This window comes from Haliotis rubra, unplaced genomic scaffold (genome assembly GCF_003918875.1).
Source record: "Haliotis rubra isolate DU_JTF1 unplaced genomic scaffold, ASM391887v1 Scf182, whole genome shotgun sequence".
NCBI classification, from domain to species: domain Eukaryota; kingdom Metazoa; phylum Mollusca; class Gastropoda; order Lepetellida; family Haliotidae; genus Haliotis; species Haliotis rubra.
Genome location: NW_025765803.1, coordinates 1579408 through 1651496, shown reverse-complemented (window position 1 = coordinate 1651496; position 72089 = coordinate 1579408). Strand labels below are relative to the sequence as shown.

Genomic DNA, 72089 nt, shown 5'->3' with positions numbered 1-72089 from the left:
GCACCGACTCCATGGTTTTGAAGACACAACCACGCTGTATTTACAGCGAGGTCTGCGCATATCCTGTGTTACATGGAGATATCTTGCTTAATGCAGTCCAGTTATACACTTAACTTAAAACCCTGCATCGAAATTAGATTTACAAAGCAATGGACGAGCTTTTCTTGAAAACGCATTGAACGGAGAACCACTTATCCAGCGAACATGTTAGCTTTGCGCCCTCGGACTCCTAGTCCGTGACCTTGAAGAGTGACCCACCCAATGATGTTTTCTCCAGTTGTGTCAGGGCAGCTGATGTGACGTAGAGGTCGGTGAAGTCCTCCCCTCGAAACAACACGACGTTGTCTTTTCGCATGGGAACTTAACAGTTCGGATGACCTTTCCTGGACAGACCCAATATCAATCCATGTTAATAAACGAAACTATTTCCCAAAAATTGTTGAGTACATTGTGTGTGTTTCGTTGTTGCTAAACACATACTCAACAAAATTCTTATTACTGCTGGCTCGATTGCTGAACATCACTGCAAACCCGGATGTTCAATTCTGGACAAGTTCCAGTATATATAGAAAGTCCAAGTCAGCGAATGTTCAACCTCGATTATCTATTGAATATGATGCCAGTGGGTGTATGAAACAAATTAAAGATAAAACTGAACTGAGGGTACATCTTTTCCAATCCTTTTCACGACATATTAACAAACAAAACTTCAACGATGTTTCTGCTAGTGGATTTTGGCTGCCATCATGATCTCTGTAGCCATTCATGACAACTCGCCCCCGTATCCTACATGAAGACTCATTTTCCTATCGAAAATATGACAAATCAGCCAGAATGCGCTAATGATTTGAAATGTAATTTGGTCAAAAGAGTCCATGAGGGAGTATGTTTTGGCTTTACATACGTCTTGTACCTACCCACATATCAAAGATACAGTTAAATTTGTTCCAACCATACTGTATACCATACATTGCAATAATATTTGCAAATTACATGTGAGTAAATCTACGTGAATCAACACTCAAATGTATTCAGTAATGCACAGCCGCGGTTGGCAATAGAGTGGCACGCACGCACGCACACACGCGAGCGCGCGCGCGCGCTATAACATACACACAAAAAGACAGTGTTCTAAAAGATATGCTGCATACAGAAAAGTCAGAATGACAAAGTGAGATCGAATCTTATGACATCAATACAGGAAGATTGAATTTCTATTTTGTCTACAAATGTCACCACCATGTATGTCCACTTACCAGTCTCGGGATCGATTCGGACAATTTTCCCAGCGTCAAAACAGGCCACCCATAATTTTCCCTCAGTATCAACCGCCATTCCATCAGGAAACCCCATATCTGGGATTTCCAGTAGAGCTGAAGTCTGCTACAATCCTCTTGTTGGCTGAAGAATATAAAACAAAAGTCTACCTTGATAGAACAGGTGCTTGTTTTGTGCGTCAAGACTTTCAACACGGCATCTGTATCAGTGAAACATTTCATTTGGCCTTTGTGCCAAACTGGAGATGTAACAAAACTCCGTTTTCAAGGGGTCGAAGTATTGTTAAAGTCAAAAAAATCATAGTAAATTTAACCTTACCATATTTTAAATCATAGAATATGTGTCCTGTTAATGTATGCCTCCATTTGTATTTATAAATTGCTAACAGATGATGGGAAAGCGAAAGTACCGTTCGTCCCCATGGTTCCTAGTATGGTGATTTACCTTCAGTTGTAAACAATCTATAGTATTTTTTATTGGACTGTTCTCTTTAATTATATCGGTTTTATATATGTGATACACTAGTCGTTTTACTGATATTCGACAACATGTAGTTAATTTCTTCTATTGTTGATCTGTGATATGATAATTAATTGTTCTCGTCCCTGTATGGTTTTGAAATATTGCCGATGGGACGATAAATGTTAACTCACTCATTCACTAAATCCAGTTTGAAAGTTCAAACAACGTAGAAGACTGTTTGGTACATTTATATATGTCAATATTTCTTGTTACAAACATACCTTGGCATATAATGTTAAATATAGTACATACAAAAGACATTGAATTTAAGAGTACGAAGACAAATTTATGGGTGATATCTTAAGATATGTCTTCCTTAAAGGAAAGGTTTTCATAAAGAAAGACAAACATGTGCACATACCCTCACACGTGGTTTACGTATTAGCATTATATTGTTTGTAACAGTATGGCTCCAGTTTTTCTGAGGAAGGCACTTTGAGCCACCGCCACGGTGCACTTTGCTAAATATTTCATTTTTAAACATATTTCGCTTCAAACTGTGTATATGTCTCTTTTTTTGCGTTCTTTGTGGTAGTGTTATTTTGTGAACAGAATAACAGTTTCCTGATCATCGGTCACCGTCTCGAAGATACCTATTTTAAGGCAGAATACTTTCACATACACCAATCAGCATAGTCTGGTCGTGTATCAATGAATAATAATAACAACGATGAACAAGGCACGCCAAGGTCGTCGTTTACAACTCACTTTCAAAAGACATACAGATTCCACGTGACTCATATCCAAAATTGTATTGTATTCTTTCGTATTAAGGACTACCTTTATACCTATCGCTCCACTTATTACCTTAAAAAATGGTCGGATCATTATTTGCATTGGTGCAATAGAACTATGGATCCGTGACTGAACTTTCTGACATGTGACGTTTTGAATATAGTGATCTACTAATGAACTAACATGCATAGTAATAAACACCGTGATTGGCATTTCTTAACCGTGGCGTCAGGCACATATTTACCTATTAATGAATATAAATGCGTTTGTTAATGAGCCATAGAGCAATGGACTCGTGATCATGGATACGTGCTTGACATTATGATCTGTGACGACTAGCATCAATTTGCATACTAATCCCTCCCTCCTGTCTACAAATCCGACTTTATCAAAATAGCAATGATACCAGGGTGAGCGTATGCTGCCCCATCATAAATATTTAAAAAAAAAAAAAATACTTCAGTTGTTCACATGAATAATAAAATCGGGAAAGTACGTCAAAACTGGAATTGGATCTCTCATCATTTATTGTCACTGATGCGTGTTAAATTTGGCAATTCCCTCCACGTCTACCATTAGACGTTTTGTGAGATCTTCTGAGGCGTGGAATGTTGTAACCTTGATTGAACAACTTCTGAGCTAGTGATATATTGAAATCTTTGTAAAATTGTCATCTCAGCTGAAAATCAAAACTTCTTAAACGTTAACTCTAATGTATGAGGAACTTTGAACATTGCTGACTATTAGAAAGTTAATATCATCCTTTTGGTCTTACAGCCTTTTGGAGGTGTTTGTCACTCCAGAATCGTTATACACCTAAATATAGAAAAACGGGGGAGTTTTAACTTTTTATTATGTATTCATCATAAGCTCTATAAGGAACGTGTAAACTAGTCAATAAACGTCTCATTAAAAACCCCAAAGGACTATGATTAAGATAAAATCACTGAATGCAGTACAGATCACAAAGAACTGTTCACGTTCACAAAGAAGAGTCTTATTGAACTATCAGGTGAAACTATCCTACCAACCTGCTCATCTGATAAAGCCTTGGCCAACAAGTTCAGCGACTTCTTCGCTACTGAGGGTTCTTCACTACTTTCAGTCAGCTTACTGAATCGGACACTCTACGAGACTGCCTGTCTTACGGTTCATCACGATACTGCACAGGCCCTACACAACAACAGCTCCGTAGCACTGATGCTTCTAGACCACTCAGCCGCCTTTTAAGTCCCCATGGTCTCTAGTATGGTGATCTACCTTCAGTTGTTGGTGATCTATAGCCCATTTTACATTGTATTGTCTTCTTTCATTGGAATTTTTAGCTTTTTTTCGCTAGTTTTATATTAATAGCTGTGATTATCTAGTATTTTTACTGTCCTTCGTCGGCAGGTTTTTATAATATACATATATTTCATTCTAATATCGCATGTTCTCGTCACGATATGGCTGAAATATTGCCGATGTGACCTTAAATATTAACTCACTCACTCACTCACTCACTCAGCCGCCTTTCACCCATTGACCACGATATACTGTTTCGACGCCTTCGATACAGCCATAGTGTATCAGGCGGTGCTCTCATTGGGTTCCAGTCCTATATGTGCAGACGAACTCACTGCGTGGCAATAGGATCAGCATGTTCAGGAGACAAATGTCTCCTCTTTGGTGTGCGACAAGGATCCGTACATGGACCAATCCTCTCCTGCCTTTACTCTAAGTCCATGGATGAAATATGTCGCCGTTATAATGTGCCACACCATACCTACGCAGGTGTAAGGTAACAGATAACAAAGATTTACAAAGTTATACCACCCTCAATTACGGTGAGCCAAGTGCCAACATGCTGACACTACATCAGGATAAAACAGAACTGATAATCTTTGCGTCAATGCTGTTTCGAAATCCTGCTACACCCAGATCAGAAATCTTTGCACCATCTTACAGAGGACATCTGCAGGAACTTGGTGCACTCACCTATCACATCAAGACTGGACTATGGTAACGCCTTACTGTGTGGACCACACAGTCTCTCTGAACTGCCTACAGAGACTACACAGTCTCTCACAGACTGCCTACAGAGACTACACAGTCTCTCACAGACTGCCTACAGAGACTACACAGTCTCTCACAGACTACCCACAGAGGACAGTGCAGCGCGACTAATTACTGGCACATGGAAACACGACCATATCACACCGATCATGAGGATCTTGAATTGGTTGTCACCTCCGGTGCCAGTACAAGATCTTGATGTACGTGTACAAGGCCTTGCATAACACTGCTCCAACATATCTCAAGGGGTTTGTCATCCTTTATGAGCCAGCACGGTATTTTCGATCACTATCTGCATCTCTGATCACTGTGCCCAAAACACAAACTGTAATGTAGGTAGACAGATGCTTCAACAAGAAGGCAGCAACACCGTAGAACGATAAGCCATCTACCCTGAGAAACATTTTAGGAAGAACAATAAAACTACATCTCTTTAAATCAGAATAGGTTATCGATGAAGGACTCCATCAGTTCGTAATGATTTCTCAGTAAATTTCAAATGACATTTAATATAATTTTTAGACAAATTGTCCCAAGCCTCTGAAGATATAACTGTCAAGACTTCTATGCGGACCACGATTGTTTTAAATGCACGGTGGATCAACGAATGGTGTTTGACATGTGGGATAGCGGCGTACAATGTTGTAAAGCTGAACAATACTCAAAACAAAAGGTGTGCCCTGGTTACCTTATTACCCGTGTACCAAAGTCTACTTACTCATAGTCCCAGCTGTGATGTCAAAAGTCAAAGGCCCAGACTTGCCTAGGTATTGAGTCGATGTAGTACATGACGCTGTTGTCGTCCGTCCAGTCCATGCCGTTGCTGAGGCTGATGTTGCTGATGTGTTTCCTGACGCTCCCATCAGCATCCAGGCTGGACGCAGTGGAGGCCTGATACTTCGGCAACTGTAGAAGATCAGGGTTGTTCTCATTGGGGGCACGACCCTATGTTGAAAGTATAAAGTAGAACTTTATTCCTGCATAGCTTGCTTCATGTGAAATGAAACACATTATTTCTCTATGGTCTTTTTTATAAAGCATGAAGTCAGAATGATCGCTGTACCTGTACACGTGGCCTGTTAGTTTTAGAATATCTCAAGGAAATTGGTCCCAATACATTTTGAATGGGTGAGTGATTGATCTTTGGTCACCTCTGTAAACAGTATTCTGCTTGTATTACCGATGGACAGTTTCCTCTTTAATTAAAGTATTGGCAAGCATCTGGCATTAACATGGGTTTCGACCATATATTTCTTGCGTTCCCAAGGGACGCAACTATACACTAATGAACTTCAGAGCCTCAGACGACTTGGCCAGTATTGGCTGGCGTCAAAAACACTCACATTCAACACAAAGCATGAGAATATATGAACCTACCAATCCAGAGTCTACCGGAAGCATCCACTTTGCCGTCATTGAGCGTATTAGAGTCGGCCTCGACCTTGGCAATGCTGGTGACTTTACCACTGTCCCAGCAGTCCAAGAAGGCGAGGTCTGTCTTCTGGCTCACCACAGCCGCCCTTCTGGCGAGGGATGATGACAGTCGCCATAGATCCACCTGGGACGAAACACGATGTCATGGCAGTTCAAATAGTGCATACACTGATGGAAAGTAAGAGGTAACGACTAAAGGGAAGCTTGTGCTTGAGACCCGCATGTTGACTGGCATTGGAAAAAGACTCAGTAAAATACAAAACACAAATTAAAACTAGGATTGCCTCCTTGGCAATACTGGCGGTCTTCAGACTTTTTTTTTTTTCAGACTTCACCATATACACCCCGTGGCTACCTTTACTAATCCTGTGTCTTTGCACGCCAGCTGGATCGCCCATCACAGTGTTTCTGAGATAGAATTACCAAGAAAGTAAATGTTAGTTAATGCGAAATGTTGACGCCCTAATTTGGCGCTGATTCAATGCAGCTGACACAAACTGCAGAAAAACAAACAGGAACGCACTGCCAAGCACAGCAAAGCAAAGGACAGGCTGCTGGAAAGATTAGATCCTTCCAATTCCAGAACACTAACTCTTTTGACTGTAGACCTAAGAAGAACGGTGCTACGGCCTGTTAAAGAGGGAACTATTTTGCATTGGAAAGCCATGAAGCGGTGAATGTTGCTATATTTTACTGGTGCTTCCTTCACCTATCTCACCAGCTTTCTCACCACTAATCAAATGCGAACAATCCCGAATGCTCGTGTTTGTGTCGTAATGGTGACGTAACTATTGACTTTACATGACAATAATGCGAAGCAAAAATGTCCCCATTCAATTATCTACAGTTTGGTACCTTGAAAAACAGAAATTCATTGTGTTTTCGCAGATCTGTGACATTTTATGAACCCTATGAAAATGTGTCTTAGAAAATTCACCGAATTCCAAGGCTGATAACTCCACACCTATTCAAGATATCGACATGCCTTGAACAGGCTATGTAGTCCGAATTAATGGGCTTTATATATCTATCACGATTATACTATATGTCGTTCAGGAAGAGGAGATTTTTTAAACGCAGGCACCGTTAAAACGGAATAATCGACAAAAATTCAGTTTTTCCAAAATTGCGAAACATGTCTTCTACTGCCCGACTGATTTTATGTGTTGAACCGATTGAAAATGAAGTTGTCTACATTGAGTGAAAACTTGATTAATTTAATTCTTCTAGTTTTGGAGATATTGAGGTTGAAAGATTTTTGAAATATTTTGACATTTTTGGTTATCTGTCCTTACTGGAAGCCGGAAGTCGGGATGTTTTTCAACATTGTATCAATTTCAGCATACAGGCTATCATCCTGAAAGTTTCATGAAAATCGTCCCAGAGATTAGGTCAGAGCTAAATCTCAGAAAAATCTGACTTTCGTCTGAAGACCTAATTATGGAATATTTACATGTTGCACATTCACCGGATGTCTTCTCTACAGGGCATGTGTGGTATGAAACGGAAAGGCGTATACGTTGTGTACCAATTCCGACAGAAAACGTTTGCAGAGAATATGTTTAGCTATTTCGTCGGCTTCGATGCACTACTGTTCTTGTCTTTCACGGTAGGGATACCCGCTGTTGGGTTTGTGATGCTGTTCGGCATTTGGACGTCATAGACATTAAATGTGCTATTCTGCTATCTTCTTGTGGTGTACATATTCATCTGTTAAAGTCTACATGGAAACGTTTAATTGTTGTTACATTTAATTGTTGTATATACTGGGTCAAAAGAAACTTCACAAAATGTAATTTGAATAATAATGAATAATTTTTCTCTGATGATACAGAGTATGTATCCGAATTGGGGTCCCTATCTTTCGACGTGCAGTCGATCATATGATCTTCGCATCGAAGTTTTCGTCATATGCACGTGTTTGCATTGGCCCTAGAAGTGAAAAAACCGCTTTTAAACCACAGTTCTAACGGTACTTGGAATGCCACGATTGTCAAATGTGCAACGTGAACGTGCCGTTGGCATGTTGCAAGCAGGAAGATCAGTTATTGACGTCGCAAAGAGCAATGGGATGCAGCCGTCGTACTGTGTATGACTTGCGAGGGGCGTCTACAACAACCTGGCACCACTTCTGATCGCCCAAAGGTCGGGTCGTCCACGTGTGAAGAAGAAGACCGTCAAATCGTCCTACGTCAACTGCGTGACAGATTTCTGCCGGCTACACCAACCAAGACTGAGGATGTTTTAGAGGTCGACTGTCCTCACAGACCATTCGAAATCGGTTGCGGGCTGCCAGTCTCCATTCTCGACGTCCATATCGTGGGCCAATATTGACGCCGTTTCATCAACGCCAAGGTCTGCTGTGGGCCGTACGTCACCTCGAATGGTCCCAGAGAGACGGGGATCGAGTCGTCTTTAGCGATGAATCAGGTTTACCCTCAGATTATCGGATGGCAGGCATAGAGTCTGGAGACGACGCCGTGAACGGTATGCCCATTGTTGTGTACAGGAAGTCGACAGTATCAGGGGCGGAACTTGCATGGTGTGGGTCGCTTTCTGTGGGAACAACCGTTCCCGACTTCTGGTCATCCGTGGAAACCTCACAGCTGCTGTTTACTCGTTCCTTTCATGGCGGCTCATGGCCCAGGTCTACAGTTCCTGCATGATAATGCTCGGCCGCATACCGCGATGTTGACACGAAATTTCCTTCAAAATGCTGGAATCAACGTCATGGACTGGCCATCGAGGTCCCCTGACCTTAATCCATTAGAGCACGTTTGGGATGCACTTGGGAGAAGGCTTCGTGGTCTTAGGAACCAACCTCAAATTTGCAGGAACTTGGCGCTGCCTTGCAAAGAGCAATGGCACAGAATCTAACCACGTGTTCACAAGCATCAGGTAGTCGATGAGGAGACGGTGTTTGGCACTGGTGAATGTACGGGGCGGCCATACACGATATTGAACTGTGAAATTTCGCATTTGTATTCTTGTGACCTGACATTCTGTATACCCATGTTTTGGAACGGCGGTGTAGCCTAATGGAGCTGTTTATGGAAGTGTCAGTGTATCGAGTACATCACACAGATCTCAGCAATGAAATAATAACAATTTAACAATCTTACCATTTCTTGTTCTTTTATAGTGCCCTGAAGAAAGGATGTGAAGGTTTTGTTTTGTCTCAGTATATGTTAAAATTTAGAAAGAACTTTTTACAATGCACAGTTCTCTTTGTGGCCAGTGTATCAAATGGAGTCCAACCTATCCGGGTTATTTGGTCCTCAACAACCTTGCGACCAAAGTTTCATGTGTATAATTCGTTTGTTACAACACGTTGCACACAACAAGTTGCACGTCTTGAGTTGCGTTCACACACAGGCCAAGTTGTATACAATTTTCGGTATCGTGAGATCTCGTTTTACATGTTGCTTAGCAACGCACTGTAGAAACTAGCATACGGTCATGGCGTCCCTATACAACAGCGATAGTGATGACGATGTACTGGAAGCGGCGGTTGTCGCAAGGCTCGTTGATTTTAACCATGGCAAAGCCGACCGTTCGTGCTGGGTCCGTCCCTGGATTGCAAGACGAAGTGATCTAGGAGCTTAAAAAGCTTTAATGAGGGAACTTGAAGCTGAGGACACAAAATGTTTTGTCAATTTCTTACGCATGGACAGAGAGAGTTTTGATCAACTGCTGGGCAGAGTGTCACCGATGATAACCAAAGCTGATACACCCATGCGTGATTCTATACCCCCTGGAGAAAAACTCGCCATCACACTTCGATATTTGGCCACAGGTAGGGCTATGAACAGTCATAATTTCATGAATTATAGTTAATGTATCACACAGATCACCTACTGTTTGTCGATCAGCTGTTTTGTGTTTATCAATAAGCGTGGCAATCTATAAATAAACCACTCCTGACTGCGTTAGCACCAAATGCTTGAGTGCAAAGCCGCTGTCCCTAACCCTGTAAAGAGTTGAATGAGGCTCCCGAAGGTGTGCCACATGTATACGTTCAATAACTTTTTGATTATTCAGAATGAATCATCTGTGTGTGTTCTTTATTTAGGTGACAGTTACAAGTCTCTAGAATTCTTGTATCGGGTACCAAAGAACACAATTTGCAATTTCGTCCCTCAATTGTGTGTGGCAATTTATGAAACTCTCAAGAAGGACTTTCTGAAGGTGAGGTGCATGTCAACACTTCAATTCTTGATATTTTTTCCCATGTTTAAACGATGACTAAATAAATCAATAAGCTGTAATGAAACACAATGTGTATTTACTTATAGGTTTAACTTCTGTAGTTCTGTGTAAACGTTATTATGACTTCATGACTTTTTTTCAGATGTCCAATCATTATGAGGAAAGGAATAAATCCCATGTGATTTATCGAAATAATAATAATATTCATACTCATCAGCTCAAAGCACTCTTGTGTAAACATAATATTATATAAGGGCTTTGTAATGAATCGGTTTGCTTCACTTGGTGTAAAAATCTACATAAATTACTGTAACAAAGCTAACACACTCCCAATGATATTTGAACACCACTCACACTGAAGTTATAATAACATGAGTTATAATTTATTATTTAAACTGGCTGACAAATTTCTTGAGAAAAAGCTTTGCAGCTGACCTGAAATACATATTCTTCTTTGCATATATTAGGATTTCAAGTCAAGTTTCATATAATTATCCCAATGAGTTATCATTAAGGACAGATGGCATGTGCATAATACATATAAAATCTTATTCTTCATTTTGATATTCAAAAATAAGTTGTTGAACTTTAATTTTCAATTCATTCCTTTTACTTAGATTGGAAACTCGGGCCATCTCTGATGCCAAATATTTGGCAAAACATAGTTTTCACTTTGTGATCTTCTGTTTTCAATTGACTTAAGAGTAGCCAAAACTTGGAGGGGAACACTGTCCTGTCGCTTTCTTTTAGATGGGGGTGGTGGAGTACAATCCATGGTTTCAGCCTGCACATTGTCTGGTTCCACATTTTCCTCCTCTTGAACCACTTGTTCCACTTGACTGGGTCCATCCTGCTCAGTTGACAATATGTTGGTTTCCTGTCAGATAAAATTGGTAGTGTAAGTATATGGTATTATTTCGAAAAATATATTTTTAAAATATTTCAAATTGATTTCAGGTGCCACAGTCAGAAGAAGAATGGCTGCAAGTTGCAGAGGGATTTGAGGAGAAGTGGCAGTTTCCATACTGTATTGGGGCTTTGGATGGAAAGCATATATATATAAAATCTCCTGCCAAATCAGGATCACTCTACTACAACTATAAAAACTTTTTTAGCATTGTACTCCTGGCTCTTGTTGATTCTAACTACAGATTTGTGTATGTAGATGTTGGTGCAAATGGTAGGTCATGTGATGCAGGTATATTTGCCAATTCATCACTGAATCAGGCACTGAACAGTAACTCCTTGAAAATTCCAGGTCCAAAGCCATTGCCTGGAAGATGTCTTGATACTCCCTATGTGATTGTTGGGGACGATGCCTTTCCACTAAAAGATAACATCATGAAGCCATATCCCCACCGGGACTTAGTTATGGAAAGGAAAGTATTCAATTACAGACTTTCCAGAGCCAGACGTGTATCAGAAAATGCTTTTGGTAAAAACCGCTTTGGGTATACTGACCATTACCCTGCTGACTGACTGACTGAGTTTAGGTTTATTTCAAAGGAGCAATATATCATTAACACCTGATGACATGTACAAACGTTGTTACTTGCACCTCAGACATGTACAAAGGTTGTTCTGCATGTATTGCTACACAACTTTCTGTGTACAACGAAAGACAAAAATACACAGAAACAGAAGTTTTTCACTGGATAATGGAAGCAGGCCCCAATCACTACTTCAACAGGGTGGCAACAGGAGTGCCGATAATGCAAGGCAGATTAGGGAAGAATTTGCAGATTATTTCTGTTCTAATGGCCGAGTTGATTGGCAGTGGGATCACATTGTCTGATTCTATGTATGAAGTCAAATGAAGTGTTCATATGGAACAAGCTATTTTCATCCATACTTGCAGCTATTTTCCAATTCCGATACAGTAAAATGGCACTAATTATTGAATTATTCATGTTCAGCTTATGTCAATGCCGACCGTAAGTTGTTTTATGTAATTAATAAAATTTTGCAATATATATCTATCCAAACCAATGGATGTACAAGGTTTATTAAAGTTTACATTCTCACAATACTAACCAAGTTACTTATAGTTGTTTTTGATGAACCTGGCTTCTAAGAAAAGGATCCAACAGCTTAAACCATTCCCAGGTAGACTCATAGATATCATCACTTTTCCGGGAGAGGGTTTCCTTCCTTAGTTCCTTGGATTAGTAGGTCCGCAGAGCAGAAATCTTAACTGGGACCTGATCCGCTATAATGAAAAAATGAAATTAAAATATTTTTATTTGACATATAATCATGATAAATGTATACTTTAATGTAAAAAAGTTGTGTAGCCTAAAAAATATGCATGTTTTTACTTTTTACCCTGACCATGCTGACAGATCTCCAATAATCATGATAATGTAAAATACTGTAGATGTTTCAATGAATATTGCTGTAATGCTAAACTGCTACTGATCAAAATATCACTAAAATGTTAAACTTAAAAATAATACAAGTATAGTTTTTTGCCCAGTTATCTTATGTTAATATTTAAAACCAATTTACTTAACATGATTAAACATGAACAAGAAATAAATTTAGAATAAACATTTAATGTAAGACCATCTAATTACCCCCGGTTGAAAGCCTCACCAAATATAGGTCATTCTGCGAGAACCACGTAAACTGACAGATACTCGGTAAATGTTTTCGGTAAAATGTTGCGTTATTATAATAAAATGAAACCTTTATAAATGGATCTTTTCATATTGTACATATGTTTTGTTTACCAAAAAACATCTACAATGCTTCTAAATTGCCTAAATTTGTACTGATAGCAGGCTGTGGTTCAATGTTTGTGTTTTGGTTGTATACAGTCAGACCTCGCATATCCGAACTTCAGATGAATGTTCGAGATTATGGATCGTGACTCTGGTTCGCCATCGATGATAATGTGGGCGATACTTCATGACCACATTTAGGTAAAGTCATACTAAATTTGTTAAACAAAGAAGTAAGATTAGTTTATCAAATAGAAGCACGTCGAATATATTTCTGTCACTCACCTGTCATAACACCGTTCATCAGTTCGGAAATGGAAACGTAGGCAGCCTGTCTGTGTTCACGTTTTGAATAAAACGAACTAGACACATTCCCAAAGACACTCGTGGGAATGGTAGTATGAAATAAACCTTTCAATGTCATGGTTGCTGAGGTCAATTTTTTCTTTAACATTTTTCCGGCGTTGTTGTGTCGTCCGTTGTTGTGGTATCGCCATGTTTGATGTCTCCGTAAATATCACGTGACTACGAAACGCGATCTGATTGGCCAGAACCGTACAACTTGTCGCATGGAAATAGAGCAAGTTCTATTCCTTGCAACTCGCTTGCAACTTGTTGCATGCAACAAAAATCTGTCCAACTCCCCTGTTCACACTGTGAAATTTGTTGCATGCCACAAGTTTTATACAACTAGTTGCAACGTGTGAACGCACCTTTACGTAACCTGTCTGTGGCGGGCGAGAGGGAAGCAGGGGACTTTTTGGCAACTTTTAATTGCTCGGTATTAAATTTGGTGTTCCGCTTAATACTAACCACAGGTCTTTCATATGTAATGGTTAAAAGAGTACAAAAAACAAAAGTTTATTCGTTCTTTAAGTGAAATTTGCGGTTTAAAATTACCGATGTTGCCATCATTGATACATTGTACATGATGTGTATTTTCCTACCTGCAGTGGTTGTAGTAGTTGTAGCAGCTGTCGTGGTAACTTCCGGAGTGGTGGTTGTGGTAGTTCTTGTTGTCGGCGTTGTGGTTGTCGTTGTCGTAATCACTTCCGTTATCTTCGTAATTGTTGTCGTGGTGGTTGTCGGAGTCGAAGTCGGAGTTGTTGTCATTGTGAAAGTTTGCTGATTTCTCGACGTCAACGAAGACATGCCAAATCGTTGCGTTGCAGTCAATTACTCCCAGGGGTCGGGTGATGGTGTCACCATGCACAGATTTCCACCGGACCCCCGATTCGTGCTAAATGGGTTATGTGAGTGCGAAGCGAGCGTTGTGGAAGCCTATTGTATATAATAAATCGAATGGCTCGACCCAAGCTTCCAAGATAGAAAATACTGTTTAGATCTGTTTTCATCCGGTTAAAAAATCAAAACTGCTTACTAGTTGGAATAAATGATTGATGACCAAAAGGATTTTGCATAGCATAACTTATAACATAACGATTTCTTCCTCCGAAGAAGCAAGAGACGCGCCCCTCTGATTGGCTGAAATTTCGTTTGGGGGAATCAACTGTCCACTGTTGTCAAAAAAGGTTGATTTAAGTTAATTATGTGCCGATATAATAGTAGAACGCACTGGCGGAGAAGGCAAATTGGGGTTAGTGTGTGGCCGATGGGAAGGAAGGGATATACCGTATCGAAACTTGAATAATAAATGTAAAGATAAATGCAGCTACATGCGTCACATCAGCCATGGATACAAGCAGAGACCATATAATAGCATTGGCTCGAGGGCCGTCCCTCTATTATATGGTCTCTGATACAAGCCTGTAGCGTTATGGTTGGAAATCTTGAATGAACTCTGTTGCAGACTGTTCGACGTAGTACTGTCGGAAATAGAAAATATAACTGTTTTTAGACTGTTACTCTGTATCCCTGGAATTTACACAATTGCAAATAACATATGTCGAAATAACCCACATCGGCCTAACTGGGCGATCAGTTGGATGCATAATAGGATATCCAGACAAGTATGTTTACTCACAAAATCGGGCAACACTTAGAACAAATACGAATAGCTGCTGAAAACAATAGATCAGACTATAGAAGGCAATTAGGTCGCTCAGGCAGGTATGACGACTGACCGGCGATTCACCTGGCATGAAATGCATGTGCTGCCTACAGGCACAAGGGGTCATCTCAAAGATATTTTATGTGATTTTTTTAAGATATATCATGTGTGTTGAATATGCCTCATCTAGTGATTAACATCTTACGTGTCTTTCTGTCATAAAGTATGTTGAGATATGTAAAAGCATATGATACCCATAGAAAAGATTAAATCAGCCATCGTATTAAATGTCTCAAAATATATAGGTGGTATGACCACCCTAAGATCGACAGAACTTGATATTATTTGTAAATTGTTATGACATGTCATTGCCTCCCTAGTTTAAGTCCCCTAAAGGATTATCTTATCTTAGCTGATATCTCTAACCCCAATCCCGAGCCCAACAACCTGCGACTCCCGTCCTGGTTTAGGTTTTGAGACAACCCCTCCTATCAGTTTCATTATAGTGATAGTGAGACTCCATGGTAGCTACATCCTCTATAGTTTCAGTATTAAAGTTATTATTTTGTACGTCAGCTATCGTTTATAATGAAGCTAAGTTTAATTTCAAAATGGGCATTTAAAAAGTGCCCTTTGTAATATAATATCCCTACCACTGAGACTGTAGTTAGGCCGAACTTTAAAGCGGCCTCCACACGGCAAACTAAAGTTTGACAACACCGAAAGTTTGATGGAAAAGTTGGTGAGAATAGAGAGCGATTCTGTTTCTCGACAGCAGTTTCCCAACTCTAAAATTGGTGTTGGTGGCGAGTTGTTGGAATGTTCACACTCTCAAACTCGAGAGTTTGTGTTGTCAAACTTTAGTTTGCCTTTTGAAGGCCGCTTCACAGATATTCCACACTTTCACATATTAACACATAAGTTGTAGATATAAATGCGAAAGCACGTTTTTCTTATTTCCGACAGTACTTTAGTGTCTCACATTCGCAGTGATTAGCAAAACACACCGTCTCAAGGCAACGGTATCCCGTCACTCGTTTCGAACAACGCCCGGGGCAGAAGAAACATATGGGATTGTGTGTCTTTTCGGAAGGGAAGATCTACCGTATCGTGACCTTAAAACAATAAAAACATACTGCTGATGATAATGATGGACAGTTACTTGCGTTACATCTCAGGTACATGTGTTCGTAGCTATTGCTGTACATCGCATCTTAACTCTGTTGCAGACTGCTCAACGTATTCCAATTCCTTCACAAGAATTCAAGGATACGTGGTCTGGAATCTCAACAGCAGAGCCTACACCGGCGTCAGATCCGTGTCAAAGTGTGAACGATATTGTGTACAGTCCACGGCGTTCACGTGCAAGAGTTACGAATACTATTACGCCACAAGGTACTGTACCTGCAGTCTATTGTAGAGGACGATGCTCTCAAGGCATGGAGAAAAGATAATGGGGCAGACTATTTTGAACGTCAGTGTGATATCACAACTGAGAACCCCGAATAGAGGAAGATATCAAGAGAAGAATATAGGCTTGAAAGCTTAATGTAACACGTGACGTAAACTTTCTGTTTCTGCGTAATATAAGGTCCTTCCAATATACCCATGACCTTGACAAAAGTGAGATGATGGGAGGCTCGGTTTTGGACTGACTGACTGACTGAGTTTGGTTTTACGCCGCTTTTAGCAATATTCCAGCAACATCACGGCGGGGGACACCAGAAATGAGCTGCACACATTGTGCCCATGTGGGGATTCGAACCCGGGTCTTCGGCCTGACGAGCCAACGCTTTAACCATTAGGCTACCCCACCGCCCCTCTCGGTTTTGGAATAGGCTTTGATTGGAACGAGTGCGAGATGACTGAATTTACGTGGGCTTTACGGCGTGTCAATATAGATATGGGAGAAAAGTCCGCAATAATTAATGTTGCTCATGCATGCAGGTGAACACATACGTCATAGGATATATCTAAACAATCCATTAAAAAGCGTTTGCTCATCAAGCCCAAGACTTCACTTTCTATTTCCCTCCAGATCACCATGTTAGAAACCCATTATTTTCCATCACGAACATGCTGGAATATCGCTGTATATTTTAGTTATATCCCAGCGACAGAAATGGGCCCTACACATTGTACATATATGAGGAATCGAACCCGGGCCTTCGGCGTGACGACCAAACGCTTCAACCACTAGGCTACCCCGCCGCACCCATAATGGTCGAATATAAAGGGGACAGTTAGAGTGTGACGGAGGCTGCATTGTTTTAGGTCTGTTGGATTATTTTATCTATTGTGTATTGTACTAAATGCACAGGAACATTTCACAATTTAAATACCACAAGAATTAGTTTGTTGTTTAACACCCCAACAGCACCATTCCAAATATAGCCCTGTAAATAATCGAGTCTGGCCCAGAGACCTACATGGTGAGTGAGTGAATATGTTTCTACGAAGCATTTAGCAATATTCCATCAATATCACAGCGATGGAAATAAGATAAAATAAGGCTTCATACATTGTACCCATGCAGGGAGTCCAACCCGGGTCTACGGCGTGACGAGCGAACGTTTTAAGCACTAGGCTACCCCACCGTCCCAACCATGGGCATCGACGTCGGTAGTTGACCAACCCATCCCGTTAGTTGACTCTCATGACAAGCATGGTAAGCAGAATGAGTAAGTATGGTTTTACGCCGCTCCTTAGCACTATTCCAGTAGCTTCACACATTGTACCCATGTACCCACACGTGCACATAGGAGCTGTGGGGTAGTCTAGTGGTTAAAACGTTCGTTATTCATGCCGAAGATCCGGGTTCGATTCCCCACATGGATACAATATGTGACGCACATTTCTGGTGTTCCCCGCCATGATACTGGTGGAATATTGCTAAATGCGGCGTAAAAAACATGCTCACTGTGCAGTGTATATGACATATTAGTCCTCCGATTTGACAATGCGTTTAGCCATACCCTGTTGAAGGAACCCAGTCTCAAAGATGGTGAAGGGACTTGGATAGCTCCATTTGGGCATGAAATTTCATATACATATATATTAATATTAGTAGCATAGTCACGACAAAGTATTTATCACTCGACGGATTGCACTGATTCATATATACTATCCCCAAAAAGAAACGCATATGAGTTTGTATTTTTAAAAATCTATTAATTACCAATTGTGTTCAAACAGTCGTTAAAATATGTAAAAGATGTTTTGATAACATGATTTTACACAACTGCACAAGTTAAAAATCGACTTTACCTGAAAAAGTTGATTTTGATGAGATTTCTGACACGGATTAAAAAGGCATCACCACAACGCAACAAAAAATCACCTTCCAGTTGAAATTGTGCAGCAAAGAGCATGCACTATCAGGCTACAAAAATCCAGATTACTTTCGGAAATCGGGTACTACATTTGTGTGATCGTACTGCCACGGGTGAGAGCACAGCAGCCAGGGTGCCTGGACTTCGGAGGAAAGCTGGTCAAACTGTACGGAACCGGTTGAGAGAGATTTGAGTCAGAGATAGGAGATCCGACGTCGAGCCCTTGCTACGCCGTCACCATGGCGCTAAATGTCTCCCTTATCTAAAATTATCTAATTGGTTGTATAGACATTTCCTCCTTCTAAACTGTATTAAAGTCTATCTGTGGACGAGTTATACATGTTTGAATCATTTTCGCAACATATTTCTGGGTTATGCGTTTCTTTTTTTTAACAGTATATTATTAGTAGTAGCATAGTCACGACAAAGTATTTCCCACACGACGGATTGCACTGTTTCAAATATATATTAATATTAGTAGCATGGCACGACAAAGTATTTCTCACACGACGGATTGCACTGTTTCACATATATATTAATATTAGTAGCATAGGTACGACAAAGAATTTCTCACACGATGGATTGCACTGTTTCACATATATATTAATATTAGTAGCATGGCACGACAAAGTATTTCTCACACGACGGATTGCACTGTTTCACATGTATATTCATATTAGTAGCACAGGTACGACAAAGTATTTCTCACACGACGTTTTGTCTCGTTGCGGATCAGGCAAGCACGTTGACAAAAGCTACTTGTCAACACGATACACTATGAAAATGTAAGATGTTGAGCTGACACATTTTGAGACGAAATATTAATTTAACTTTTATGTCACATTACACATATTTAGATTGACAGTGGAGATGACACGAGCACTGTTGAGTAAGTGCATTTTGTGATTCGAGGATTCCATACACAAAGTGAAGTTTCCGCAAATCTTCTTAATGATCCATTTAACCTGAAGCCCACCACGTGCAGAGAGATTGCATTGGTTTGTTTTATCTTGTATATATGGGTTTTCCATTTCATTATCCATTCCATTGGTTCTCTTTGGTTTTGTTTTAGAAGTTGATCACAGTGAGCGAATTCTGAAATTTTAATTGCATCTATCTGTACCTAACATAACACATTGTAGTGAAACGTTTGTTGTTTATGATAGGTGTAAGTATACAAACACACCTTGTTCACAGCTTTCAATGAATAAAATGTTATTAACAATCGATTGTTTTTACGTTTTGAGTGATTGCTTGCTTGCTTGCTTGCTGCTTGCTTGCTTGCTTGCTTGCTTGATTGGGTGAGTGAGTGAGTGAGTGAGTGAGTGAGTGAGTGAGTGAGTGAGTGAGTGAGTGAGTGAGTGAGTGATTGGGTGGTTGATTGGATGGTTGATTGATTGATTTATACATCACATTCATCAGCAATTCAAATAAATCACGGCAGTCTGTCTTGATTGCGGAAGGTCCAGTGATCTGCATTATGTGCATCGAACTATGATTCATTAATATTCTTCAACCAAGTTAGCAAGCTATTATATTTTTATGATAAGCGGACCCGCGACGATCTGGCTTAGAATTGTTCGACAGTCATGCTTGTTGTAACAAGCGACTAACGGAATCGGGTGGTCAGGCTCGACTTTCTGAACGAATGACATCTTAGCCCAAATGCCTAGATCAAGTCTCATGGTGTCAATGTCGATTATTTTCAGATCTCGTCGTTACACACACAACAACAACAACATCCAAACAACATACAATTAACCAAAAATGATAAAAGCCATTCACACGGTTGTGTCCCAAACGAAACTACTACATTCAGCAATAACACATTTTGCAAATGCAAAGGAAATAAATCGTATTTACTGGGTGCGTTTGGAGATTGGATAGTCGAGTGGTTTAAACGTTTGCTCGTCCCACCGAAGACCCAGGTTCGATATTCCACATGAGTACAATGTCCGAGGCCAATTCCTGGTGTCCCCCGTCATGATATTGCTAAAGGGGGCACAAAACATTACTCACCCACTTTCTCACTATGAACTAGTTTCATACTTTAGAGGGCTGTAAAATGAAAGATACAATTTGCATTCTGAATTATCATAATTTACTCTATACAAAAACAGCCTATTGTGAATACATAGGGATAATGGATACAGTGAATATATACACTGTGAATACATACGACATTATAATATTTTTATAGGATATTTATATAGCGCACACATCCACGCACCTAGTACATGCTTAAGGCGCTGGTATTTTGTCCCTCGATCATTGGATGTCAATCTCAATGACACATCGTATTATCAATCTCAACTCCCTGGGGAGTATACACCTCTTGCTGCCACTAGCCGCACCGAGTTATTGTGGCTTTCTCATCCTAACGAGGTTCCCATTCACAGCTGGGTGGACTGGGACACATAGTCACAGTACTTTGTCCAAGTTCACTGCACGTTGCTGTATCCGCAACTAGGTCATGTGGCCACCATCTGGTCAAATAGCAACGGATTCGTGGGTTGTGTGCACAGGGTTGTGAACTGTACACTAGGGGTTGTGACAACACTGAAAGAGTCTGCACACAAAGTTAACTCCAAGGTTTTTACACCCGGTCACTGGTGGGCTCGATCCCGGCACCTCAACCTCGCTGGATCACTAGCCTGCCGCCTTCGCCAGCTCGCCCACCGCGCCCCAATAACATGTATCGAGCAAATATACACTAACGATCATGTTTATCATTGAGACAGCATTTTTTGTGATATAGAAATCAGACCGGTGTCGTTATTACCCCGACAACTCTCCTCCCTCTGCTAAAGAAAATTACACGTTTGTGAAACGCCAACTGTACTGCTTCGCGAATAAGCTTACTTAGAAAATTAACGATATCACGATTTAGATAGTTTACCAAGTTTTCAATAAACCCTAATTAATATATAATTGACTGAAATCAGTTTCCAGCAAACGCAGCCATCCAGACCGAATGTGAAAATGTAAATTTGGTCTCCTAAATATGTACGGCATTACTTTAAAAGCCAGGAAGTGTAATTCGCGTCCTTAATTTACGCCATTTGACATCGACATTTAGCATAATATACCACAACAATGATGCAACATTTAGTAAAATATCACAATAATGATATATGACATCAGCGCCCAGAGGATACAGTGAGGGATACCTACCTAAAGCCATGTGGTAACAACCTTGAATGTGCGCGCACCATGAGACAAATTATCTGCTTCCAGCAAAACGCGACAAACCATCCAATCGAGGACCGCCATCTTTTCAGGAACCGATTTTAGCGACGTCATCCACATCATCCAGTCAACAGAAGGATTGGTGACTTTAAGGTGTATGAGGACCTGGGTGTAACCACTATGGCACTCTTTTATCAACACGAGACTTAATAGCGTACAAAGTATGGGTGTTTAATTATCGAAAAAACTATGTGAACTGTTGACACAGAGCCTACCAGGGGAAGGCGGCGAAATCAGGCTAAAACGTGGCAACAGATGGCTGGATTGTCTGGTCAGTGTTCGTCCCTCCTTGCCTCTGGTCTGCCTTCTGCCGGTCTGTCCGCGCTCTTCCCGCTGTCTGCCGGATCCCATATGCTTGACTACCCTGCTAGTTTTTAAAGGCAGATAACGACTATCAATCTGATTAGGTCGGCAATTATCATGGCCATAATCTATTTAACTGGACAATTTGGACGATCGTCACATATCTCTGAGAGGTGTATGCGAAAAATAACGTTACAATGGATTATTTTCCAAATATTAAACACTATTATGACTTTCTATCTGGTTCCAAGACTCATCGAATGCATTTCCTGAATACACTCTCCATCATAAGCTTACAGTGACTAATGTGTTTCTTACTTTGAGCTCATCAATATTTCGTCGAACATGGAGATGATTAGTTACATATATTGATATTTGGTTCAGATGTACCCGTTCATCCTTAAGGAAGCCAACAAACCATAGTCAACGTGCCATATAGCACACCGTGCATCACGTGTATCTGAAATGTGGACCAGAAAACGCCCCAGAGTTTATTACCAGCTGGTTTTTATTTATTTAAATGTCTGGGATCAGCTTACATGTGAACAGTGCTCAGTGGTGATGAAGAAAGTGAGTGAGTGAGTAAGTTTAGTTTTACGCCACACTCAGCAATATTCCAGCTCTATGGCGGCGGTCTGTAAATAATCGAGTCTGGACCAGACAATCCACTGATCAACAGCATGAGCATCGATCTACGCAATTGGGAACCGATGACATGTGTCATCCAAGCCAACGAGCCTGACCACCCAATCCTGTAAGTCGCCTCTTACGACAAGCATGGGTTACTGAAGATCAATATTCTAACTCGGACCTTCACGGGTGTGATGAAGTAGGCTGTGTGAATCAATATCACAGTCCTACATAATAACGTTGATTAAAGTGTAATCAACCGCATGGAACAGCAATAAATAGCATAGAATAACAATACGACGACAGGACTGGAACACAATAGAAGCTACCATTTATACCACTGTTGTCATGTTAATTCAATCTCGAGTGTAAGGGTCAGATTACTATGAATACATTTATGACAAGCTAAAGCTGTAAATCATTAATCGCCAAGGTAATGTTTCACATTTGTTTTGTGTTAAAGTCGGGACTATTTGATTGGTTTCAGTTGATGTTCTTGAAAACACGGAAGTACTTCCAGAGAATAAACTTGTTTTTTAAGATAGGACATATCCATCTCTGATGCTGTGGATAATTCCTGGCTTTTTGAAAAATGGTAGAACATGTAAAAATTGATAGATTTACGAAACTGACACCTAGGGGCAATCAGAATTATGATTCCAGTTCATGTTTATTTTCTTGCTGTTAAACTAAGCACTTTGACAAATTCTAGCTATACTCATGCCAATAATGGTTGTCACCCCCTTCAATTTTTTTTAATTGGAGAGGGGGTGTGGGGTGGGTGAGGTGTGTGGGGAAGGGGGTGACAACCATTCTTTGCATGAGTATATTTGACGTTGGTCTCTCAAAATCTGTAACACTAATTCCATCAAGAAAGAAAAACCGTTAATAATTACACAGCTATGTATAGACATATTATGCACACAGTTATTCTGCATCATTAGGAGCCACAACCGTCGTCAGCACCCGTGGACGTCTTGTTCAGCGGGCCTAAGACTCCAAAGGCGTCAATAGGACACTCATATTTATTGTGCAGCAGTTAAGACACCACCCGCGTCGAGAGGACACTTCTAATTCTTGTTCAGCAATCAAAGACGAGGAAATCGTCTCAAGCATCCGTGTTCATCTTCTTCAGCGGCCTAAGACACCACTGGCTTCTAAGGGACTCTCTTTGTTCCTGTTCAGCAGTTAGACACCCGCGTCTATAAGACACTCTTAATGCTTGTTCAGCAGTCACAGATGAGAAAATCGTCTCGAGCAGCCGCGTACATCTTCTTCCGCAGCCTCAGGCACCGCAACTGGCTGTGCAGTGTTAGGAGCGTCTAGATCAACTTGACATAGCACTTACTGACACAAATCGTTCTGTGCTAGACACAGGAAAGAAAGTAGTTGGAACCGTATCCCCATTATGACGAAGAAGAAGCAGTCTACTATTTTGTGAGTTCTGAAAAACGCAAACGTTGGAAATAATCTCCCCTGGAATCTGCTCTCCATTCGCTGAGAGCATCATCCTTTACAAAGGATTGCAGGAAACACCATTGTTTTCCGTAATAGTATTCGTAACTCTTGCACGTGAACACCGTGTACTGTACACAGTATCGCTCACACGTTGATACGGAGCTGACGCCGGTGTAGGTTTTGTTGTTGAGCAGCCAGACCACGTATCCTTGAATTCTTCTGAAGGAATCTGAATACCTCGATAAATCTGGAACAAAGAACTTTCGTAGAAGAAAGAATATTCGTAGACTGTTTGTGTGTTGAATAGCGTGAATCCTACCATGTGGTTTAATTACACACTGTATGACAGCTGTATATTATGTAGGCGGGACCGGGGCATTTAGTCATTGACATCATGAGCATTTATCCTGTATTTAGGATGCTTTGATATGCCTCACCAACGTCACTGATCCTGAACACCGGAGTTTAAGCCGCTTAGACCTCTTGCACCAAACACAGGCTACTTGAGACGTATATTCTTACCCCAAACGATGACGACTGATTCAAGGATGAATCATTTGATTATATCGTTCATTACGAAGCCAGTTATAAACAACCATGAGGGTAAAGACAAGTAAACGATGATTAACGCTAATAGTATTGTTATCAAGTGATATCTTTAATCAACAGTAGGTCTTGGACGCCAAGTGTCCAGCATTTTTATTATGAATCCTGTCCAGATAATGACAGATAAGTGCTAAACTCACTCACGCAATTAGTTCGATCGTACGATCGAACGAGAGAGAGAGAGAGAGAGAGAGAGAGAGAGAGAGAGAGAGAGAGAGAGAGAGACGTACGAGGGTCGGTCAAAATGAGGAAATCCCGAAGTGTTGTAAATCGTACGTACAACCCTCGAGTAAACCAAGGAACATGATCTAGTCGAATACAGGATTCGAGCTCATGAGTGACTGCAGTGCCTTAAACGACTTGGCCATCAATGTCCTTTGGATGATGTAACATAACGGTATCAGTTAATAATGTCACAATGACGTAGTGTTGCTTACCTTGCGTTGTTGGAGGCGTTGTGGTGGCGGTGGTAGTGGTGGTGGTAGTAGTAGGGGAGGTGGTGGTAGAAGTGGGAGTAGTAGTAGTAGTATTAGTAGTAGTAGTATTAGTAGTAGTAGTAGTAGATGTGGTTGGTGTGGTGTTCATGACAACAGTAGGAATGGTCGTTGACGTTACAGTTAAGGTCGATGTGGGCATCGTCGTTGTGGTGGTGGCAGTAGTAGTAGGTGAGGATGTTGTTGCTGGATCCGTCGTTGGAAATGCTGTACTTGTTGCAATATCAGGACGCAGGCATACGAAACTTGTTGTTGCCGTGGTAGGGATACAAACTTCTCCATATCGACATGGGCTTGATACACATGCATGGTTCTAAACACAAGAACACGTCAATTAAGTGATCGAATGATTGACTAAAAACAAAAAGTGGTTTAATAATGTTAGGAATTTGTAAAATTGTGTTTCGTGATATGTGTAGATCCACCTTTGTGTGTTTGCTCCTGGGTCCATTGGCCAAATGTTTTACAAAGTGTGTTCAACGGTACACAAGTTCATGCACAATGCTGTTTCACTATGTACATGGAGTCTTGGATTTAAACCACCAAGAAGATACCATGTACTGTAGCTCACCTGGCAACATAGTGTCATTGAAGATAATTGTTCTGATGGTCTCATTATTTGTATAGCAGGGTTGTTGTTTGTGTAGAGAATATTTTTCCAACATGAGTGACAATAATCAGTTTTCATTTCACCAGAATTTTGAGAGGGTAAGTTGAGTTCAACAACGCTGGTCCAAAGATGTTTAGGATGAACAGATACTTTGAACAAACAGCGCAACAAGCAAAATAAACAAACGTATAAGCACGTGAAAAACGATGTCAATCGTACTCACTTGAGAGCAGGTCAGACAGGGTTTGATATAAAGAGAGTCTAAGTATGGTCGCGTTAGGTAACCTTTTCAATTGACCAATCAGAACCAAGCTTATCAAATCACGAAAGGTGACATTCGCACATACCTTTTGAACTTTTACCTCGAAAAAGTTTTGTACCCGTACGATTCCGAATGCTATTTTCCGTACGATCGCTTAAACAGTCGCTGAAAATGCGTTTTGTCAGTATTCAAGGATGTCAGCTTGCGGAAATATTAGCTAATGATAACCAAGTCGACAGAAACCCCACAGCGTATATTCTGCAGGTCATATATCTGTGTTTTATGCGGGTTTTCATTTGTTGTGAGATGAGGGGAAGAGTAAATCCATTTTGTAAGTCCCGCCGAATCCTAAATAGTAGCCGTTGTCTGATCGGTTAAATTCTCGCGTTTGATTGGACAGTCATAGGTCGCTCAAAGGTTACCTGACGCGACCTTCCACAAGGTTTTGTTAGACTCAGTATAGCAGTGTAACGAATAATACTCATCCTAAGTTTACTTAGACTGATATAAAGAGAGAGTGAGTTTCGATTTACGCCGCATTTAGCAATATTCCAGCAATATCACGGCGGGGGAACACCAGAAATGGGCTTCAAACATTGTACCCATGTGGACGAGCGATCGCTTTAACCACTACGCTATCCCGCCACCCCAAGCGAGAGATGACAGAATCGTTTAAAAACATGTGGAGATGTTGTATAATAGAACAATAGCGTTAAATGGCGGAGCAAGCCATGACAAAGATGACGGATAAGCGTCATAAATAATATCTTGCCCAGGTAATCATAAAATGAAATCGATGAATCTTACAAGTAAGGCTGAAAACATTTGAAAGGAAATACTAATTTTAAAGAAAAACCCTAACAAAAAGAATTAAACTTCATTGTTCTTCACACGAATGTCCAGGGCGTATAGATCACGATAATCCATAAACGAAAAAACGATAGGAAGAACAAACAGAATTAAACACAGACCCGGCCAGGAATACACAGATATAGACGTGTAAACATATGAACTTACGTAAACACACTTTCAGATATAAAAATTACATAACCATTAGTGTGAATTGGCGTATTTTCTGAAAATTATAAATGTATTCGTACATTATTTTGATTTGGCTTGCGTCAAATATAACGATTTCCCGTCGTTCACTATGACCCATCCTTTCACAGTTTAAACATGGACACAGTATTACTGACTCCGAACCTACCAGTTCTTTTTTATCCCATAAATAAAGGCACGGTTACAAAAAGTACAACAATTAAGCTTAGAAGAAGGTATGATGGTTGGTTCGAATCTCAGATTCGTCCTCATCTAGGTTTGTCAACAGACTATAAGTCAGATGTAGATGTCAATGGTGGGTGACGTCATATCGTAACTGTGATGCATAGGTGGCCATCTAACCAACTAACTACATTACTTGTGTGAGTAAAAGATTTACATCTAAGCACAGCGATACAGTAAGGTATGTATCACAGTATAATCATAAAACAAACCATATTAGTATTAAAACAATTAATTTTTCATCAGATTATTTAGAGTACAATGAAACAAGGTAATAGACCACGAGCAACCAACGTAAGACCACCTTAGCGGGGATCATGGGGATTTACGGTGCTTTTGCTTCCTGCAGGATTTGCGTTATACTGTGGTGACCAGTGGTTATATGAAAAAAAAAGAATCAAGATGATGTCTGGGAATTAAAACACTAGTTGATGTTATATCCTTTTTCCGTTTCCCCATTTCAAATAACAGTGAGTGAGTGAGTGAGTGAGTGAGTGAGTGAGTGAGTGAGTGAGTGAGTGAGTGAGTGAGTGAGTGAGTGAGTGAGTGAGTGAGTGAGTGAGTGAGTGAGTGAGTGAGTGAGTGAGTTAATATTTAACGTCACATCGGCAATATTTCATCCATATCGTGACGGAACAAGTTAATTTATAACAATATTACAATCAATAAATTTAGAATATGCAAACCTGTCATCGAAGGAGAGTAAAAGTACTAGAGCATCACAGATATAAATTTTAAACTAGTACGCTAACATAAAATTAAATCAGTATAGACCTGCATGGTCCCTAGCTGGATTTACACCATCCCTTCAGCTGCTGGCTTTTTAGGCACAGTTTTAGCCATTATTAACAATAACAAATATAGTACGATTAAAGGTTTGGTAGAGCTAAATAGACTTTGGTGTTCTGGGACTTACGTACCCTCTCAGGGGGACAATGATTTTACGATACTTTAACCCCCTTCGAGGATACAGCCACTAACAATCGCAGTTTCTAATATATACTACCGTGTTTAAAATACCATTATTTTTCTTTACAAAACATATTATTCAAAAAAATTTATGCAATAAACTATTACCTTTAAAAATTCAATTATTCAATTATTAAATGATAATTAACATTGTAAAAAAGATCCTTAACTGTTTTGACATTGAAATATTTATGCCTTGCGATAAAAAAAACAATACAGTCAAACAGAACATGTTTGACCTTGATTCTGTCAACACAAGGGATACAAAACGGAGGATATTCACCTTTTAACAGGTATTCATGAGTATATCTAGTATTGCCAATACGACATCGTCGCATAATGACCTCTTCAAATCTGGAATGACAACCCAAGTAGGTGTAACCAATATAGGGTTTTATTGAATGTAATTTATTGATACCTGCTTGGGTGTCCCACCCAAATAATACGTATAAATTAATATATACCAAACTTATTAACAAAACCTAACACAACAAATACTAGAGAACTCACAAAATAAATTAAAAGCCCCTAAATTAATTACAGTATATAGGGTCGATCCACGTTGTATGATAAGTGCCCCAGGCACTGTAATGTTACAAAAAAATATGGGGGAACGTCAGGAACTCTTTTCATTTTGATATTTAGGTGGACTTGCGTTGCACTGTCGGGGGGAACAATCTAACTAACTAACAATGGCGATGCAGTAGTAAAACACACTAATCACATGACATACCTTGATGTTGGAACTCAGCGCAGGGACATACAAGTCTCCCGTGGACATCGTCAGAGGAGTTCCAGTAACGGAGTCTTCCGAGTTCAGTTGACAATACTTTGTCTTCACGTTCCAATTTACAGACAAACATTTCGGTGAGTACAGACAAATTCTGTGACAATGTTCCAGTGTTTTAACTTTCAACAACTCATAACCATGCCCCTGAAGCATCTTGTCGAATGAACCACCCAGATTCAGGATAGTAGTTGGGCTGATGCCGTTACAGAAGACGACAATAAATTGGAACAGAATCACACTGGATGCAGTAAACTCCATGACTGACAGTCAATTGAGGTGTCAAATCCACTAATAACACTCTCCACTAACTGTACAGCATGACTGCTAATTGGGAGCTCATCATAATCATGCGCATGCGCTTTAGGAAGTACCTGTGTGAGCCAACGAAGGGCGGAACTTGCAACTGATAAAGAGGAAAGGCGTTCTTGTATAAATTACACGGCAATAGCAAATGACCTACAGAACAGCACGCAGCCAACAAAATCATTAACTCCACGTAGTGTGCTCGTGTGCCGTTCATGATTTTCACTTACAACATGCTTCATGCTGTGATCAGGAAGTGGTACCTATTGATGTAAGTGTTTGCAGACAATGCCCCAACCTCTACCTAATGTAACATGACATTGATTGTTGGGGGTAATTCAATGCTGAAAGATATTTAAACGAACCATAATTGGGTTCGCTGGCGACATCATCAGATACAGTTTGTTGAACATTTCCGTATAAAGGGGCATTGGTTAATAGGGTCATGTTGTCAAATAGTAGGACTATTGTTTTGTGCGACATTAAACAGAAAAGACTGAGGATAAAGCCATGGGGTCTGTTGTATAAGGCGTTAATAGGAGATGGAATTGCCAATAAGACAAACAGTGGAAGTCTTTGGGTGAGTGAGTCTAGTTTTACGCCGGTTGTAGCAATATTCCAGCAATATCACGGCGGGAGAAACCAGAAATGGGCTTCACACATTGGTTAAAGCCCAGTGGTTAAAGTGTTCGTTCATCATGCCGAAGACCCAGGTTCGACCCTCACATGGGTTTACTGTGTGAAGCCCATTTCTGGTCCCCCCCATCGTGAAATTGCTGGAATATTGCAAAAGGAGGCGTCGAACTAAACTCACTCTCTTACTCACACATTTATAATAACCTTCGATTTCAAAACACAAAAGTCCTTTCCGCATTCTACAATGAGGACTAAACGTACTAAAACCGTCTCCTTTTTGGTTCGGGTAACTACTCATGAGTACACATATATACTATTCACACAAGGATCAAATCATGGATTCAACAGAAAACTATTAAGTAGGGTCAAATTTGGTATAAATACCTAAGCTTATTGTAAGCATGGATCCTAGGTTTCAGTATGTCATTGCATCTTGTGGATCCTATACTTGCTATTGACATGTGTTGTTTATTTATCAACGACTCATTTCATGATTTGCAAAATGGTTGATTGGTGCCATTAAAACCATTTTTATGGTTACACATGTCTCAAGGGCATAAGGTTAGATTAAAGTGACTGTTTGCCTAAAGAAGGTTACCATATAATTATTTATCCAGTTTTAAATGGAAACAATTTCAAATTATAAGTCTACGTTTAAGTAAAGTTGTGAAGTTTTATGATCATTAGCAAAGTGTGATTAGTATATGTCAGCCCTCTCGAAACATTCCGAAAATTGTTAAGGGTAGTAAAAAACGTAAGACATATTTTCGGTTTCAAGATAAATTACCTGCATTATCACTCTGAAGATGTTTTGACAACATTGGCATCCTAATCGTAAGTACATAATCGTAAAGAATGTTCTGCTCAGCTGTAAGAACACGTGTGAGTTGACGGCCCGTAATACGAGGGACTTTGAAGCTGCACTTATGACTCGGGTTATGAAATTTCCAAGGTCAGTTGGTCAATTCATATTTGAAGCATTTCTTCCATTTAATTAACAAACTATTACCCGTTGCCCGCATTATTTATAAATACCCCCATTGATCAAGAAAAAAAGTACGATTTTGATTCTATTAACGAAACGTTATCAAGTCACATTATAGCATACAATAATGAATGTAAAAACACAATTAATATTCCCCAGCATTAGCTATTTGTACAGAGATTAGTAAGTGATATGTTTTTTTATTCCAAAACATTTTTTATCCTTTTTAATGTTGCTAAAGGTGACATCTGGTGAAACACGTCTTTCAAGAATATAATTCTGTCGATGACTGACAAAAGAGATCCATCATTGTCGTGTTTATCGACTTATCTGCATCATGGTCATTGATCGATCATTGATTTGAACCTACAGACACCACTAGATTAAGCAGGATAACTGGGTGCCCTAGTATCAAGACATATTTGTCTTTCATACACCTCTTTGCTACTGTTTGTTTTGTGTCAGTTTCTTCTATTACTCATATAATTATGTAGCAGTGCCTCTGTTTCAGGAGACAGTGCCAAACTGATATTATCGGGAAATGCTGGGAAACATATTAATGTTCACGTTGTGAAAAAAGATATCATTCACTGCACACTGGATGTTCTGATATTGCTTGTTTATTAACGTTGTGTGCATATAATGAAGCGCTGTTTGAACAGCTTGACTAGATAGGGTATTCTGATTTGATAAATATCCTCGATGTTTGCTGCTTTCGTGAAACCCACGCAAACCTAGAACCATAATCGGGGCCAATCTGTAAATCGAACTGACAATTATAAGTTTCTAGAACGCCAGTGGGTAAGGACGAGATGAAATTCGGTATTTAGTTCCTGCCTGCCTGTTCTCTCAGCTCCCTGAATCAAGATCTTCTCTCAGTTTCCCAAGTTCATCTCAAACACTCTGGACATAGATCAGTCAAATTTGCCCACCAACCCTGTGGAACAATCTTCCTTCGGCCATCAAAAGTGCTTCATATTTTGAAGCATTCGAGTCATAAATCAAAACGTGCCCCTTTAAAAAATTCTAAAACCTATAACTGCCAATATTCTGATGGTCTTTTTGACGAACTGTCATATTTTCCTCATGAACTCTAGTGACTCTGCCTTGAGCATGCTCTGGGAGGACTATGACGCACAAGAAATATCCATCTATTATTATTATTATTAATAACACCCCATCCATGTTTGTTTGATACCTTAAATGCTGAAAGCCATGCAGGGTAGCAAAAAGGATAATCTTTTTACGTCCTTTTGGGGTAAGGCGGCCAGAGAAATGAACTGCCGAACTTCCGGCAGACCCACGGTCGACTATAGACCCACTATAAAACCCGGAAGTGACGCGGTGACCATTCATGCCAAGTTCCAAATCGGCGGATGGATAATGACTATTTTCAATATTTCAAAAAGTCATCGATTTGCTACCAACATACTTGTTTCAATGTTCAAATAGTGTTAATCGCCTTAATGCAAATGCCACCCAAACACCCAGTAATCAGTGGTCACTTGATAAAATTACTTGAACAATTAATACTTACAAGAAAATAATAATTATCACAGACATTCACGGATTTACGGTCTGATAGGAATCCTAAGCATCACCAAGGCACCGTTGCACAAAGCTTGCTTAGTGCCAAAGCGATCTTACGAGGGGCGTTAGAAAAGTAGTCAGCCTAACTATATTCTCGATGTCCAATGTTTGAAAAGCTTCCATTTTATTTTGAAGGAATCATTGGCAAAGCCATATCTAAAATTTCACAAATGTGGTTAATGTGGTTAACGAGATGGTACCCCTTCAATAATGGTATGCCCATAGAAAAAATCATATAAAAATGTTCAGTATAGTTTTGGATGACTTCCCGTAATCAACATTCAAAAATTCGGACTGCTTCATTTATATTTAGACAGGGGCTGTTTTTTAAGGACACTCCCATTTTAATCTTTCAAAAACACTGTATCCAGATAATGAAGCTGAATCTGTTTACTAGTGTGACTATTCAGTATTAAGTTTGAACACTTGGCATAATGTACGAATAAGTGATAACAGTAGAATAAGTTATGTCCTTATGATTACGTCATCTGAAAGGGGATGGGTAGTGTCTCCAAAATAAGCTCTTTCAGTAGACATGAAGCGGGGAGTCACTTTAAGGAGCAAATGTGGTTTCAAATTGCTTTTTTATGCACTTTAATATCTAAATTTGATTATAGCGGACTTCTGCCGTTCTCAAACACACAAAATGATTCTTGCATATTTTGTTTCCTGAAGTCTGTGATGCATTTATTGCATTGTATCATTTTCCAGGTGAGACTGACTACTTTCTGACATACTTCTCATGTTTCTGTGATGTGTTTGTCCGCATTACCACAGAAGGTGACTCGACAAGATGATTCTCAGTGCTTCATTTCGGAATATTCTGTTTCATATTCAGAGAAATATACTCGTAGTAACTGCATACTTTGATGTTATGCCCAGGCAGTTTGTCACAAGACGAGCGATATGTAGACGGGCGTTATCTTGCTGAAGTGTAACCTTACGTCTCTGTCCTTGAATGAACGGGTGCACATGAGTCCCAATGATCTCATCCCTGTATCGCAGATCTGTCAGATTGCAATTGACAATGACAAGTTGTGTCCGACCATACGATGTGACGCCCTCCCCATACCCTAACGCTGTCGCCATCAAACTGTCCACGTTGCATAGCGCACTGGTCAGCATACCGTTCATCAAACCGTCTGAACACCATTGCCCTACCATCTGAGGTGTCCAGATGAAATCTCGACTCGTCAGTCAACAAAACACGATTCCAATCTTGTCTCCTGTACCGTAAATGCTGTCTGCACCAGGCAAGACATGCCTGTCAGCGGCGTTGGGGCACAATTAGAGGTATTGTAGGCCGTCGGGGCCGGATGTTGTGTTCCCTGAGTCGATTCCGTACAGTCCTGGAACTGATTGGACTTAAGCCAGGAATGGTCCGAGCAGCCAAACACGCAGTCTGTAAACGATTCCTTAAATGGGTTAGCTGAATGTGGTTGTCTTGCTGATGTGACGTCACGCGTGGAGGGCCAGACTTAGGCAAAACTGTCGTGTTCCAATTATGTTGAAAACGTCTCCATAGAGATGAGATCGTGTTTCGATGGACACCAAAATGTCCGGCCACTTTATTTTGGGCCATACCAACCTCGGAGATGCCTATTTTCTGTAAGCCGTGGCATGCCGTGCACGCAGTTTAGGTTGTAATTAACGTGTTTTCCACAACATTCAGAGGCAAGAGAATACTGAACCGTTCTTCAATGTTCAATATCAGGTGTGTGAACTTCAGGTGTCAAAAAGCATGCAAAAAGTGGGTAAATTCATTGTGCATAAAGTGCACGCTCTACGCGCGATACGTGACATCACATTTCATTCAAAGAGCTTTGCTACATGTTTGTTGAGGAACAATTATATGTTGTGCACATTTACTTTTTCCGTTAGTATTTAGAAGATAAATAGTTTCGTTTGTTCAATTTCCGGGATTCATTGGAATTCAACATAGGCAAATTTAGTTTAAAACCGACGGCATCAGCCGGAGGTTTTAAACGCTAAAATTTAGTTAGTGAGAAGCGTTTTCTCAATGAACTCTTTGACGTAGCGAGATCGTGTGTCGTAATGCGGTTAGCCTCTCGTGGTCTAGTTCGCTGTCGCCCCAGACACGGGAAACACAACAAGAAGGGTTACGCTATTATCTGATGGGGGAGATAGGTTACGTCATGTTCCAAAATGAACAACTGTCAATATAATACATACAACAAAATGTATTCAGTCATGTTTTTAATACAACTTGATGAGTAACATTTTACATGTCTTCATGTTAATCCCAATTACTGCAATGTGTGTGGCAACTTGCCATTCTTGGATATGTTTTTTATCATTTGTGACAGTGAATTTTTGCCAACGCACCGTGAGGTGTACCAAACAGAATCGCGGATATCCACGATAGATTTTGGATGTTGAAAGAACGTCTCTTCAATCAATACTTTAAAAAGCACATAAGCGTTCTGTTAGGTAAACAAATGAAATACTTACCTTTATCATTCATGAACTCCTCCAAAACTGCATCATCTCCAAAAATGTTATCAAAGGAACCAAGAAAAAAATTAGCATCACACAAAATAGAGTTAGCCTCTATTATGCAATGAAAGTAGTGCATATTCTTATGTATCATTGGGCTGTTATTCGGCTTTTGTAATTCAGGGAATCGAACTATGTTCGACAAGGTTTCTCGACCAATGAATTTGCAGAAAACACACACTATTGGTTTACAATTTTCGATACGTTATTTTTCAAGATTGTTGCATGCTTCAAATAAAATGACACTGGTGTAAAATATCGGTATAATTACTTGAGGTCATAAAAGTAGAGAATGCTACTTCTGGTGGTTTACTTAAGCATTCGTTTGGTACATACAGACTTCACAGGTTATTTGGATCAGGACATGTAATGACAAAGTTAAGAAAACTTATATTTTATGCAATTTTATGTTTTGTACAGTAAATGTTCCCCGTTATGCTTTTCAATTGGACTATTTGACTGTCGTGGATTCAGTGTGTAGTACCCGTGAAGATCCGGGTCAAAATTGGTCTACAGCAACCCATGCTTGTCTAAAAGGCCACTAACGGGATCGGGTGTCAGACTCGCTGACTTGGTTGACACATGTCATGATGTATCCCAGTTGCGTAGATCGATGCTCATGATGATAATCACTGGACTGTCTGGTCCAGATTCGCTTATAAACACACTGATACCATGTAAATGGAATTTGCTGAGTGCGGCGTTAAACAACAAATCATTGAGTAGTTTGAGTAGCAGAAATGCACAAAACTTGGTAGTGTTTTACACGCGTTGCTACGCCTGTCATACAAAGGGTAAATGTAAGAATCGTTTTCATTTTTAAATGTGCCGATTGTAAATAAATATGACGATGGGTAATGAAAACATAAAAGTACTCCTGTCGAAGAATGATTGATCTTATGGCCGGCGTTAATTCAATCCTGCCATTCATTCCTCGTCACCAGCAATTATTGTCCAGCTACACGACGGTGACGGATAAATATTTGAGTCTTCACCAGATAACCCAGTGATGGATATTTCCAAGCCGCAATCCATGCTGTGTCGTTTTGAGGACACGCTATCAACCGAATCGCCGAGACTGACCACCAGTCTCTTCTCCACGTCCCTTATGACCGGCTGGGAACAAGGGGGCTAATATTTACCCGGAATTCCCATGGGGCTGCTGGTCCTGAATATTTCAATGGCAAATCATGGGTCAAAATATCAGGTCGGTCGATGAGGTACTCAGTTACCTGTTTCGTTCATACCGCTGATTCACTGGGCCCACTGACACAAATCGTAGGTCTGCGGTTATTGTGAATCTTAAAGATCATGCTCTCAGGATTCTGCTGCAGCGACCTCCAGATATTCAAAGGAATTGTATGTTACAAATGTAACAAGTTAAGACCTCTTTCATTTTCCTTATCCCTGCTACTCCATTTCATTTTGTTGAACTCAACAACAAGAACAGAGTGTCGCATATTTTACATCAGAAATATGGTTGACTCCGATAGAATAACTATCTGTTTGATTGCTAAAAATGTCAAACAACAAGTGTCAAACAACACACATTTGAGCTGATTCCGATAACCATGCACAATGTCAGATAGCTACAGAAAACGGCTGGGACAGTTTTGGTAGCCAATATTTGTTCAACCACCAAGTGGGTGGGTATGGGTTTTACCAATATTCAAGCAATGTCTTGGGTAGGTAAACCCCTTGATCTCTGCTAATCTGTGGCGCTAACGAAGGGGCAAGGGAATGCCCGGAAACGTTGGGGATAGAATAAAGGAGTAGTAGACATCCATAATATTTTGTCTGATACCAGAGTACCAACTTCTATATGCCTTGTAAGTACATCAATCTTTTGGTATGTGTAGGAATTTCATTGGCCGCTTCTCTTACTTGCTGGTACATTTACTTGGTTGGTAGGCAACAATGAACTCTTCATAAAGTAGTTTTATTCAGTGAAACAGAGCTGTGTACAAGGTGGATTTGCATACTTACATATATCATCAACAACATCCGTCTTACACAAAACATATAATGTTAGGTAGAGCTTGATGCAAATAAATGTTTCAAGAGAACCGCTAGCTGAGATCAAGTGTGAAAAAGGTTTAACAATTACAATCCACACCTTGAAAATCTGTACATACACATTTAAGTTACACTCCAGTGCATCTTGTGTTTTTTGGGGTAGAATCTTGTGTGGATAAGGAACTTTGTGGAGATGTAACTTTATGAATGAAAACCTTGAAAGGCAATGTGGAATCCTCGAATGACAAGATAAACTTACTTCACAGTGCTCGTGTCATCTGCAGGTAGCATCTAAATTTGTGTAAAATGCCATTAAAGTTAGAATAAGGCAAAAAGGATAATATTCGTAAAACACAGATATTAATGTAACATTGATATCACTATAGGCTAATATTCATAAACTAAACTGAGTCAAAAAAGAAACTTCACAAAATGTAATTTGAAAAATAATGAATAATTCTTCTCTGATGATACATCTATGTATCCGAAATGGGATCCCTATCTGTCGACTCTAGAAAAACGTTAGCAAAACCCACTCAAACCCATCCATTCCTCGTGCAAATGACGTTAGTGCCAAATCAGGTTTTGCACGTGCAGTCGATCACTTGATCTTCGCATCGAAGTGTTCTTCATATGTACGTCTTTGCATTGGCCTCAAGAATTGAAAAAACACTTTTAAACCACAGTTCTAACGGTACTTGAAATGCCACGATTGTCAAATGTGCAACGTGAACGTGCCGTTGGCTGGTTGCAAGCGGGAAGATCAGTTATTGACGTCGCAAGAGCAATGAGCTGTGTATGACTTGCGAGGTCGTCTACAACAAACTGGCACCACTTCTGATCGCCCACGGTCGGGTCGTCCACGTGTGACGTCACGAGCAGAAGACCGTCAAATCGTCCTACGTCACCTACGTGACAGATTTCTGCCGGCTACACGAACCAGGGCTGAGATGTTTAGAGGTCGACTGTCCTCACAGACCCTTCGAAATCGGTTGAGGGCTGCCAATCTCCATTCTCGACGTCCATATCGTGGGCCAATATTGACGCCGTTTCATCAACGTCAACGTCTGCTGTGGGCCCAACGTCACCTCCGATGGACCCAGAGAGACTGGAATCGAGTCGTCTTTAGTCGTCTTTACCCTCAGATTCGCGTACGGCAGGCATGGAGTCTGGAGACGACGTCGTGAACGGTATGCCCAATGTTGTGTACAGGAAGTCGACAGATTCGGGGGTGGAAGTTGCATGGTGTGGGGTGCTTTCTATGGGAACAACCGTTCCCGACTTCTGGTCATCCAATGGAAACTTCACAGCTGCTGCTTACCGCGACCAGGTGCTCACCCCTGAACCCGTTCCTTTCATGGCGGCTCATGGCCCAGGTCTACAGTTCCAGCATGATAATGCTCGGCCGCATACCGCGATGTTGACACGAAATTTCTTTCAAAACGCTGAAATCAACGTCATGGACTGGCCATCGAGGTCCCCTGACCTTAATCCAATAGAGCACGTTTGGGATGCACTTGGGAGAAGGCTTCGTGGTCTTAGGAACCAACCTCAGAATTTGCAGGAACTTGGCGCTGCCTTGCAAGAGCAATCCCAAACCACGTGTTCACAAGCATCAGGCAGTCGATGAGGTGATGGTGTGTGGCAGTGGTGAATGCGCGGGGCGGCCATACACGATATTGAACTGAGAAATTTCGCATTTTTATTCTTGTGACTTGACATTCTGTATACCCATGTTTTGGAACGGCGGTGTAGCCTAATGAAACTGATTATGGCAATGTCAGTGTATCGAGTACATCACACAGATCTCAGCAATGAAATAATAACAATTTACCATTTTACCATCTCTTGTTCTTTTATAGTGCCCTGAAGAAAGAATGTGAAGTTTCTTTTTTGACTCAGTATATTTTGTCTCAACATTTGTCAGCTCAAGAGTTCGAACCTTAATGTTTCAGTGCTTATCATGTTGAAAATAAATTCTTGTCAACCGGTTAGCCTCGTTAGCCTCGATTATGACTATCGTCGCTATATTGAGACTGGGTTACGTCTCAGTGCAAACAAACAACTAAAAGCTAAACGAATTGTCAAATGGTGCTATTAATTTACATAGTGGCAATGCATATTTCCCACATATATCATATCTATTTTACACCCTTATTTAAAGCACAAGGGACTTAATTAAGAAATACACAGTTTGATGATACAAATAAACAGCTGTGTCTTTGAACCTTTAGTGTGCAATGGTATTGTACCATTCATACTGCACTGTTGTCGTAAATTGTCCGGGTAAGAACCGGTTTTCAGCAGCCCATGCTTGCCGTAAGAAGCAACCAAGGGAATCGGATGGTCAGATGTGTTGACACATGTAATCGTGTTCCATATACGTGGATAGATGTTTATGATGCCATTCAATTGCTTGCCTTGTCCAGACTTGATTACCCGTGAAGTTCCGGGTTAGAATGAACCTTCCGTAACACATGCTTATCGTAAGAGGCGAACAACGAAATCGGGTTGCCAGGCTCGCTGGCTTGGTTGACACATGCCATCGGTTACCAAGTGCGCAGGAAGATGCTCATGATGTTGATCACTGTATTGTCTGGTCTAGACTCGATTATTTACAGACCGCCGCCATATAGCTGCATTATTGCTAAGTAAGGCGTAAACCAAACTCACTTGATTTCTTACAGACTCAAGGAATAATATTGCTGATGGTTGTGTTAAACAACAAAACAAATTGATTCTTTCTTGGCGTTATTTTGTAAGATATTCAGGAGAAGTTGATATGTATTTCCTAGTGAAAACGGCATGGTGATGATACAAGCGCACAGAGGATCTTTCACGAAAAACTGCTTCGGAATATAAACGGTTATCTGCAACACATTGCAGCTATAATAATACAACAGACCTAAACAGTTCAGCCTTCGTTAAACTTCTGCCCCTCATAGTAGACATGATTTTAATGCCAGTCTATTGTTGATGCAGCTGAGTCTGAGCTAGGAATCCTCTGGCCATTCCGAATGTCCAGTTAACAAGTAAAGAATTATCAATTATAAATCAACAATGCACTGTTTAAGATAATTGTTTACCGGATTATCTGTGCTTCTACGGCTCTCAAGAATCAATATGTTCCTCTGAATGCTAATGATTTCCCCAACCCGGAAGAAAGATAATGAAGCCATCCCTGTTGTCCATAACTGAAGCAGGGGTTGACGGTCCTTCAACAGCCCATGTCATGTGTCTCACTGACCAATACACGTTGACCAGGACATCACGTCAAATGCACAAAAAACCAACAACTCGTCCCCCTCCCCCTCCCCGAAAACCCTCCAAACTCGAACTGAACTGGATTCTTCCATTGCACGCGGAACGCCTGTTGTACCCCAAACAGTGGATGAGTATAGTTTTACAGCAATTGGAGTACACCAAAAAATGGGCTTCTAACATCATGTTCTTGTGGGGAATAGAGACCGAGTTAACTCAGTGACTTGCGAAAGCTGAAACACTCTATCCTATCGCCTCCTGCCCACCAAAGCACATCTTTCTTTTGTTTCTTTACAAATACCTTACCATATATGTTGTCATGGACATACGTCAACGACTTTGATAATTTCGAGATATTCTCCCATATAAAAACAAACACGTTGTAACGTTATTGCAACACGTGATGCATTTGACTCTGGGGCCTTTGTTTTACCTCACACAGAGATATCACACTGACGCAAACGTTCGAAATAGTCTCCCCTGGAATCTTTTCTCCATTCGCTGAGAGCATCATCCTTTACAAAGGACTGGAGGAAACACCATTGTTTTCCGTAATAGTATTCGTAACTCTTGCACGTGAACGGTGTATTCTGTACACAGTATTGTTGACACGTTGATACCGAGCTGACGCTGTAGATGCTTCTATTGTTGAGCAGCCAGACCACGTATCCTTGAATTCTTGTGAATGAACTTGAATACGTCGAGCAGTCTGCAACAGAGGTAGGGTAAGAGGTGAGGTGAGGTGATATTGTTTTTGACGTCGTGCTTGAGAATATTTCGTTCATATGACGACGTGTATGTGTATGTGCGGCTGCTTGTACTAGCCCAGACTTAAGCTGGTTCTATAGTGCTAGCCCACTGAAATACCATGCCGCAGTGAAGCATGAAAACCCCACTCAGACACATTATACTGACTCCGAGCCGGCCAGTCTTTGTTGCACCCACTAATGCCGAGCGCCAGGCAGGGACCAACTAGTACCATATTTTAACGTCTTTTGGTATGACGCGGTCGGGGATCGAACCCGTGACCTTCCGCTCTCCGGGCGGACGCTCTAACCACTACACCACGGAGGCGGTCAGGTAGGATAAGATGTACAATCATTACGATACGAGCGTGTACCTAGGGGTGATATGACGCAAGTAACTGTCCATTAGTATCATCATCATCAGTATTTTCACTTTTAAAGACACGATACGATACAACTGCGATTCCCATGAGCCACACAGTCTTCACTATCCTCCATGTGCATCAGAGCATCTTCCACCGTCCAATTAGTCAACACCTCTTCAACACACATACACCATCTGTCAGCCCACTCATGTATTCTCCCAGAAAGATAATCACCGCCTTAACATTGTGGGGATTCCGGGAATACGGGGCATCGGTTCACCATCCGACCAATGAGGAGGCAAGAAGTGACCTGGATAACTGTGTTTCATTGTTCCACGACAGTGTGGATAATTAATCTTGCGAATCGAAAACTCAGGTCAAACACAATTCATGTATCTTGAGCAACTACAATTGGGCCTAAACCTTCAGAAATAATATTTGAAGGGTTTTCTGTTGAATAAAATGCGTACCCGTGAAGGCCTGGGTCAGAATGAACCTTCAGTAACCAATGCTTGTCGTAAGAGGCGACTAACGGGATCGGGTGGTCAGGCTCGCTGACTTGGTTGACACATGTCATCGGAACCCAACTGCGCAGATCGATGCTCATGCTGTTGATCACCGGATTGTCTGGCCCAGACTCGATTATTTACAGACTGCCGCCATATAGCTGGAATAGTGCTGGGTGCGGCGGAAAACTAAACTCACTCGCTCACTCACTCACTAATAAAATGCGTTAATCAGAACAACATCAGTTCGTCTTATTTTACAAAACAGGAATATCGCGAGAAAGTGGACTGCTTCCAATGCTATGTATTTGTAAGAGGCTACTAACAGGATTGGTTGATGAGGTTCGCTAACTTGCCAAATGTCATCGTATCCCAGTTGCGTAGATCGATGCTCATGCTGTTGATCAATGGATTGTCTGGTCCAGTCTCGTCTATTTACAGACGGCCGCCATATAGCTGCAGTATTGCTGAATGCGGTCTTAGACTACAAACAAACCAAATCAATGTTCTTCTTCTGTGGTTGTTCAGCCGTGTTCTCCAGTATTTACTAAATGATAATTTTCATCTCCTTATTGTGCATATTACGCTTCATGTGTATGACAAGTTGTATTTAGTTGTGTCATTTTAAACGTGAATCTCCAAATGCAGCAACTTGCGACGATATGCCTTCCTCTGTCAAACACTAACACCTATCGAACGTAAACTATGTATATTCATTATCAGCGTCATTTATTTATATTGATAGCGATAGTAAATGAAATATGAATTCTATTTGAACATTTCCGATGTGGCGAATATTACTGACTTTACTTCGTTTCTTTACGATTGCGTATGTAGTGGACAGGATATTAATTAAAATAACGTGTAATACACATGTCATTTTCTGTTTAGTCTGCATATATCACATACGTGGCGAGGAGATTTATGATAAACATGAACGAATTGGGAACACATTACACCAATGTGATCGGAAATTTCAGACCCTGTGTATCATTGAAGATCACCTGACACGCATGAGTCTCCCAAGACCATTCGTAGGAACCCTTCCCACTCCTCGTGCAGCGCCTGACCAAGTTGAGCAAACGTAGGCCGCTTACGACGTTGACACCCACATATCCTTATCATTTCCCAGACGTCATCATTCAGGGAAAGTCAGGACTCATTGCTGACCATAGTATTCTATGGAATGTGTGCTGCTGAGTGTGAGCAATGACAATTTGAACACGGTGAGCACTGGCGTGGTCGTTCAAAAGACGGATTGTAGGCCAATACGCCTTCAGGTAGGACAAGAAAAGGCGCCATTATTTTGTCACTATATTCCTTTCAAGTGACCGTTTCTTGTGACCATCGACGTTCAGCGCAGTTTTGACGATGTGTCCTAAATGCTGGTAGTGTTCAATAGTCTGCTAGTCACTGTGAAGTACTGACCATATTTGCCACAGCACGTTTATTTCTACTATTCTACTATAGCTACTTCTTTTGAAAGTGCGAAGCCAATTTCACTATTTCTTTTGAAGAGTAACATTTGGGATTGGAAGTACTAAAAGTGTAATTATTTATACGTGATGTCCCTTTTCCTACCTCTAGTCGTCGTTGTTGTTGTAGTAGTTGTTGTTGGAGTCGTTGTCGTTGTCGTAGTTGTAGTTGTGGGAGTCGTCGTCGTCATCGTAGTTGTCGGAGTGGTTGTGCTTGGAGTCGTTGTTGTCGGAGTGGTTGTCGTCATCGTAGTTGTTGGAGTGGTTTTGGTGGAAGTCATTGCCGGAGTGGTTGTGGTCGGTGTTGTTGTTGGAGTTGTTGTTGTTGGAGTTGTTGTCATCGGAGCTGTTAGTGTAGTTGTTGGTGTCGTTGTCGGAATCGGCGTTGTAGGCATCGTAGTAGGAGTAGAATATTGAGTTGTTGTTGATACTTGATCTCCGGGAAGCAAGCATACGAAGTCTGCCGCTGACGTCACCGGAATACACACCTCACCAAACTTGCATGGGCTTAAGATGCAAGCGTGATTCTGAAAGATTGATTTAATTGGTCAATGTATAATCACGTGAATAACTTGTGTTTAACGCACCTTTGAATACTATTCTAAACTACTGGGCGAAAGAAAGTTATGAATAAGAAAACCAAACGCTGGTACAGGTTTGAAACTGAAGACATTCGCCAAACAACTCAGCTGTCCGAAAACTTCGTACGAATCGTGCATTTTTCAAAACGTGAAAAACGTAATTGTGCATGATTGTGGCATAAATACCGATGTTGGACAGAGCTAGCATACAATAACCAATAAAGCACCATGAATGTGCCAAGACTTATGCAAGCACAACGAGACAGGGCGATCGTATAGCCAACATGGGGGCTTCACAAGGTCTGCTTGCAAGAACCTTTAACTACAGCGAGGCCCCCATCAGCAAATTGATAAACCGCTACCAGCAAACAAGCCAGACCCAAGATTGCTCTTCTCTAGATTGGGAAAACCAAGAATCACGACATTGGCCGAAGACATCTGGGAGATTTACCTTACACCGCCAGAATATTTCGAGAATACCTGCACAATTAACGTCAAAGTATTGCCTTGGCCAGCGCGTTCTCCAGACATAAACCCCATTGAACATCTCTGGGATCATCTGGATCGTCAGCTGAGACAGCGTGTACCTCTATCGAACAGACAGAGACTTGACCAAACTACGATTTGATGCTATATCTTGACTCCAGTCTTATTATATGACTCTTTATGCACTTGAATTAAAATCTGATCTTGTCAGACCCATTTTGACAAATTGACTCTTTTTTAATTAATTGTGACAAATGCAAGACACGCATTACAATACATTTTCCTTCAAATTATTGTAAAATGACTTCTTATTATATGTCTTACATACGCCTTTGTTTCTATTTTTTTGTCAAGGGAACTTTCTTTTGCCCGGTGGTTTAGTTATATCACAATGTGTCAGCTTGATATTGACAAAATGACACACATGTGAAAAACTTTACATTCCGTGGTCTTCCATGAGAGCGTGTTGTAACTGACTCGCCTAGAAACAAAAATTATACTCAACCCGGGACCATAGGTTCTGGTGTGTAAGAGGTACCTGTAGACTTGGACACTTATGATATTCCAACCCGGGATCATAGGTTTCTGGTGTGTAAGAGGTACCTGTAGACTTGGACACTTATGATATTCCAACCCGGGATCATAGGTTTCTGGTGTGTAAGAGGTACCTTTAGACTTGGACACTTATGATATTCCAACCCGGGATCATAGGTTTCTGGTGTGTAAGAGGTACCTGTAGACTTGGACACTTATGATATTCCAACCCGGGATCATAGGTTCTGGTGTGTAAGAGGTACCTGTAGACTTGGACACTTATGATACTCCAACCCGGGATCATAGGTTCTGGTGTGTAAGAGGTACCTGTAGACTTGGACACTTATGATATTCCAACCCGGGATCATAGGTTCTGGTGTGTAAGAGGTACCTGTAGACTTGGACACTTATGATATTCCAACCCGGGATCATAGGTTTCTGGTGTGTAAGAGGTACCTTTAGACTTGGACATTTATGATATTCCAACCCGGGATCATAGGTTTCTGGTGTGTAAGAGGTACCTGTAGACTTGGACACTTATGATATTCCAACCCGGGATCATAGGTTCTGGTGTGTAAGAGGTACCTGTAGACTTGGACACTTATGATATTCCAACCCGGGATCATAGGTTTCTGGTGTGTAAGAGGTACCTGTAGACTTGGACACTTATGATATTCCAACCCGGGATCATAGGTTTCTGGTGTGTAAGAGGTACCTGTAGACTTGGACACTTATGATACTCCAACCCGGGATCATAGGTTCTGGTGTGTAAGAGGTACCTGTAGACTTGGACACTTATGATATTCCAACCCGGGATCATAGGTTCTGGTGTGTGAGAGGTACCTGTAGACTTGGCCACTTGTGTACCCCATAAATACCTAAAGGCATACGGTACATATGTATCCTTGAACATAACAGTTGAACCGTGAGAATTATTAACTCAGTCTCATCAAAAGAGGTGCGAGGTAACTATAAAATGTTCGTTCGTCGCGCTTTTGAAGCAATTATATTTTCATCTAATTTTAATTGTGTATTTACAAGAAGGCAAGATATTCTTAATGGAATCGCAAGTCACATTTGTAATATGTAGTATTGTAACCCTGTACTTTCAGACTGACGACATTTTGAGGACATGGTGAGGGAGAACATATTTGAGTACAAGGTTTGGGAAAGGTTATTTCTTAACATTGTTGCATGCTTTAAATAAAATCACAAGTGTAATATGGGTATCATTTCTACAGGTCATAAAAGAAAAGAATGCAACTTGGTGGAATATTTAAGTATTATTTTGGTATATACAAAACTCTCAGGTTATTTGGTGTAGGGCATATAAAGAAAAAGTCGATTTCATTCGCTATAGCTCTTTTTCACAACATACACATCAATTCATTTGTATGATTCCCTGTCTTTCTAAGTCACAGGTAAAATGGTGCTCTTTCACTTGATAGCACTAGTAGTATATATAATGATAGTCCGAGATCAAGTCCAACAAAAGCCTCTGCAAAGCCTTATTTCACAAATAAAGCTTTTGTCAGGCCCTTAGATCCCGCCCCAGTATATCTACTACTTTTGAGCCCCCAGTTAACTTCCCGGCCACACGTGGCAGTACTGTGCCGCTATGCCACGTTGACCTCGATGAAACAGTTTAATGTGAATCGCCTATGATCTCTTTTGTGTTTGTAATAAAGGCTTGTTGGGCTTTTTGTACTCCCTGTTCTATGTACAGTATAAACCTGATAAGTAAAATTTCAAGAGACTCGCCAAAATTGTTTACTTATCAGGTATTTTACTTATCCAAACTTATCAAAACCCGGAAATGACAGCAGAACAACAGACAACATTTGTAAGTAATATGACATGTTTTATTCCCTAACATTTCATTGCGTTAGGTTATACATTTATAATACAAAGTAATAAAAATCAAATTCATTGCGTTAAGTTATACATTTATAATACAAAGTAATAAAAATCAAACATAATGAAACAAAATATTTTAGTCTAACAGTCGAACATTTTACTCCACAAAAGATGTCATGAGGGATTGTCTCTGTGGTAGCATTCCTTAATTTTGTCCGAATTTCTGATCCAGTTGTACAAAGTAGCAGTGGGTATGTTGAATGTCTTTGCAACATCTGACTTTGACACACCATTTTCAATTTCTATAAGTGCAGCGAATTTGTCCTCAATAGACTTTGCCACAAGTTTGCGTTTACCTTTGACAGAACGATTTGATCTCGGTATCCCCCCCAGTCACGCTAGGTCCTTCGCGAGATTGCTCAGACATTTTGCCAGACTAGACTGACGATACATATTTTTTCCCTCTGTTTTATCCGATAGCATTTGTGTTAAATAAACAAGCATTTTTTCCAATTGATCTTATTCCAAAATCGCAGCGAGATTGTACTTGTCACGTGACCGTAATGGCGGCCTGCTTCATGTCATTCACAATGTAAACTGAATAAACTCACTGTCATTGCTGATTGGTGTAATCACTGATACTCGCAAGCTACCTAAAACAATGAACAACTTATCAGGGCTGGCTTCCAGTTGTCAGTGTATTGTTAACTGCATGACGACAGCGAGCTGTAAGTAGGATGTTTGTTTGACTGGAGACTGACACGTGCCCCTCATGTCGGATTATGTGGTGATCGCTAATTTAGTTATCCGGTCTCTTTTGTTAAGGAATTTACTTCCAGGGATCGTGAAAAAACCTTTAGTTAAGCGGTATTGTTTACTTATCCGAGTTTAGTTAACCGGACTCTAATAATGATAATTAATGAAGAAATTTGCCGGGACCAAAGAATAGTGTTTACTTATCCGGTATGTTTAGTTAAGCGGTCTTTACTTAAGCGGTTTCCACTGTACTTTATTTTCTCGTCCTCGCTGATAGCAGACTTACGAGACTTGGATCGAATCTCTTGTTTCATTTTGTTATATTTTGTGAGTTCAGAGAGGATTGAATGAAACTCCTCCTCTGAGATCTTACTGTCAGTGAGTGCCGTGGAAATACGCTCACTTACCGTGTTCAGCTTTGCTTCGGCCAGAACCCTGATTTCATCGTGTTTCAATGCCTTACGATGCAGTCTGCGGGATGCAAACTTAAGCACCAACCCTAACACCCTAACACCCCAGCTGTTATTTCAATGCCTAGAACTATAGGTTTGGCCACGATGGTAGCTAACAATCCAACACCTGCAGCCCCCAGTCCCATGCTGGTCGTCATAAGGGCAGTATCAGTCCCGTCCAAGGCATTGAAAGCTCCATGGTACTTCTTATATAGTGCTTTCCGAGTGTCACGGTCTTGTTCTAGTTGGCGTTTTACATCACATAACTGTCGCAAGAGGAACCCGTCTACGGTTTCCAGGGTCTTCGCTACTTCCTCTACGACTGGGTATAGCCCCATCCTGTGTGCATATAATATATCTTACCAGATATTTTTTAATTGGGCTTTTGTTGATAGTCGGTCAATGTATTTGAGGCTTATAAGGTTTAGATCCAGGTGTACGAAGATACTGGAAACGATAATAGGGGACTTTTGGGCTATACCAACCCCCGGCAGGTCTGTCAAATAGAGAAGTAATGTCCGTTGGGCCCCCAATTGTATGATGATACGGCAACGTATGGGGGTTGATGCGGTGTCATCCCAATATACTGACACCCCAGGTAAAAGGCGCAGGCCTGAATCCCTAATAGTACTACCCATTAGCATGACTTCTATCATGAGTGTGGAGCCTGATGCCATAACTATTAAGTTATCGGACTTCATCTCTGACTCCATGGGTGCAATTAGCAGGTTGCCCGGGTGTTGGAAGTTTGGGAAAACAAGCACCTCTCCATAACTCAGTATGAAAGATGTGAGGGTGTAGCCGGTGTTCTTAATTTCGGTGACATGCCCCTCTTTATTTAAAGAGATGTAAGGTGAGGTGAGAGAGACAATATGAAGCCGTTGGGGCGGGACTATGCCAAGTTTACAATCGATAAGAAGGGCACGTTGCGATTGAAGGCTCACCCGGGGGTCGATATCATTAAAAAGGACGGGAAGCCGTATGCTTTGTCAACACTCACCAGTCGACCTGGTGGGAGTCAACTGCTCCGTGATGAACTAGGCTTCATAGATTACGGGGGCGCACGGCCTAAGCTTCACCCGAAGGTCGTCCAACATCTGCAAGCAGCCAGGCCCGAAATCAGTAATACCGGGGACGTACCCCAACGTGCTAAAGAAACGTCGGACAGTCTCGACAAAATATTGGCCACGTACCATGCCCACCCCTTGCCGGGTCTCGAATTTACCCTGAGGGAACTGCGAGGCCTAGACGAAGCCTTGAAACATGTACGGGGAGAACTCGTGAACAACATGGGGAAAATGAACGAAGTCAACGAGCACATCGCTCGCGAGTAAATAAAACTCGACGAAACGGAGGATGATGATATGAAACGTCGTATCGAGGAGAGAATAAAAACACGGGAAGCCCTCCGATCACAGATCAGTCATGTACGGGAAACCATCGATCGAGTCCTAAATGAGGACACCACGTTGGCCAACAGGATCCGAATCCTCTTCTGAGAGCAAGGGATTACCATCGCCAGCATTCTGACTGCATTGGGCTTCATCATATCAACCCTGGTGGTGTCATTGACGCCTGCCGGCGGCAGTGGTGCACCAACACCACCAATCGGTGGGGGCGTCAAAGACTGGATAAAAAATCACCTGAAATCTCTCGGGGAGGCCCTGGCTAAACTGGCTAGTAAGGCCGCCGAAGCCCTTCACCGACGGCGACAAGTGGGTATTGTTACCCGATAAAGGGGACTGGTTTCTCAATATTAGGCTCTGCTCCCCTTACGTGTTCACGGATAACAAAGACAACTACCTAAACAAAGTTTTGAACAACGGAACCCTGCTCGTGGCTTACGTCCCGGCTCAGAGGCGTAGCGTAGTCATCAGCCCAGTCGCCAGTATGGCAGCCCACATGCTATCGAGTAAACCGGGAGTGCAAGACGTGACATTGCAGTTGGTGTATGAATTCGAAGGCGTGGTCAACGTCCTGGCGAGCCTACCGGAGAATGCCACTCTGATCATCAAAGTCTACCTAGGGGAACCATCGCGGGATGAAGTCGAAATCGTGAAGGGGATCAAACTCTGGTGGGGGACACGACACCAGTATCACGTTTGCACTGTTTACGTGTGGGTGTGTGTCGACTCCAAAACCAGTCTGCAGGGAGTCACCGTGATCGTGGAAGACACAGTATCACTAACCAAGATCCTCCTACCTGACAACATACACTTCATTGGAGTGAAGTGCACCCCTGAACTATCAGAAAAACAGTTGGAAAAATAATATATAGTACGGTATGTTTTTAGCCCCGGTGACGGTGGCGATTATCACGGCAAAGCATTGCCAATTTAAGGAGGGGAAAAATAATAATATTAGTATAGATGGATACTGCACAGGAGGAGACCCCACCCCAACCCCAACCCCAAATGGAGGTGAACCCTCCCGAGGTGAACCCTCCTACAGTCACCAGGCAGAAGAACCCTAAGAGAGTAGCTGCCGGTAAAAAAAGGTGGTGTAATCAACATAAAAGTATCACGTGGCACCCGGCTCCACTCTTGTTGATTGCAGGCGCAACTGCTGCTGTGGCTATCTTATGGTTATATACACGACCCCGGAGGAACCCCCGCAATTAGAGGTCAACCCACATATCATGTTATAAAATATATATTTTTATATCATATACATAATGTCTGAGGGGAAAACGTTCGTCAACGACGCATACCACGCCACCGTGGTCGTCGGTCTAGCCGTAGGGTATGCTCGGTTGACCAAAATGGTGCTTAAACAACCGACTATCAAGCTAGATTTCAACCTGCAGGATATGGGTATGCTCATAATGAACCTTGGTATGGCGATGGCCACCAAGGACATCCTAGTAAAACAAGGGATCCTACCATAAATATTATGAAGTAAACGTAATTATATATAGGATGGCTACGATCACCATGATGGTCGGCGGGGCGTTAGTAAATGCCCTGGCAATTTCAGGGAGTAATTTCCTCTTCTTGAAACTACGAGAGTCACACGCAGCTGAGATTCAGGCAGAGCGTAAGTGGCATGACCTGGCGGTGGAGAAATTACAAGCAGCGCAATCCGAGTACGCAAAAAAACGTGTCCAGAGGATCGATTACATTAACCAACAACTCAGGCGTGAGAACCATGCCGTTAAAACATTCCACGATGTCGACGACGCAGCGAGAGAATACTACCTACTAACAGGTAAACAGCTAGAACAACTCCATAAGCCAACACTCGCTCAGTACTACACACCATCCCCGGGGCAAATGGACCGGGAACTGGTCTTTATCGCGCTGGGTCTAGCAGCGACTGCGTTGGTTACAAAACAATTAGACTAAGTACTCATATGGGTATACCAAAGATGAGACCTGCTCCGTACCGATGCGAATACATACTTATGGGGAAGACAGAAGCCTGTGGTAGAAACTGCAGGACTGAGGGGTACTGTTGTTTCCACATGGGAAGCCCTAACTACACGTGTTCAGTGTGTGGTATCGTGGTGAAAGGGCACTACTGCCTATTCAAAGCTCACGGGGCGAACGTAGTCAGACATCATCTCATCTATGAGAATAAAAAGGACTACATAAAAGAACATAGGCGCCTCCTCAGGATAGCAGTGTAGTACCCCAATTAGAGACTGTGCACGCGCCTAGGTATAACTATGTTTGTGGAAACTGAGCCCAGGGAAAGTTGCCTGAGAAGCTGGCAGATGGATGTGGGGGAAAGTATAGATATCAGTGTCCTCAAACCCATGATTGTTAGCGAACTATATAAGGGGTGCTCGTTTACAATCATGGTGAAAGTAGGGTTTGATCTGCCGTGGGCTGGGCACACTTGGAATTACTTTGATAGTGGCCGAGTAGATGTGCATGGAGAGATAGATATACTTGTTGACGACTCGTTGCAAGTAATACAAAACACCCTACTATGCTGTGCATGTTCCGGGTGGGTCGAGGGTATAATCTATAAGGTCTATCTGGATATTTACTAAAGGATTTTATGGGCGCCTCACTATTTTTTATCAAGGTTGGAGGAGTTATCTCCCTTGCCGGCGTCCCCATTAGAGATTGATATACTTAGGTGTGCACGCAACTATGTCTACTACTCCGGGAGCTCAAGCAGATCGCCAGGCAACGGGTTGTGATTGGTTACTCTAGAAAGAGGAAACCAGCCTTGTTGCGGTTACAAGGCCTGCAAGCCCCTCCCACGGTAAAACAACTAAAACTCCGAGCAAAAGAGCTAGGGTTGACGGGTTATTCCAACCTGGGGAGAGCCGGGTTAGTCGCATTATTAAACGACCCCGTAGCAAAGCCTCCCACTGTAAAACAACTAAAAGTTCAGGCACGCGATTTGGGGTTAGCTGGTTATTCCCGTATGAGGAAACCACAGCTTGTAGAACTATTACGGCAGAATAGAGCTATTGACCTACAGTTCATACCCACTGAGCGCGCGCTGTAGGTAACTATTTGAGAGGCTGGCGCATGCATGTTGATAGGAACATAGACATCGCCGATATCAAGCCTCTAATCGCTGATAAAGTCAATCAGGAACTAAACAATCTGGGAAGTATAAAGTTTCAAATCACAGTGAAAATGTCACTCGATAAACAGGTGGGTGGAACCCCCACTGCTGGGGTCACTGAGTACGTTCAGCCTTTCTTCCGAGGTAAACAGGAGGTCGTGACTCATACAGAGACTATAGACGCATCAATCGATACCAATTTTCAGCAGATACGAGAATACCTAGAACAGAGTTCTTGGTATTGGGGTCTGGGTGGGTTGTTGATAAAATCGATAATGTCTATATAGACATAGCTAACTACGTGCCGTTCAGAGGCGGTTCATACCTAGACTTGCCTCCCTACTATAAGAAAAAACAGGCCATGGTCAACGTCAAGAATAGAGGAGATGATTGCCTGAGGGTAGCTATCAGGTCAGCCTTGTTTCCAGCTGACACTAAATCGAACAGGCTTTCTAGCTATCCCCAAGACGATGGGCTCAACTGGGATGGTATAGATGAACCCACCCCCCATATCCCAGATAACTAAAATAGAAAAACAGAATGATATAGCCATAAACGTCTTAGGGCACGAAGGCAACACAACAATAGTACACAGGGTCAGTCAGTTGGGGGAACCCCAACTGGGTCGCCGCGTTATCAATATATTCAAGATCCAACGAGGTGAATAGTATCACTACACGTGGATAAAACATCTCAGTCGGTTGTTGCACGACCAGTCGAAACACGTTGGGACAAAAAAGGCTTTTGTGTGCGATGCCTGCACGGTTTCAGCCGAGCTGATTTATTAGAATCCCACCGGGAGGATTGCCAAGGTGTGGGGCAGACGGCCATACGAGTCGACATGCCTAAGGAAGGTGCCAATATCCTAAAATTCGGCAACCACAAGAACCAAATGTCTGTGCCTTATGTCATCTACGCCGACTTTGAAGCCTTGGTCAAACCAGTTGAGGCTGCCGCGGTGGGGCTGTTTGGGGTACCCCAACCACACAGAAAACACAGGAGCATGAGGCTTGTGGATTTGGATACGTGGTCGTCCGATGTGATGGGGAAACGAAGGTCCGGTAGTGTATAGGGGTCCCGACGCGGCTGAAAAGTTTCTAAAGTGTTTGCAGGAGGAAGAAAAAACTATCAGGAATGCACTGTATACAGTCGCTCCCATGCGTATGACCCAAGCCGACCAGCTAGCTCACGCCTGTAGCACTAACTGCCACGTGTGTGACTCACCACTGAACGGTGATTCTGTGAGAGATCACTGCCACGTCGACGGTAAGTATAGAGGCGCCGCTCAAAACGCATCCAACCTCAAGCTTAGAATCACCCCCAAGGCAATAAACATCCCCGTGGTCTTCCACAACTTGAGAGGGTATGACTCTCACTTGATCATGCAGGCCATCGCGAAAGTCGACGGCAACCTGACGTGCATCCCCAACAACTTGGAGAGATACATCTCCTTCAGCTTGAATGGTCTGAGGTTCATCGACTCGGTTCAGTTCCTCCTGTCGTCACTCGACAGTCTGGTCAAGGCCAACGATACCTTCCCCATCACCGATCGATACACCGACGCCGAGACTCGACCCCTGCTGATGAGGAAGGGTGTGTACCCCTACGAGTACATGGATGGCTGGGCCAAGTTCGCCGAGACCTGACTACCCCCCATCAGAGAATTTTACAGCAATCTGACTGACTCGACAATATCCCAAGACGATTACTCGCACACGATTAACGTATTGAATAAACTGGGCTGTAAGAATCTGGGTGACTATCACGACCTGTACTTGAGGAAAGATGTACTGCTGCTAGCCGACGTGTTTGAGACGTTTAGGCGGACGTGTTTCAAGCAGTATCAACTCGACCCCGCATGGTATTACACCAGCCCAGGTCTGTCGTGGGATGCATTGTTGAAAAAGACCGGAGTTAAGTTGGAATTGCTCACCGATTACGACATGCACCTATTCATTGAGAAAGGCTTGCGAGGCGGGATTTCCATGGCAACCAAACGATACGCAAAAGCCAATAATTAATACGTGAAGGGCTACGACCCGAGCAAGCCAACCAATCATATTCTCTACCTCGACGCCAACAACCTGTACGGCTGGGCCATGAGCCAGTATCTACCCACAGGGGGATTCGAATGGGCATCGCACGAGGTCGATGTTATGAGCATCGCACCAGATTCGAACAAAGGTTATATCCTCGAGGTTGACTTGGAATACCCCAAGGCATTACACACATCACACAACAGCTACCCCCTGGCCCCCGAACGTATGAGGGTTAACCCAGACTGGATGTGTGAGTACCAACATAACTTGTTAGGTGGGCGGTTGACAGACGTTGAAAAACTCGTGCCCAACTTAATGAATAAGACCAAGTACATCGTTCACTATCGCAACCTACAGCTGTACCTATTGTTGGGTATGAGGCTGACCAAAATACACAGGGTACTCGTGTTCACCAGAGTCCCTGGATGGAGCCTTACATCAGAATGAACACAGACCTCCGAAAGCTTGCCACCAGTGACTTTGAGAAAAATCTCTACAAGCTCATGAACAACTCGGTGTTTGGTAAGACTATGGAGAACCTGAGGAAACGCGTGACCGTGAAGCTGGTTTGGTCGAATGAGGAAGACAAGCTCAGGAGACTGATAGCCAGTCCGGCATTCAACCGTAGCAAGATATCCACCGACGACCTGGTTGCCCTACATGAAGAAAAGCCACATCAAATTCAAACGGCCTGTTTACGTGGGGATGAGTATCCTCGATTTATCCAAACACCTGATGTACGACTTTTACTACAACGAACTGACAAAACAGTACGACGACAGGTGTGAAGTGTTGTACACTGATACGGATTCCCTGCTGATGGAGATTCGAACCGAGGACGTGTACGAGGACATGAAGAAACGCCTCGATTTGTATGACACCAGCGACTACCCCAAGGACCATGCCATACACAGCACGGTAAATAAAAAGGTCCTAGGTAAGATGAAGGACGAGTGTGCTGGCACACCCATAGCCGAGTATATAGGCTTGAGACCCAAGATGTACTCCATCCTGAAGGCCGACAATGGCGAGATCCGGAAGGCGAAGGGTGTTAAGAAGTACGTGGTGAAACAACACATCAAACACGCCAGATTCAAGGAAGCCCTGTTCAAGACCCGTACCTTAAGGCATAAAATGAAAACGCTTAGAAGTGATGGGCATAGGATATACGGACTGACTATAAACAAGACGTCTCTGTCGCCGATGGACACTAAACGTTGGATAGCTATTGATGGGATAAACACGTACGCGTATGGGCATGAGAAAATTGAACCAAGAACAGAGGTGTACATAAACACGATACCCTGCCGGGATGTCACGGAACCAGAGAAAGTTTGAGGCTATTTACTGCAGCCCGCGTGGGTACTCGAAAGGAGCTAGCGCCGTACATAAGCTGGCTAAAATGGCGCGAGTACACCCGGAGGAGGCCAAAGCGTGGCTTGAAAAACAAGCCCTGTGGCAGATCTATTTACTGGCACCACGCTACGTGCCTAGAAGGAAGTTCGGTATTGACATACCCAATAGCGTTCACCAGGCCGACCTCCTATTCCTACCCCACGATAAGAGGTACAAGTATGGCTTAACCATCGTGGATGTGGCCAGTCGCTACAAGGAAGCTGAACCCTTAACCGCGAAAGACTCGGCCCAGGTAGCCCGCGGAATCGAACGCATATACAAGCGCAGTCCGCTGACGTGGCCAACAGAGCTGCAAGTTGACCCCGGGCGGGAGTTCATTGGTGCCGTGTCACACCTGCTGGGCAAACACGATACCAAGGTCAGGCATGGCACGGCCGGAGCCCATCGCAGCCAAGCCATAGTTGAGAGATTCAATAGGACTTTGGCTGAGTGCTTATTCGGACATCAGTATGCGAGAGAGATGGCCAACCCGGGGAAACGATCGACTGAATGGGTAGCGCGGCTACCTCAGGTGGTGTCGGACATCAACCATGAAGCCACTCGTCTCACTGGCAAGAAACCAGCAGACGCTATCAAACTAAAATCAATAGTTGCTGAGTCTGCTGCTCCATTGCGTGGGAAGGAGAAACAGATACCAGATAGGGCCCTATTGAGGTACCTATACCAGCCCGGGGAACACGAGAGTGATAGCCGTAAGCGAGCCACTGACCCAATATGGTCAGTCAAAGCTTACAACATAGATAAAGTGGACATCAAAGCAGACGAGCCGAACTTGTACTACTTGAGAGATGGGCCAGGGAGAGGGTTTGTTAGAGAGGAATTATTGATCATACCGTACTGTACAATGTTACCTCCTGTCAACACGTTATAGTGCCACGTGCGGTACAGTAGTGCCAAGTGTGGTCGGGAAGTTAACTGGGGGCTCAAAAGTAGTAGATATACTGGGGCGGGATCTAAGGGCCTGACAAAAGCTTTATTTGTGAAATAAGGCTTTGCAGAGGCTTTTGTTGGACTTGATCTCGGACTATCATTATATATACTACTGCACTTTTAATGATCGTAAGACGAGCCTATTTTAGATGTATAAAGTTTGACGAAGGCCCTGTACATCAAAATAAATTATGGGTTAGGGCATCCTCCTGTTATTTACAAACACTATTTGTCATATTCTATGTGTTACAACTAAATGTGTGACAAATCGCATCTGGAACAAATGAGGGAGGGAAGGGGGAAATGATCGTCATAAGACCGTACCTCCCTACCTCATCCGACAAGCATACCTTACCTTGAGGTCGGAACCCACCGCAGGGACGTACAAGTCTCCCGTGGACATTATTACAGTGCATATATTTCTTCATACATTTTCATATTTTTCACAAATTATTCATAACAAAGAAAATTCGTATACGTGCAAGTCGCAGTGCATAGTGTGTCTTGTTTATAGCCCCGCATGTCAAGCGCAGTAGTAGGCAATTAGCAAACGCATCCACACCAACCTTAAACTAATTAATCAAAGATGAAGCTAGCGAGCTGTGTCGGCTCAAGCCTTTCTTCTCGGGTACATCCCTTGGTCAAGCACAGATAAGTAGTCCCATCCCAGCAGGAGCATGTCTACCACCAACTAAGTCGTAATCGAAAATCAACTTTTGTTGAACAAGATCGATAATACCATCATGCCATCCTCTTTGTCCTGTCGTAAAGGCCATGGTCAAGCGCTGACAGATATTTTGTTAAGCAGCTGGCGCAAGCTGACCGTGGCTACACCATAAAGAAAATCAAACCTTGTTAGGTAATCATCTTCTTACCACCTACCTCGTGTAGTAAACCTTGTCAGCATAGGGTAGATAACGCATATGGAAACTTCAACTTTATAGAAACTTGATAATGACAAACGAGTAGAGCTGTGGGGTATAAAATCCTGGGTTCTTCCACCTCAGGCACACTTGCTTGAATAAACCCTGGATCTCACAGCTCTGCCTCCTTTCTTGTTTCAAGGTAAGAAACATTTAAACTTTATTATTGTTTATGTTTCACTTGGTATTTCTTTGTAATTATCGTCTAGAAAATGTTAGAGTTAGGTTAGAAACATTCCTACAACATTGAAGCACTTTTTCATTGCAAATGCTAGTTCTAGATAACCGATTAGTTATTAGGCACTATCCAGGGATATTTATTTATGCACATTGCGTCGTGGGCTTCTCAAGATTATGTTTTTCATGTACAAACGAATATTTCTTTTCTATGTTGCGACACACATGTGTGTATTCCCACCTTTTGTCTTGTTTTATTCATTTGCGTGTTAGATCTGTATGTGCAGGTTAGATTCTCGTTCAGTGGCCTAGATTCTAGTAGCTTAGTCACAAAAACAGTTCCGAGAGTTTATACAATCATTTCCAGCAAAGACGAAGTTTTATGTATTTTACTATAGTCCGCCGATCAAATGATATTCGTGTAGATTTACCTCAGATACGCGCTCACATGATAGGTATAACAGCCAACATTTGTGTTTTGATATTTCACCAACACTATAAGAATTTGAATAATGATGTATTAAACGTTCCGTTCCGCGTGCAGTTGTATGACGGACAAAACAGTTTATACGCGAATCACATTACCGTAATCAGTAGAAAATGGTATTGTCTACTCTTCATATTACCAGAAAATATACATTCAAATCCGTGTAGTTTGCAATTACAGTCTTCGTTCCGTATTTGTTTAGCTCCGTAATTTAAGAAATTCGCGTAGCCAATAACAACAGCGCCGTCCTGGTACATTATTACATATTCATTTAACTAAGTTACTGTCTTGTTTTGTAAAGCACAAAAATGTAGCACTACAGCATTACATATATTCTAGGTCATGGCTTAACTCCGTTTATGTCGAAATTACACGTTGCCAATAGCAACATCACCGTCGAAATACATTTATCGTAGTCACCCAAATAATTCAGGATGGGACAAAGTAGTAGTACTCTAGCTAAACCTATATCGTCTGTCCCCGTAGTTACACATATTTATATCACTCTCTAGTTCCACTTACCGTATCTACCGAAATTATTGTATTGAGGAAATAAATGTTACAGTTAGAATGCGTACAGTCAATACCGGAGTTAAATGGTATATGTCAAATCTGAGCACTGCGCGCCGTTTGCCATATTTGCTCAAGGCATGTATGTTGATAACGGAAATTACTTACACAAGTCATAAATCGTTACCGTAGTTAATGCATTAAGCGCGACATACCGTAATAATAGTAAATTCCTACCATAGTCAATACACTAAGTGCAACATACCGTAATAGTCATAAATTCCTACCGTAGTTAACGCAATAGGCACTACATACCGTAATTGTCATAAATCGGTACCGTAGTTAACGCATTAGGCGCGACATATCGTAATAGTCATAAATCCGCACAACAGTTAATGGACTAGGCACTACATGCTGTAATTAAACTGTTGGGCGCTCCACTCAGTACTTGTTCTTTGCAATTGTTGTTGATGATTAATTTATCCGTCAGGTTATGTTATTTATCAGTACCGTAGTTACTCAAGAAAATGTTGTATTATTTGTATTATGTTTCTGTAAGCAGTTACCGTACATACCCTGTTGTACCACACATTGCTTATATTACCGGACTTAGATATAAACTGTATTAGGATATCATTGATTACTATTTCTATTATTGTATGTCATTATTATGTATGATGTATATTGAATTTCATGCAAGGACACTTGCTTGAATAAACCCTGGATCTCACAGCTCTGTCTCCTTTCTTGTTTCAAGGTTTCAAGGCTCGCTCCCTATAGCTAATTCCCCAAATCGAGGCCTGACAGCACCTTTAGCACACCTAGCGCTAAAGGTCGTCCTAACGGACAAAAAAGAATAGCTGTCTTAACATCATCAGAGGAGTCCCCGTACCGACGTCTTCCGAGTTCAGTTGACAATACTTTGTCTTCATGTTCCAATTTACAGACAAACATTTCGGAGAGTACAGGCAAACTTTGTGACAATGTTGCAGTGTCTTAAGTTTCAACAACTGATAACCATTTCCCGAGAGAATTTGTCGTATGAACCACCCAGATTCAGGATAGTGGTGGGGTTGATGCCGTTGCAGAAGGCGGCAAAACATTGGAACAGAATCACACTGGACGTTGTCAACTGAGGCGTTGGACTCCGCCAAAAGGGTATTTCTCTCCTCTCTTTTGTAAGATTAACTTCCAAACAATGGCCGTCACGAGTAACTAAATGTTGCTTGTGTATTTTAGGTCCCTTGCCACTGCATGAATAAAGACATTGACGGAAAGTCTTAAAACATTAAAGACCTCTGACCTTTAGGACCACCAGGTGAATGAGACTCACATATCCACTCACTGTCACGGATTCTAATTAAAGCAAACGCATTGCTGTCGTTGGGGATTTGTTTCATGGATGGATGATCGAAATATGTCTATACATGTACTCACACGCAAAAGCAACGCAAGTCGAGTATAAAGTATGCATGTAACTTTCAATTTTAAAAGACAAGAAATACCAACAGGGTCAGATGGACACAAAATTGAGTGAAGACATTTCATTGGCTGCAAAGACTGCATTCTCTTCCCACAGAGGTAACTCCTGTCACATCTTCCTACGTAACCTCTGTTCTAATACGGCCCTTTCGTGGTGTGAGCGTTCAAGACTCGTGATTGGAGGCAATCAGATTTAGTTGTGCAATCAGCGACGTTGTTTCAAAAGTGATCATTCGCAAGGCCTCGGTAATTTCCGTATGCTTCGAGAAAACTAAACCTCTTCCCCTGCGCGATGCGCAAACATTTCTTCTAGAAAGTGGCGTGGCGTCTCCATCGCCCTCGTTGACAACGGACAAGCTAGCCATTAAACGTCTTGTGTGTAACATCAACACAAGTCCCCGGCAGATGGGGGATATTTGTGGCCCCACATTTGCTTGTGTTAGTCAAGTTGAATCTAAGTCGATGTAACAAGTGTTCTGATTGGATAGAAAGAAGGGAGATAATTCGCTTTGCGATCTTTTGCCGCTAGGGGATTTTACGAGAACCGGGAAATATGGCCGTATATATAACAGAGGTTACGTAGGAAGATATGACAGGAGTAACCTCTGTGGGAAGAGAATGCAAAGACTGATGACATCATTAAGTTTTCGAACGGTAAAGGGTTGACAAGAACAGATCTCGCTGGTATGGTAATGTGCCGATCTTGTCGAGTGGTAGTTACCTTGGCACAATCGCTCCGAGGAAGGTCATCTGTGGTCTGTGTTGCGTTGTACTGATGCTGGAGACAGTGAAGTGTGCTTATGTTTACGTTGAAATGACAGGTAACATCTTGGACAGACTCTCCAGCTTCCAAACGTCCGATAGTTTGGTTTCTCTCAGTTGGAGTTAAGCATGGAATTGTTGAACAAGGAGTGATAGGCCCAATTTTTGTGTGCACATTCTTATACCCACAGATGGTGGTGACAATTCGTGCATGTTTGATTTCACGAGAAATGTGTGCATGATACCCACATGTTCATTGGTGTGGTGAGTTTTGGTGATTCCTTCTTTTCATGTGTTTTTACTCGGGCCTTCCAAAACGCAACAAAAATGATTGATAACATCATCAGCCTTCACTATATGCCAAAAGCGCATATCAATTTAGGGTTCCGAGTTTGTTTCCTATTTGGATAAACATGCGTTTCTTTTGCGTGTGAGTATATATAAGAACATATGAATGTTGAACAGTGACACATTCGTCTCAGCAAAAAGGGGCGGTGAGGTAGTAGTAAAACGTTCGTTCGTCACACCGAAGGCAATGAGTGATGCACCCATGGTTTCCCCAACCGTTGTATTGCAAGAATATGTTTTTAAAGTGGCGTAAAGCCCTACTCACTCACTTACCACTCACTTTAATTCTACAAGTACTTTAAAAATGACATCAAAAGCAAGCATTTCTACATGAAACATATTTATCATCTTCAATCTCAGTTCAGTTTAAGTCTTATGTTACTAGTGTCTACTGTAACAAAAATCGGGTAAAGCCAAAGGTGGACATATCTCACTAAATAGAGGATATTATATGAGTGCACATGTCATACTATGTTTACGACACGAGTGCTTAAATGTTGGTATTTCCCGAGCGAGAGCGAGGGATATACCGATATTTTGGCACGAGTGTCGTAAACATAGTATGATATGGGCACGAATATAATATTCTGTTTATTACCGAAGTCGTCAAATTGAGGAAAATAAATCCAAATCTACTTTCAAACACAGGCTGGCTACCCGCCGTCGCCGCATGTAGAAAGCAACGTCACAGGAGAAACGTGACGTCACAGCCTTGTTCATGACGTCACGTCACCATGACAAAGTGATATTTTGCCCTAGGGCATCGTATGGAAAATATGAACCCCGATATGTTTGCCCTCTTAGGTAATAAATCGAAAATATATTCGCGTCCACATCTACCTCTTACATGTACTCTTCTTATAAGCGGTACAATGTGTGAAGCAGAATTGCTGTAGCCTGCTCAAATAGTAATCAAATATTGCTAAATGCACAAAACCATATTCAGTCACTACAGACAACAACGACAAAAAGAAACCTGAAATCATTAACAATGTATCGTTGTCTTGAAACAAAAGAAAACCAAACGAGCAAATGATTTTGAAAACCCTGTGCTGATTTATACAGTTTATGACTTTACAAACACCATATGTTGTAGCCTCTGCGTTACAACTGAGTGTGTGTCAATCGAACTAGAGGGAAGAGAGAGGGAACTGATGCTTGAAACAGCTATCATGAGATCGAGCCTACCCACCTCATCCAACAAGCAAACCTTACCTTGATGTTGGAACTCAGCGCAGGGACGTACACGTCTCCCGTGGACATCATCAGAGTTCCAGTACCGGAGTCTTCCGAGTTCAGTTGACAATACTTTGTCTTTATGTTCCAATTTACAGACAAACACTTCGGTGAGTACAGACAAATTCTGTGACAATGTTCCAGTGTTTTAACTTTCAACAACTCATAACCATGTCCCTGGAGAATTTTGTCGTATGAACCACCTAGATTCAGGATAGTAGTGGGGTTCATGCCGTAACAGAAGACGACAATAAATTGGAAAAGAATCACGCTGGATGTTGTCAGCGCCATGGCTGACAGTCAACTGAGGCGTCAAAATCCGTCAGCAGTATGTTCATCTCTCTCTTTCGTTAGTGGGCATATCATTGACGTTATGCACTTGGGTGAATAAACGTTTGCGAAGGTCCCAAGGGAATGTTCATACCCCCCGGCTATGGCAATACTAACCAGCCAAACACCAAGTGACCCAACAAGAGTCTTTAAACATTAAACAGTACTATTTGTATGAGTAAAAGCAGTTTAAGGGATCGCTGACTGGCTTTATACATACCCATTCAATATCACGGATTGGAGATAAACACTGTGTTGTTGGGATATACTTGTCATGGACGGATGCTCGTTGTTTCTTTCAACTTCCTAAACACAGTGTCTGTCAGTTTATTGCCAAAGCTTTATAGCTCTGTTATAGCAGTTACGGTTGGGAAATCAAAGAGCACGGTAAATACGTCACTAGATTCAAAGGTGGACTTAAAATGAAGTTGTTGGATTGAGATGTTCCGATGTTTAAAGACGCAACGTAATCATACCAGTTATATTATATTTCTTACAATTTAAGTGAGACTCAGAGTAGAGATGTCGGCTTATGATGTTTCTGATATTTAAAGTCATACGAAAAGTAAACATATCAGCTTATGATGAACCCGTGAAGATCCGGGTTACAATTGATCTTCAGTAACTCATGCTTGTCGTAAGAGGCGACTAATGGGATCGGGTGGCCAGGCTCGCTGACTTGGTTGACACATGTCATCGGTTCCCCATTGCGTAGATCGAAGCTCATGCTTTTGATCACTGGATTGTCTGGTCCAGACTCGATTATTTGCAGACCGCCGCTATATAGCTGGTATAATGCTGAGTGCGGCGTAAAAACTCCACTCACTCACTCAGTTTATGATGTTTCTGATATTTATAAACTAGTGCTCAAAAGAAAGTTTGCAGTGTGTTTGACCTAACTTGACAAGAAAACAAAAGCATATATAAATGAGCATGTGTATATTTCAATAGAGTATTCAATTCTACAGCAAATGTACACAATTTAATTCATTGATGACGTGAGACGACAAATGACGTTGGGTTTGATCCCTTGCCATTCCTGAAGGACACATTGTTCCAGTTGTTGAGCGATGACAGTTGGCGCTGTTAAATCTTTTGATTTGTGGATCCAGGTAGTTTCATGAGTGTTCTCCCTGATTCATGTCGGGAGAATATGCTGGTCATGGCAAAACAACGATCTTAGCGTTATGCAGAAAGCCGTTTGTATAAGGCCTGCTGTATAAGGTCTTCCGTTATCGTGTTGGTAGACAATAAATGGTAACATAACTGGTCGCAAAACGTCATCCCTGTATCTTCGAGCATTCAGGTTACCATGAATAATCACAAGTATCGTTTTGAGCTCGCCTCCGATGACCCCCCACACCATCACGCTATCGTCAACAAACGGTTGGACTTGCTGAACGCAGTTCGGCGCCAAACGTTCACCCACTCGTCTGTAAACACGAGACCGGTCGTAATTACTGTACAGGCAAAAGCTAGGGCTATCATCACCGGGCGTTGTCACACGTGGTCGACCACTCTGACGTGGTTTCTGATGTAGTGCCTGTTTTGACCTGCTGCATCAGTCTGATGACAGTTGCTCGGGTGCAGCCGAAGATTCTAGCAATGAGTGTGGTTAGTTCCTTGTTGGGCCATTCCGACAGCTCTCTCTCTCTCTCTCTCTCTCTCTCTCTCTCTCTCTCTCTCTCTCTCTCTCTCTCTCTCTCTCTCTCTCTCTCTCTCTCTCTCTCTCTCTCTCTCTCTCTCTCTCTCTCTCTCTCTCTCTCTCTCTCTCTCTCTCTCTCTCTCTCTCTCTCTCTCTCTCTCTCTCTCTCTCTCTCTCTCTCTCTCTCTCTCTCTCTCTCTCTCTCTCTCTCTCTCTCTCTCTCTCTCTCTCTCTCTCTCTCTCTCTCTCTCTCTCTCTCACTCTCTCTCTCTCACTCTCTTTCGATTTGCCTCAAACTTGCCATATTTCTTTTTCTTTTTACTACTGTGTTGCTCACGTGTCGCGTAGGCTGTTTTATACCGTCAGTATGCACGTGCATTGTTTTAGTTGCATCAGAAAAAGTCTTCTCTGAGAGGCATTTTAGAAGTTGTATAGATGAAGGAAAACCAAGTTCTATGGATAGTCAACTTCTTTATTGCAATGAGTGCGACGTTTCGGTGTAGGTACTAACACTGTGAATGCAGATTTTGTTTTCAAGGCTAATTGCAAATTGTTTTTATAATTTTCTTTTCCAAAGGTAGTTTTCTGTCATTTAAATTGTATTTCAATTATATTCTAACAAGTTACCAAAAAGCAAGAAGTAATTTCAGTGGTCTTTCCATGTAATCAGTATTTAATAAGAGCCTAGCAGTAAGTCTAGAGAGGAGCCAGGGCAGTGTGTGGTCATGTGACCCAAAGCATGTGCAGTTCATGCAATCCAGCCACATGGCATAAGAGTGGAAGGCCTCAAGGTGTACAGATGTGTGAACAGAGATGGTCTATGGTGTAATGACAAGAGTGTTGGAACACAAATGTAAGTTTATTTCATGTATTTGAGGTTATCTGTCAATTCTGAAAGGTTGGAGTAATGCCTTTTTTTGAGTATAGTATTTTATCATGCTTATGGTTATTGAATAGGAATTGGAATTCTAAAGTAATGTTTGCATTTCATTGCAGAAATAATTCTATTCTCAATTCATGTTTCATTTGAATTATTATTCAGCCAATGTAACTACTAACACAGCAGTAATTATGCCTTAAAGTTATGCTGCTGTAAGTAACTTGTTTCAGAAACTGTTTTATGGTATTGTTTGTCAAAGCATATTTAGTAAGGTATTTTTTGTTTCTTTTTTAGTTTCTGAACCTCGCCATTTAATGAACCTTGCCATTTAATGAACACTGGTCTATCTAAAGGCTAATGGAAGAGACCAGCTTTAATGTTACCAATTCATGGATTTGTGTAGTATTGTGCCGACAGTTTCTAACCGTCCCTTGACATGTGGACTTCAATGTCGTCAAGGTTATATTGCCAAATTGTCACCAGTACAACCAAATGCCACAACGTGAATAAATGAACATGACGAATATGCTCCAGTGAATAAACTTTGTTAAATGGTGCGAGTTTTTCGTATTTGTAGTTCTTGCATCAACATTTAGTTCAGAAAATTTATGAAATTAAAGTATGAACTTGTGCACCATATGGACATTGATGAAATACATTGCATAGTGATAGCTGTCAAGTGGTTGTACATGTACTGCATATTTAACTGAAAGTTCAGTAGATATATTGACAGCTTTGTGCAAGTAATATTTTATTAACATCATGGCAGCAGGTGGCAATTTTGACAATATTGTGGTATCTGGTGACAATCCTGATGTTAAACTCGAGGATCCAGGTCAAGCCACTGAGGAGGATCCAGGTCAAGCCACTGAGGAGGGTCCAAGTCAAGCCAATGAAGAGGATCCAGGTCAAGCCAATGAAGAGGATCCAGGTCAAGCCACTGCTGTTGCTGTACAGAATACTGAGAGTGGTAATAATGGCGCTGGTGCAATACCAGGACGTGGTGCCCGTAAAAAGACACTGACTGAAAAGGGTAAAGCAGAAAAGCTGCGCTTGATGAAAAATAAACAGACTTCTTTGTTGAGGGCTATTACAAGAAAGAGAAATGAACTTTTGAAACTTATGCAAAATGGTTCATGTGAAAGTTTGCATTTAGTCAAGTATAGTTACGTTGAGTATAATGACCTATGTTCTCAGTATGATGCTCAGTTTAGCACCAATTACAGCATGTTGACATCAGAGTTTGATAGAGTTCGTGAGAGTGAACGTCATGAGGACAGAAGGGTTGCATGGGATGAATTTAGAGTTAGCGTGGATAGTTGGATAGAGAGGAGTGAGAGATTGTTAAGTGATCAGCTTGAGAGTGTATCCAGGGTGTCTGGGTCAAAAGTGTCAAAGTCTTCCTCTACTAGGTCAACTAGGTCAGCATTAGCAAAAGAACGTGCTCGTCTAGCAGAACTTAACGCCCAGAAATCTATGCAAGGGGCAATTATGCAGCAACAACAAAAAACTGAAGAACTAAGATTGGATATGGAAATTGCTAAGGCCAAAGCCAGAGAGAAAGTGTTAGCGGAGTTTGAACTGACACCCTTGACTAATGTTAAAGTTGAAAACCCTCTATTGAGATTTATTCCTCCAGCTGTCAAGAATTTATACCAGCCTGCCGCTCCCAAAGTAACTTCGTCGTATCAGCCTCCAGCTGCCAACGTGACGTCATACCCATCTGCCGCTCCCAACGTGACGTCATATCCATCTGCTGCTCCCAACGTGACGTCATACCCATCTGCCGCTCCCAACGTGACGTCATACCCATCTGCCGCTCCCAACGTGACATCATACCCATCTGCTATTCCCAACGTGATGTCATCTTACCCATCCACTGATCATAACATGACACCATTCGTGTCGTCAGTTACACCATCACCTACATCGCTGCCACAACCAGAAGTGCCTAAATTCAAAGGTGACCCTATTGACTTTATCACATTTATGATGGCTTTTGATGCACGAATCGTGCCCAATACTGCAAGGGATGTTGATAGACTCTATTACCTTGATCAGTTGCTAATTGGGGAATCTAAGGATTTGATATCTGGATGCTTGTATATGGAACCAAGTGAAGGTTACCGTTCAGCACGGTTACTTTTGAAGAAACATTATGGCGATCCTTACAAAGTATCAAATGCCTATGTTAATCAAGTCCTGTCTTGGCCATCCATGAAGAATGATGATTCCAAACAACTTCGACGATTTTCCTTCTTCCTAATCAAACGTAGTCATGCAATGAAAACCATGTCTCACATGGCGGTCTTAAATCATGCCCCAAATCTGAAGGCTGTCATTAGCAAGTTGCCTATGTTCCTACAGAATAGATGGCGAGACCAGGTGATCACACTACGGCTGAAAGGGAGAGGTTGCTTTCAAGATGTAGTGGACTTTGTCCATTTTGCAGCAGAATCAGCCAACGAACCAGTATTCAGCAAAGAGGAATCCCAGAAATGTGAAATTACTTCAAGAAGTGGGTTGCAATCTCGTTCAAGTAGACAGAAGTCGACAAGCTTTGCTACAAATGTATCTTCACCTAGAACATTATCATGCTATTACTGTCGCAAGAATCATGATTTGGATGATTGTCTTGACTTTTTACAGAAATCACTGGATGATAGGAGAAGTTACCTGAAAGAGAAACGGATGTGCTTTGGGTGTTATGGATCCAACCATTTTTCCAAAGGCTGTGGAAGGAGAAGACGATGTAAACGGTGTGGTAAGCGTCACCCTACTGCCTTGCATGATGACAACTATGTAGCGTCACAGAACCAGTCAATTATAGGCAGTCTTTCAAAAGACGTGGCCTCTACCAATACAGTCTCAGCATCTTGCAATACAAACCTGGACTTGGGAGAAATAGTTCTTCAAGCCATCCTTCCAGTTTTTGTCCATCAGAAAGGTAAAGACACATACATAAAGACGTATGCTCTTCTGGACAATGGTAGCACAGGATGTTTTGTCACTGATAATCTGGCTGAAGAGTTAAATGCATCGTCAACCGCTTCATTGTTGAAACTGAAAACCATGCATGGTGTAAATACAGTCAATACATCCTCAGTAGCAAACCTCATTGTGTCAAACTTAGATGGCCAGAACGAGATATGCCTACCAAAATGTTTTACCAGGGCAGATATACCAGTGAGCCATAATCAGATTCCAAATGCAAATGTTCTGAAACAATTTCCTCACCTGAAGCAGGTAGCAGAAGTGTTGCCAGACTTTAGTTCATCCACTGATGTCGGTCTCTTAATCGGAAGCAACTGCCCTGTAGCACTGCAGCCCCAACGTATAGTGCCAACTGACGGAGAAGGCCCGTTTGCTGTACTGTATCAACTTGGGTGGACAGTCAATGGCCCTGTTCATGTAAAGTACAACCAAGGAGACAACAACCTTACCTGTAACACAGCCATCCTTCATGAGGTAACCAGGGTGACTGAATGTCCCACTCCAGATAGAATCCTCAAAATGTTTCAACTGGACTTCAGTGAAAAGGACCAAGGTAAAGGACCTGGCGATAAAGGCAACTCCAGAGAAGATGACCAGTTTCTTAGCATTGCCAAACAGTACATGAAGTTTGTAGATGGACATTTTCAGCTCCCCCTGCCATTTAAAGACAAGGAGGCACAAACAGCAAATAATCGAGAGCAAGCAACAAAGCGAGCAAAATGGCAGAAGAAGAAAATGTTGGAAAATGATCAGTATCACAGGGATTATGTCGCATTTGTGGATAATCTCTTGGCTTGCAACTACGCCTACAAAATACCACCTAGTGAAATCTTCACCTCACCTGAAAGAATCTGGTATCTCCCCCACCATGGCATATACCACCCCAGGAAGCCACAAAAGATCCGGGTAGTCTTTGACTGTAGTGCTACCTTTAATGGCTCATCTCTGAATGACAGACTACTGCAGGGTCCTAATCTCACAAACACTCTGATAGGCATCCTTACAAGATTCCGTGCAGAACCAGTGGCGTTTATGGCCGATATAGAGGCAATGTTCTACCAGGTTAAGGTGCCCTTAGATCAACATGACCAGCTCCGTTTCCTGTGGTGGCCTGACGGGGATCTGCAATTGGAACTCGAGGAATACAGAATGGCAGTCCACATATTCGGTGCTGTATCTTCTCCCAGTATAGCTAACTTTGCTCTCAAAGCTACAGCAGACAAAGCAGAAGAGAAGTATGGAACTGAGGTTGCTGACACAATTAGAAAGAATTTCTACGTGGATGATTGGCTCAAGTCTGCAGCAAATGAAAGGAAAGTTATCCATCTCATCAAGGATGTACAATCAGCATGTGCAGAAGGTGGATTTCGCTTAACTAAGTTTGTATCCAACAGCCGAGATGTTCTTAAATCAATCCCTACAGAAGATCGTGCCAAACAGATTCAAACTTGTAACTTGGATTACGATGAAATACCCATAGAACGGGCACTTGGTCTTCAATGGCATGTCAGCACTGATATGTTTGGCTTCTCAACAGATCTACCTAGCAAGCCGGTGACCAGAAGAGGAATACTATCAACTGTCTCCTCGCTATATGATCCACTTGGTATGGTTTCTCCTGTCATTTTGCCAGCAAAGAAAATTCTACAAGATCTCTGTGTAGACAAAACACTTGGTTGGGATGATGAGATACTACCTGAACTGAACCACAGATGGAAAGAATGGTTGAGTGGTTTACCGCAGCTCAAAGATATGAGAATACCTAGATGTCTAAGGCCAGTTGAGTTTGGTCGGATTGTATGTAGACAGTTACATCTATTTTCAGATGCCAGTTCCATTGGTTATGGCTGCGTTGCATACTTGCGTCTACTTGATGAAGGTAAAAACATCAATGTGTCCTTCCTGATGGGCAAGTCAAGGTTGGCGCCAGTAAGAACAGTCACTATCCCTATGCTCGAACTAACAGCAGCATCAGTATCACTTCAGCTCGGGCACCAACTACTGAACCAGCTCGACATGGAGATTGATGAAGTATCATACTATACTGATTCTACCACAGTCCTTCACTACATCAATAATGAAGCAAAACGCTTCCCAGTGTTTGTGGCAAATCGGGTTCGTTTAATCAGAGACTACTCGCAACCATCACAGTGGAAGTTCATAGACTCTCGCACCAACCCAGCTGACATTGCCTCAAGAGGCATGAGTATAGGGCAATTCCTTCATGCTGACACTTGGTTTCATGGACCCAAATTCCTCCACGCTCATGAATCAGAATGGCCAGACTGCTCCATTCCAAGTACACCAGCAGAAACAGTCCAAACCACAGACCTACAACCAGAGATGAATCATTGTATGGAGAAGTTGATCTCTCATTATTCCAACTGGTATCGTTTGAAACGCGCTCTGGCTGTCTACATCTTTCTCAGGGATGTACTTCACTCACGGATCAAGCAGAAACACAAGCTTAAGGAGTACCATACATCAACTGACCAACCTTTCATGGTGGGACGACTAGAGGAAGCAGAACTCGTCATTATTAAGTATGTACAACATGTAGCATTTCCTTCCGAATATGAAAGTCTGTCTGATGTCTCAGGCAAACGAGGCTGAGTGCTGAAGAGTAGTTCCATCTACAAGCTAGATCCCTTCATGGAAGGTGGTGTACTGAGATTGGGAGGCCGCCTTAGCAGAGCAGATATTCAGGCTGACATGATGCACCAAATCTTGCTTCCCCGTAAAAATCATGTGACAAAGCTCATCATTCAGGACATACATGTCAGACTAGGACATGGAGGTAGGAATCATGTCTTGTCCATTCTCCGAGAAAAATACTGGGTGATTAAAGCCAACTCTACCGTCCGCAATATCCTTTCACACTGTGTCACCTGTCGACGAATGAGGACTCCAGTTTGCAATCAGAAAATGGCAGACCTACCAGCCAGCAGAGTAAATCCGTCGCCTCTGTTCACCCACACAGGTATAGATTTCTTTGGACCACACATGATTAAAGAAGGGAGGAAATATGTCAAAAGGTATGGAGCACTGATTACCTGTATGGCCAGTAGAGCTATCCACATTGAAACTGCATGTTTACTTGACACTGATTCCTTCATTCAAGCCCTACGACGCTTCACTGCCAGAAGAGGACCAGTCAAACAGATACTCTGTGACAATGGTACAAATTTTGTTGGAGCAGAGAAGGAACTGCGTGAAGCTGTGATGGAGATGGATCAGGATAGAGTGAAAGAGTATCTCTTGAAGCAGCATATTGAGTGGAGATTTAACCCCCCTGCCGCCAGTCGTATGGGAGGGAGCTGGGAAAGAATGATTGGCTCAGTTCGCAAGGTACTTGCTCCTTTGTTGAAAGAGTTTGGCGAGAGGCT

The 72089-nt window shown here is 41.8% G+C and overlaps 1 protein-coding gene, 1 long non-coding RNA gene and 1 pseudogene across 2 annotated transcripts; all 3 read right to left on the bottom strand.

Annotated features, from left to right (window-relative positions):
• Positions 1–191: 191 nt before the first annotated feature.
• LOC124273620 lies at positions 192–7685 on the bottom strand (annotated as a pseudogene).
• Positions 7686–30492: 22807 nt separating this feature from the next.
• LOC124273559 lies at positions 30493–35452 on the bottom strand. Its single transcript, XR_006897684.1, has 3 exons — positions 35443–35452; positions 34329–34333; positions 30493–30605 (listed from the first exon to the last, which is right to left on the bottom strand). It is a non-coding gene; the product is annotated as an uncharacterized LOC124273559 (long non-coding RNA).
• Positions 35453–40693: 5241 nt separating this feature from the next.
• LOC124273619 (mucin-2-like) lies at positions 40694–63145 on the bottom strand. The gene is made up of 3 exons (XM_046708903.1): positions 62834–63145; positions 43458–43878; positions 40694–40968 (listed from the first exon to the last, which is right to left on the bottom strand). The coding sequence occupies exons 1-3, from the start codon at positions 63143–63145 to the stop codon at positions 40694–40696; spliced, it is 1008 nt and encodes a 335-aa protein (XP_046564859.1).
• Positions 63146–72089: the final 8944 nt, after the last annotated feature.

What these genes read in the sequence shown, in the direction of transcription:
- LOC124273619 (XM_046708903.1), bottom strand. Translation starts at nt 63,145, where the DNA reads ATGGCGCTGACAACATCCAGCGTGATTCTTTTCCAATTTATTGTCGTC. An exon ending in CGCTGAGTTCCAACATCAAG is followed by an intron (nt 43,879 to 62,833) that starts GTAAGGTTTGCT and finishes TCAATCTTTCAG; the next exon opens with AATCACGCTTGCATCTTAAG. An exon ending in AACAACAACGACGACTAGAG is followed by an intron (nt 40,969 to 43,457) that starts GTAGGAAAAGGG and finishes CCTCTGTTGCAG; the next exon opens with ACTGCTCGACGTATTCAAGT.